Genomic DNA, 58,784 nt, shown 5'->3' with positions numbered 1-58,784 from the left:
GGATGCGAGTGGCAGACCCGGACACACGCTTATACAGAAGTGCACTGCTGCAATTAGGCAGTTGGCTTACCGAGGCACGGCCGACATGTTCGACGAGTACCTCCATATCAGCGAGACCACTGCCCGCGAATGTCTCTAGTATTTTTGTCAGGGCGTCATTCAAATATTCCGGGAGACGTACCTGCGGAAGCTTACCCCCCAAGACTGTCAGGAACTGATGGATATGCACGGGACGGTGCACAGGTTTCCTGGGATGTTGGGCATTATAGATTACATGCATTGGGAGTGGAAGAACTGCCCTACCGACCGGAAGGGTCACTACATGACCGGCTTCAAAGGAAAGAATCTGACGATGATCCTCGAAGCCGTAGCTGACTTCCGGCTTTGGATTTGGCATGCATATTTTGGGGAAGCCGGAGGGAACAACGACGTCAATGTCCTCCAGTCGTCGCCCCTTTTCAATGAGCAGTGCCAGGGCGTTGGTCCGGCCATCAGTTTTGTCGCCAACGGCAACCAGCATCATATGGGCTACTATTTGGCGAATGAGATATACCCTAGGTGGCCCGTCTTTGTGAAGACGATCAGATGTCCGCTCGAAGATAAGAAGGTCTACTTTGCGAGCTGACAGGAGGCAGCGCACAAGGATGTGGAGCGGACATTTGGTGTGCTCCAGGCTTGATGGGCGGCGGTGAAGGGTCCAACCCGTTTGTGGTATGACGACTGCATTGCTGATATCATGTACGCGTGTATTATCATGCACAACATGATTATCGAACAATAAGGTCCATAACTGACTGATTGGACCAATGAAGATGCCGTCCGGCCAAGCCATGGCGTGGCCACCACCAATGTACGCATGGGGATACCTCATGATGACGTTGGGCGGCTCCAAGCCCATGCCGACATGTGCCAACAAGAAGCTCATATTCGACTCCAGCAGGATATAATTGAAGAGTTATGGGCGTGGAAGAATGCACGTTGATATTTATGATGTAATTATTTTTTTAATTGTATATTTTTTAATGTTTTAATTTATAATGAAATTATGATTGCATTTTCCTCGTATTCGTGTCGCATTTTGAATTTCGTATTAAATTCCGTACAAAAATGTGAAATTTTGTTGTTGGGAAGTCCTAGTGCCTATCCTAGTGCTAGTCCACTATTGTGCAGTAGGAAGTCCTTATGACGTGGCAGAAGGTGTTTTTGGGAAGTCCTAATGCTAGTCCGAGCGGAAGTCCTTGCTATTGTGGATGCTCTAATGGCTCTTGCATGCCATGCCTAATATCTCAAGTATACAGTCAATGAATAATCATCCTTTACAAATAAAACAGTAATAGTACTAATAATATTAAAGAAACTACAGAATGTTAGGATCGTCGACTGCAACATTAGTTTGATATTGTCCGCTTTGGGTCAAGCCCGCACGGATTTATTTTTGAGTCACTCCCAAAAGGTCTCAAACTAATTGGGGTTGGACAGGAATTATATACACCTTCCAACTTCCCTTACTCATCCGATGTGGGACGGGTTTGTAACCCAACAAACCTCCCCTCAAACCGAGACCACATCGGGAACGCAGTTGACACGAACATGGGTCGTTCCAGCCCTGGCCCCTGGGTCATCCTGGGCCCGACTCTAACCCGAGTCCTTCAGGGCCCGACCCTAACCGAGGCTCATCCAGGCACAACCCATAACCACCTGGGCTCTGATACCACTTGTTAGGATCGTCGACTGCAACATTAGTTTGATATTGTCCGCTTTGGGTCAAGCCCGCACGGATTTGTTTTTGGGTCACTCCCAGAAGGCCTCAAACTAATTGGGGTTGGACAGGAATTATATACACCTTCTAACTTCCCTTACTCATCCGATGTGGGACGGGTTTGTAACCTAACACAGAAAACAGGTGCTACTACTTGTCCATGATGCAGAATGATCTGTATAAATAATTCCATTGAGTGAAGCTATATATACTATATGCATAATGTATTCCAAGAAAATAGAAAATGAAATAATTGTGGAAAGGGAGAATCATCTTGTGCAAAAATATTTATGCCAAGACAAAAATAATAATGATGATCATCTAACCCCATCTGCCTCTCTCACATGCCTTTTCTCCATTTATGGATGCATGATGGATGCATCTACATGTTTTGATTCTTCGTCAGGGTCTGTACCCGGCCAACATGCACCACCCCAAACATCGGACTATTCAGATTTGAGTATTCACCGGAATCCATTTTATAGTGTAGTTTGAGCGTGAAAAAGTGAATGGAAAGATTACAAATGAAGGTGGGGTAGGGGTATTTATATAAATAAATTTTTCGGAATTAAAAAAAAATGCGTTGCATCTTCCGTGTCGCCCACATTGGGCGGACGATGGCGCGGACGATGCCCTATCGTCTGCGTATCATCCGTGGATGATCTATAGGGCGCGGACGATGCATCGGGCATCGTCCGCGCACTCACAGTAGGTGGACGATGGCGCGCCCGAGGCATCAGGCGGCCTATTGTCCACCCCATTACGGATGCTCTTATTCCTTCCCTACCCCATCTTCATAAAAGTCTAAATATTTCTAGATATTTCATTGGATACTTTTGTCAATGCTAGTTTTCTCTTAGTTGTACATATCATTTCATATAGAGATCAGAGATAAAAGATTATACAGAAATTTGTTCCATCATGTTATAAACTCTCATCATTTCTCAAAAGTATAACAACTGTAGAATCATGCAAAGATTAATAGTTTGATAGCATTCAACCACCTATACAGAGAAGGTCTTTAAATGATCACCACTTACATTGTGTGTTTAGTTTTAAGTTGTTCCAATTGTGTATTGATATTTTTGGGGAGGAAAATGGTAAGATTTGATTGTGAGACTTGTCTGTTTATAGAAAATAATTGATGTCTAAGTATATCTAATTCTCCAAAAGTTTTAAAGCTTACGTTGGCTATAAAGCGTAACTCGGGTTGATAAATATTTTTCTGACCAATGATGGTTAAGAATTCAAACCATCAACATGAATTTGGATATCTCTTAAACCATTTATACTATACTTAAATTCATTTTTGAGTATATGTCATACCGAGTAGAGATTTAGTGTATGAGTGGAGAATCATAGTGCGGAAGCGAAAGCCTATGTGTATGCACTATGCATATTCCTAAACAAACCATTCATCCACCTTGTATATGTACCAAATTTGTAGTTTGATTTACAGCCTATTTTTTTTAATAAGAGCTGGCTGACACAAGTATCTGTCGAAAAATAGCAAATTATTCCATGGTCAAACTATGTATGAAAGCAATTTTCTGTGGTTTGAGATGTGAATGGATTTTCCTTTGTCTCTATTCACTTGTCACACTAGATAAGTCCTAAAGAGCTTTGTATTGGGAATATTCACCATTCTCGATTTTAAATTACTATGGATTATGAACCAACATATAACTCAAATTCCTATTTCAGTGTGATTTAAAAGCTCGTTTCAAACCATCAAATTTGGATAATTAAGGAGTATTGTAAAATTAGTATTATGTCATCATAATAAAAACATGAAATTTCCATTAATCATTTGAAAAAAAAAAACATGAATCTAGGTGAATTGGATTCTCTCTGCACCTTGTCTGCAACTTTCGTTAATGGCGTCATATTTTTAACGTCAGAGCGCGTCCAAACCACTCGCCCAGCCCAACACCCACAGAAAACACTACACAAATATAGTTCCGGTGCAATTAAATAAAAAATAAAATTAATAATTGGCTGGCCAGCCAGCCCATCACAAGACGCGACGCATGCTAGCAAAACTCCAAATGTCGGCGGGGCCCACCTCCTCCACCACCAATAATTGATCATTCTCATAATCCCATCTGTATTCTCGCTGGCACCTCTCTCTCCCAATCTCCATCTTCTTCTTCTTTTCTTCCCCTCCTTTTTCTTTAAACCCTAAACCCCCAATTCTCTCCCATGTTTTGACGATATGCTAAAAATGCAATTCCCGCGCCGTCTCCTCTTCCAGCTATCGCTGCTGCTCGTCTTCTCATCGCTCTCCTCGATGGCCGATCAATCAGAGCCGTCCATCTACGAGGTGCTCAAGCTCCACGGCCTGCCGATGGGGCTGCTGCCCAAGGGGATCAACAACTTCAGCCTCGACGACGCCGGCAAGTTCGAGGTGCACCTGGATCGCGCTTGCAATGCCAAGTTCGAGAACGAATTGCACTACGACATGAATATCTCTGGCACTCTTCAATTCGGCCAGATCGACCAGCTCTCCGGAATTTCTGCGCAGGATTTGTTCCTTTGGTTCCCTGTCATCGAAATTCGCGTTGATATTCCGAGCTCCGGCTTGATTTACTTCGATGTTGGAGTCGTCTCCAAGCAGTTTTCTCTCTCTTCATTCGAGACGCCCAGGGACTGCTTGGCCGTTTCCGAACCGGATCTTCAGCTTGGTAGACAGGCTGTTGAGACTTTCTCTAAGGTATATATATTTGTTTGTGTTTACCTAATTCAGACTCTGACTATTCAAAGTGGTTAGAGTTTGTTTAAGATGCTCATTTGTTGTGAACTGCCATGAACTTTGCATTCTTACTTTATTCTGCAATTTGTGATATTTGAATATTGGAATAAATGAGCTCGAATGCTGGATGCTTCATTTTTTTTTGCATTATATGGTATGAAGTTGGGATCTTTTGCTTAATTTAGTCAATTCCTGCAGCTTAATTGAAAAGTGATTCCTCCATGTGGGCATTCAAGCAATTTTTCCGTATACTAGCATTTATGTGCTGTTTTAGTTAGCTGTCATTTAATGAAGTTCTAATACATGATTTTATAATGATTCCTGATTGATGTTGTTTATCATTAGCTTAGTTCTGTTTTGGGTAATGTTTTTATTTTTATGGAGTGTATGATATTTATTCTTGGATTGTTTTCTAATTATTGTTGAATTGGTTCTAAATTAGTTGGATATTTGTGATGATAATATATCTTTTTTTTACTAGATTCGGTTGAGGAAGCATCAGAATAAGCTTGATCGCGATGATAATGTTGCGAGGACAGCATTGTAGACGAGGCAGGGAACACGAAAGGATACACTAAAGCTCAATCACGTCGGGGATTTTCAATACTTGTATGTACAGGGGTCTGCAGAGAGTCTGGTGTAGAGATCATATTTCTTCATTCTCGTTTGCGTGCTTGTGGTTGCATCTGTAGTGCCGAGTCTTCAAAGTAGTCGTGTTGCCTCCTGTCCTGATACAAACTGTGCAAAGTCAAGTGGGAGGTGTTGAGGGGTGTTGAAGGCAAAACCAGAGACATCTGCATCATTGTGGTAGAGGGGAGATGAACCAAATTGGGGCATCAGGTTTCGGGAATCAGATGATCTATTTGCCACGGTTTGGTACTGCGTTAAATTGGTTACACGACGATGGAGTTAAATGAAATTGTTGAATTGGTTATCTTTTTGTAGTATAAAATGTTAGCTGATGAGTTATACATACTTCTTCCATTCAAGAAATAAGCAATAAAGTTTTCTTTCCCCAATCAGAGCTGTGTTCATCGCATTTTGGCTTATACTAGCTCGCGTTGTGCCAGCAGCTCACTAATTCTTGTTTACCTTGACTACAGTGAATGCTAAAGCCTCTCACTGCATGGAGAAGGTAAGAGTAGTGAACCGTATCGTCTCATCTGTAGTATAGAAACCGCTTATAATCTAATTACGATGAGCTTTGTCTATGTCCAATTCAATACTGTGTTATGTCTTAAGCAGAATATAGAATAGTAGAAAGAGTTGGTTTAATTCCATTGACTAGGAAACAAAGGCAAAGAAAAGTAACTATTTTATGGAAATCTGCTAATAATTTTTATTCCATTTTGTAATTGCACATTTGCACTGCGAATAAGTCAGTAATATTGTTCTTTCAGTAGGTTGGTTGGTAGTTGAGGAAATATGATAATGTAAAGCATCAATACTACCTGGATATAGATTCTGTCATGATTTGTGGATTGAATATCAAATTATTTGATGATGTTAGGGGTGACTTTGTTGCTTGTAAGTTGCTTCTTCTTACAAATAATTGAGCATATTTATTGTATCTTGGGTAACATTATTTTGTCTGAACATATTTAAATCTGGGGTAACATTATTCTGTCTGAACTTGGCATGCTGTAAGAGATCATAAGGTACAGTATATAATCAAGTTGATCTGCTCCTCCTTTAGGAGAACACGGCACTCTGTTTCTCAATGATTACTGTTGATTTTAATGATGGATTACTGTTAATCTTGGGTTTTTAGTCTTCATGCAATCAACACTATTGGTGCTTGATAATTCGAGTTTTTTCAATATTTAAAGAGGATTTTGTAATGATTGTCATGTAACTCAAATCGATGTATTGAATTGAGAAATGTTTTACCCATCGTAATTAATTGGCCCTTGGTTCTACTTCTCATAACTAACTTGGGTTTTATTTTATCAGAACTATAGGAGCACGAATTATAACCACACAAGCCCTAACTTAAAAATGAAACAGTAATTTCTTATACATTTCATTAACCTTGTACTCTATTTTATTGAGGAAACAAAAAATGTAGTAGGAGTACTAATATTCTGTGCCATTTAGTGATAGTTTTCAGGGGTTCAAATCAAGTGATAAATTTCCGAAATAGAAACAATAATACTAGTCTTGCCGTCCCCTCAAACGTAGAAACTTTTGAATTGACACATATTTTAATGCAAAATTAGTAAAGTAAGAGAGATATAAATAAAAATATGTTTATAGAAAATGAATTCCACCTTATTAAAGATAATGAAATTTTCTAAAGTTTTTACTTTTAGACAACAGACTAAAAAAGAGTTTCTACTTTTAGGTGATGGAGATAATTATATTTTATTCTTTTTCTACATAATATACACCATTAATAAATATTGTGCTAAAAATGAGTTGACTAAGTGTGATGGAATATTAATTGATCTCAAGACTCAAATTATACGGAATTTCCCAATGAACTACAGTAATTTTTAAAATATATACCTAGAAGCGTTAAATCCATAGATACAGTCTATACTTTTAATAATGTGTAAGTCAATAAAATTCACTTTGATAAAAACATATACTCTCTCTTCTAACGTAGTTGAATCATAATTGTTTTTATTGTGGTCTAATCTTTTTTCTCTTCAATTATTAGTATTTCATATATTTTTTTAGTAATTTTATTCTGAACTACGTATTGACTAGAATATGGTCATCATTTCTGCCAACCGCAATCATTTATCACAGAAAAAGCTGACTAGGCACAGCAAGGAGTGACGTGGCATTGCAGCCAAGAGTTGGAAATGCGTCTAATCCACATTAATCTTAATTCTTAGCTCAATCAACAAATTATGGAGGAAAAGTAGCAATAATCATAATTAATCTAATTGAAAAATTGGGAAGAATCTCGTTGTTGCAACAAATGCATTCATTAACTTTAATATTCTCCATTGAGCATTGAGTGTTTCAATTCATCAAAAAAATGTTCAACATCATATGTCTTGTCACCAAATTATCTAACAGTACTCAACTAATAAAAAACAACTAAGAAAGAGAGACTCATATTTTTACCAACAGTTTCCTTTCATAATATAACTAAATAATTTCTTAAACCTGAGTTGAAACAAAATGATATATTTACATATTTATTGATGGATTTATGAAGTCTAAAAGAAAATATATATACATTGGTTTGGGCCTAAGCCCACACTATTTACTGCGCATTAAAATGTTGACTGACAGAACCAGGCCCGTCGATCCAGTATATTTTAATTAAAAGGTCCATTGCATTTTGGGTCCTATTTTTGTGATTTATGTACACATTCCATGTAATACTTTTAATAGGAGTATAAGTATTTTTTATTTACTATATCAGAAGGATGTTTCTAATCGACTTATCGAAGTTGTTAGTGATGCTAAAATGATTTCTTTAAGTTAAACTAAAATTACAGAGAATACTTTCAAACAAGAACAAGAGTGAGAATCTATTAGAATAGATGTCAACTTGTAACTATTTATAATTAGCGTTAAAAAATACAAAAACTTGATTAAATACCAATATAATTACAAGCATGCTATTAACTGGATATGCATTTGAATTCGAATTTAATCTCTCTTTAAGAATTTTGACATGTAAAATCGGCTCACGCAATATTCTATGAAAGAAAAATTCTGTCGTAGGTCTAATTAAACCAAGTTTATGCGTAGATAAAACCAATTAAACCAAAATATTTCGTTCCTCAGTCCCTTTTTTTATTTGAATTAATATTTGTATACATGACAAAAAAACATTGACCAAGTCCAGTGCAACTTATAGATAATTAGTACTCCCTCTGTTCCGCGGTAGTTGAAAAAAAGTAAAGTAAGAGAGAGAATAATGTAGATAAGACTCTATCATTTACTTTATTCTCCCTCCATTTTAACTATTTATTATAATTTTTTTAAAATGAGTACATAAAATGAAATGACTCAACTACCGCGGAACGAAGGGAGTACTAGTAGTCAGTGGAACCTTTTCTGAGTTAAAAAGTTCTTGACATTTAAATTCAAACACTATGCAACAAAATTATATCATATTCATCTACATGCATGAAAATATGTGTGAGAGTGAGACTATCTGCTAAGTCAAGATCTACTAGTCAATAGATATATCCAAATTTAAGCTCATGTATAGTGGCATACTTAATATTTTGGTGGCTATCATGTGCGCAAATCTTAATCTTACGAATCTTTACTCATAACATGATCTTAAACAATATAAATAAAACATTAATTACATGAACAAAATCTTTATCAATTACTAGTTTTGTTCAATTAAGGCGTGAGAAGATTGAAGAGAGCCTTTTATATATGTAACAAAAGCAAACGATCATACTTAATACTAGTATTATTTTAGTAATCAAAATACTTTATTTAGAAAAATTGGACATTTGAAGAATTATTCCTCGTGCCTTTCCCTAATTTTAAAACAAAAACGAATAAGCACCTACCTCTATTATAAATGGAGTACCAATCTTTGACGCTGAAATCATACATAGTAACATAACAATATTCCAATAAAAAAATCTCAAGAATATTTCGCATATAGTATATTCTAATTGGGGATTTAATAATTTATCATTATAAAAGCATTACATATTTAAATCTAGCAAACAAAACTTAGAAAATTGTAGTTTCTCTTTGTTATATTTTAAAACAAAACCAGGAAAACCATTTCAAATAAAAAGTGATCTTAATATTCTTTTGCAATTACAACACCAATCCAAAAAATTTGGGAAAAACAAAAAAGAGGGCATATTAATTTAGTTGAGGTTATTGCTGCAAATTAGAAGCAAGAAATAGATTGTAATTCCCAATTATTTCACATGCACGGATAGAAGAAATATTACTATATGCAAAACTATGAATTAGAGAAATTAAAACTATAGTATAATAAACTATCCCAATATATTTGTATAATTTCTCCAACATCAGAGAAATTACCTCAATTCCTTCATTTGCAAGAGCACATACACATTATAAGTTGTGATAATTAGTTGAGAGAGGAAGAGTGATGATTGAGTATATCTGACATAACCTGTATCTGCGCTTGTAGGCATTTTATGTAATGAGCAGTTTCACTCAACAAACTGCAATACTCCATTCCTTTCCCTCCCGGCACGAGCCCTCGTAGATCTTCTTCCTGCTGTAGGTTTTCTCTCTTAGGGTTAATCAGTCTGCGTTTTTTTCTGATCGCTTGAAAATGGCGCCTCTTCGTGTTCCTAAGCACTGCCCGGCTCCACGCCCTCTGTGGACCGACTGCAGACGCCATGGAAGCGCAGGCCGCTGCTCTCGTGGCCCGGTATCTCTTGTACCTATCCCTCATGCATCTTCTCTTGTTCAGTCTCTTCATCGCTTGCACAAACTTTACCGCAAACCTAGTTTTGATGGCGCTCTGCTGAATATTATTCATGGTCATCCAGATTGGGGAAGAAGAAAAAAGTAGGGTTTTTTTCTTGTGTGGAAATTGGAATCGGAGAGGTAAAGATTTGGTTCTGACAATTTGGACGACAAAATAGGGCTTCTGACACAAGATCTCTTTTGGGAGAGAGGGTAAATGGAATGAAGAATAGGAGAATATTGTAGAAAAGAAAGGATTGAAAATGGGAGGTGAGAATCAATTTTCAGTATTATTTAGGGTTTTGACAAATAAAGTTGAGTAATTATAAAAATAAAAATAAAAGTTTCAATTTTGGCTTAAAATGTACAGTCACAAAATATACGCAACAAATTGCCTAAACACTGATGAGGATTCAAGGAGACATTTCATAGCTTACTCGTTATATTTTTAAATAAAAACAAAATTTAAATAATTAACGAATATTGTATCATATTTTTATAGATTATTAAAATTACTAAAACATCCTAAGAAAATTTCAAATTGTGTGAGGTTCATGGACCCCAACTCCACATATAGCTATGCATGTAAATGTGTAATCCTAAAATGAAGACATATTCGTATAAAACCTAAAAATAAACAAAATGGAATAGTTATATTTTATTTATATTCATATATAAAATGATGTGTATATTTTGATGTAGATATAGGGGTGTTGGAGGTGAAAAGAGGGGTAACTAGTGTGGGGCAAGAAAAGGGCCAACTACCATATGGTTGCACATGGTGCCATTAACCCCGTTTCAATGGTGGGCCATTTCCATCTTCTTTTGCTCTATTATTTGCTATATATATTTCCATATATATTAATATTCGTCGAGGGGGCCAAATACAACTCGATTTTAATTCTGTTAATTCTATAAAAAAAATTTAATAGATCATCGATATTGTTTTCAAACCAAATAATAGTAGTATTTCAGTTGGCGTACAATGATGCCTTCTTTATGAACAATATGGACTACTTTTTATGCATATAATAATATTGAAATGGTTAATGCCTTTTTATGTAAAAATTATTATTTTTTGTTGATAATTAATATACTCGTTTGGTACATGTGATCCGGATGTAGGAGTAGGGGGAGCGTTATTCTCCTATTCACCCTTTAGTCCTTTATTCTTCTTAATATGAGCCATTAGATCTCATTCATCAACGGTCCAAATGATCTGCATTATTACACTATAATGGTGCATTATTAGTCGGTGTGCATTATTCAACTGAAAATCTGCATTATTACACTATAATGGTGCATTATTAGTCAGTGTGCATTATTCAACTGAAAATCTGCATTATTAAATGACACGTGATATCAATCTAACCGTCGGATGATAAAATTATAGGGCTGAGATTAAAAAGAACAAAGAACAAACGATATAAAAAAGAAATGAATACATCCATGTAGGAGTATAATATATCTATGACACCTTAATTGGTCCGATTTCACAATGAATGACATATTATGAATATTTTAATACATTCTATCAAATATTGATATGATACATACATACATATTAATTAATTTATTATATTGTCCATGTTGTGTGATGCGTTATACATAGAGATCCATTTTCTACTTCATCCTTTGTGTGATGCGTTATACATAGAGATCCATTTTCTACTTCATCCTTTTTGGGATATAATTCGGTTGCGTAGATCTATAGTGGTGGCGGCCGCTGCCGTAATGGTTTGGACCAACCTTAATCTCATTTTAATTAATTAATTAATTGCAATTAAACTCTAACATTAATAATCAGTTTTAGTGGACCTAATTTTCAGATATTCGGAAATTTTTGTTTTAACTACTAAAGTAAAACTGAAGTGCAAGTTTTTTTTTGTGGTTAAGTGATGTTGATGAGGGTTGTTTTCTTAGACGGCACTTTAACAAACTCGATTAATTAGGGGCTTTGTCGAAAATCTCATGATTAATCTTGACTTTAATAGGTCATTGTTTGAATTTATCATAGGTTTTCATAAAGTAAACAAATCTTTAACAAGCCGGCACTGTCATTGCGTCGACAAGAATATTTAGTTGCATCATAATCTCAAATTGTAGTTGTAATTCCCCAACTAAAAATCATGTTTAATAGTAGTTGTGAGAATTAATTAGTACACTAACACTTTGGGCCCACAGATAGACTTATATACCGTATATATTAAAGTTTGACTTCGACTCTAATAAATGAGCTTAACATTATTCACATACGAATTTTGCTGTTGAAATATCAAAATCAGTGGACAGATACCCTATGGCTTATCGCAATCGTGGATTGCTAATTCATAGTAGTTAATTCATATATAATCTTTTTATCCTTAATCTTGATCATCCTTTTCGGAATCTGATACCCAAATACGATCACTCAAATCTTATTTCACAAGGATTTTTTGTATATATATATTGTTTCTGATCAATATTATGATTAAATTAGAGGCATTTGATTCGTTAGGCTCAATATATATCAGAAATACTAATAAATTTATACTATATGAGGATATATTTGATAAACGAATAAAAGGCTTTTTTATGACCTACTTGCCAATCTGTGTCATCAAATGCCTAGTGGTATGAATGATCGTCAGATATTCGATGCTTCAAGTTCAAAATTCATTGGAGTGATTATTATTATTATTGTTAAATATACAAGAAATGGAAAAAACATATACATAATCTCAAGTTGTTAAAATCGTGACTAAACAATTACAGTATAAATTTGTTTGACACTGTCACATGAACGAGATTCCAGGAGACCAGAAGATATAATAAGCAAGCAATATTCATATTTAATAGTAGTACTAGCTAGTAGACAATATATATATATATACACTGCTCCCTCCATCTCATCATAATTTATAGGACTAATTATTTGACTTTTTTCATACAAATACAATTTAAAGATGTCGTGTTCTTTGTATTATTGTATAAAATCTATGTAGTAATTCTCTCCCTATATGGCTATACATATTATCTGAAATACAGATTATTGCGTTGATTTTCAACACAATTTCAGTAGTATAATTTTACGATTAATATGACATATGTGCTTCAGGCAAAAGAAACAACCCCTTTTGAGATGGAAAGCCATCGCATGCTTAATCATTAATTGTCTTTGTTCAAAAGTTGTTTCAAGTAATCATCTTGGCTTAACCCTCACTCGAAATCATTAATTGTAAACTAAATTGTACTAGTAGTTAAAATGAAATTCTAATTTGTATTTCTAAACCATTTTGTTTGACAAGTCGACAATGTTTACAATATTCCAATAATCCAATTTACAAAGAACATAAATATACAATCTTATAGTAGTAGTATGATTTAAGGTTGCAATATTATTAATCTTCATATCTACTTGGTAACTTGGGTGAATAATGCCAACAAGGAAATACCACACAAAATATGTCATTACAATACCAATTCAAATACACATTTATGACTATACATTTGAGCTGTTTTCTGCTTCAGTAAAAAACTGCATTCAAATCGCTCAATACTCTACACAGGCTTCAAATTCACTAACATCTCCAAAATTTGCAATCAAGAATCAATATAATATATTTGCTTGGTTTCTAAGGTTTGTTACCCGGTGTAGAAACCACATCAGTTACTGCTGCTGTCATCTGTTGATGACTCAGAAGCTGTGTCGTCGAGTGTCGAGTTTGAGCTCGAGTCCACAAGGCTTCCGGTTTCGGTGTCTGAAGCTCCACAAGCTCGGTCTTCAACAGGTTGTTTCAAGGTCCAATGCATTATACTTGCTGTCAATGTCAGCATCATCTTTATATTTACCTAATTTATGCACACAACAATGATAAGTAATTGAGAAACTGTGGATTGAGCTCGTGTAGGAGAAACGAAGATTACCTCAATTATATCTTCAGGGAGCAAAAATATGGAACATCCAAGTTTCCTTGCAATGCTAATGATATAGGTTGCATTCATTTTCTTCTCCTCCTCTATAAAATTCATAGTTTATGAGCTTACATAAGATTCAGTTGTATGCAAGAGAAATGAAGACTTGAGCACAAAAAAATATAGTTGCTTGATATTCTCTTAAAACAGGAGAGTCAAAATGAGCATAATGCACGCGCTTTGTTAGAACCTATATCATTTGACACACTCCTTGTCTTGTTTGGTATAGATAAATTGTCAAGAATTCGTGCTTTGACAAAATGCTTTGCTTGATGCTTGCTATAAGCATGAAAGACGAGATGGAAAGAAGTATCGCAAGTTCAGGTAGAAGTAAACTTACCATTCGATCCTTTTGTGACAAGGCTCCAATTGACAGATCTCGGTCGCACAGCACTAAGAAGCTCGAGGAAGAAAATTCCATCAGACAATTTCTTATCCTGCAGTTTGATATTGCAGATACTTTCAGGAATCACAACAAAGATACTAGGTGCTAAAATTGGCCAGCGTATACAAGTTAAGGTAAAGCTGCTACGTAAATACTGCTATTATACTTTGTTACCTCAGCCACACCAAATAAGTAGCTTGTACTTGAACTAGTTATACACATCGTGATCAATCTCGTTATTACCAAATGAACTATAGAATGTTTAATATCAATCTTGCCATAATTAAGATTCCAACAGCCCTATATTATGTAAAGTTTTGAATGTTACAGTGACTTCAGGATTCAGCAAAGCTTAAGAATTGCAAGTTCTAATGCAGGTAGCCAATTTGAAAAGAAAGATACTTGTACAAAATCTAGCAATAAAATTTGAGCATCACCTAAAGAAACATGAGCAATTGACTATGCTTGTTCAGTCTTCAAGTAATACTAGCGTGAAAGTGAGAATTAGCTAAAGATAATGGAATAGTAAATTTTATGGATGCTAGCTGATTAATACCTTGAAATTGTCCATGCGGCTTTGGCTCCCTGAGTTTCTGACCTTGCTGTTAGCCCACTCCAAAATGTCGGCATCAGTAATTTCTTTCCCATGAGAATGGGATCTTAAATGCTTCAATAGTTGAAGCATGTTAAATCGCATCAGCTGCCATAGATATGCTGAAAGTAAAGTTAAAACACATTAGTTAACATGCATAAAATCAATATCTTATTTCCTTGAACTCATCAGCTGCACTCCACAGTGATTTACCTTTGCAATGACTATGACTAATGAGCAATAACCTATAGAAGGGGGAATCATTAAGAACATTCAACATACCTAGTATCAATTTCTTATTTCCTTGAACAATATCGTTTCCAGCAACATTAACAAGGGAAAACTTCAACTGCTTCCCAATTTTGACAACTTGGTTGCAATTTTCTACTTTCCTGAATGGCATTTTTATTGGTGGCTTAGAAGTGATTTTCCAATTAACAATCCCTGGAGACACCTTGTCAAGTGTCTCTAAGAGTAACCATCTGCACACAACAAAATTATAGCATAGTTATTCTTTAATGTATTTATACTTCAAAATGTTTTAGTTAGATGAACAAATTGCAGATTTAACCAGACTTATGAATCTTGTAAAAAGAAAGGTAAAATTTAACTAATTACAGTCTTTACTTCACATTTATAAACCATGAGGCAGAAATGTCAGTAGCTTTACTTACCCATTTCTGAGATCTTCAAAGACATTATCAATATATGAAGAATTTCCCAGACTATTAAGCCAAAAACGAAATACTCTCTCTTCTCTGGAGGTTTGTGCATCATCAGGTAGAGTTTCAAGAAAAGATATCTGTTTTGTTTGGGTTGAGAGTCCATTCCTTCATATGAAATTAACAATAACTGTAAGCAAAAGGGGAAATGAGGAAAATAAAAAATACTCTATATATATCAGAAAAGCTGGCAAAAGTTTATTTTCATTGGAGCTAATTTTGAGTACACACAGAAAGTTGACGTTGGAAGCTGACATTAAAGCATATTTCTGAAGTTACAGGTTTCAAGGTCAAGGGACACGCAGTAAAAAGAGAAGGAATAAGTTATTTAAAAGATGTATACAAGTTATAGGTGTATCAGATTTGCAATTAGCCATAACTCAACTGATTTTAGACCTCATGCAAACTTTAGATATTTATCTATATAGAGAACAGAGCCTAACTTGGTGTTAGTAGAAACAGAAGAAGGCATTATGTAATTCTTGGCTGCAAACTATTTTTCCATCAAACATACTTTGTTGCATACATATTCAAAAGAAAATTTACTCATTAATGGCTAGGGGAAAACATGTATAGGTCAAAGTTAAATTTGCCTGTGTCTCTCACCTATGCTGGAAGATGTGTGCCACAAATGCAAGATTGAGATTTGGAGAACCTTCCACAATATCTTTAGCTGTTAAGTATCTTTTGCAACCCATCTTATCAGCATGCTCAAGAACCAACTTAGCTCTTTCCAGAGGATCTTTAACTTTCAGTGTAGAAGGATTACTGTGTTCTGGAGCCAGAACATTCAACAGATGAGCGTAAGCCTCTGCATCCTACATGAATCATGACGGAATTCATGCCTTAAATATACCATACTTGAGATAGAACAGGAAAAAACCACAAATGTACATATACTGAACTTTATTTCAGTTTTTTTCAGGATCGAGAAGTATTTAAACAAGCAGTAAGATAATTCTAAGCAGTCACAGCACCTCAATATTAACAATATACTTCTTATTTCTTAACATGTTTCTTCTCAAGCTTCAATTAAAAGAAAATGCATTTGAGTTCTGGCGGCGCTTGAAAACACCATGGATGTGCTCCAAATTAGGATAAAAAGATAAATAAAAAAAAACAAATAAACGTGCATTGTTATTAGCAGTACAACAATTATATGAACTAAAACAGGCTGAGCAGCTATTGGAGGGTTGATGAGATTCATGAGAAGGAACATATGTGCAATACGAAAGAACAATAAATGCTGGAAATTTAAGTGTTTTTACATCCATTTACCTTCACATCAGATGAAAAATTTGTAACTGTTTTTGTGTATCCTCCCTTTTTTAACTGAAAATTCATCCACCTGAGCAGGATCTTCTCTGGTGGTAAGTTCATCAGCTCCTCCACATCCTATGTTATCAAGAAATATCATAAAAGTTCACATATGTGAAAAGACATATTGTTTAGTTGAAAGCGCAAGTGAGTACCGTGCTGTCACCAACAAGCTCCACTAATTGTGGTGTCTTTTTTAAGTTGAGGTCAGCCAACAGTTGTATCTAGATCAACACATGAACTTGGATGTCAAGTTCCAGCATATGAAATATTGTGGCGGGATTATAAAAACCTTTCTTTAGGTCTAACATTTGAAAGATCAAACGGCAACCACTTCAAATTCTAGGATATGAATGATAAATAATGTTGTTAAGCATGCCAGTATCCTTACCTTGATAATCTGAGATATGACCCCAAGAACAAGGTGCCTCTGCAATTTAGACACAAAGCAAGGGTAAATATATAAGCCTGTGATTCTAGACATAGAGAAATTCATTATTAATAACCACAACTGTAATCTTTGAATGAAAGCACAATTATCTACTGCAGAACTTAAGAACTGAACAACTTCATTTAATTCTATGTCTTAAGAACCAAGACCAACTTTAACTATCTACTAACCTTGAGATATATAACAAACTATACAAAAATAAATAAGCAAAGCATACACAGCTTTAATCTCAGGTTCTGCAAATTGGTACAGAGCAGCATATGCATAAAGAAACAGAACTATCCATATGCTGAACAATCTTATAACCAAAAAGAGATACAACAAAAGAGAACTGAATCGGGAAACTGTCAGAATGGTATTATCCTAGAAAGTGAACATACCCTTCCTTCAATAAAGTCTTGAGTCCCTATATTGACAACAGTACATCCAATTGCCTTGGCAGAGTTAAGGCATAGGGTATGATTCTCATTCCTCTCCCATGGGTTGAGCACCCTCTTTGTATTAATAGCCCGCTCATCAATTGTTCCAGGTACAGCAACATTTATAAGCTTGCTGCATCCAAGAGACACTTCTCTGTTATTAAGTATTCAGAGAAACACTCAGCATACAAGAGTAGATGAAGACAAAATATAATCATCACCAGATAAGAACTCCATCCTTGGCAATCTCAAATAGATCATTTGTTGCAGCATCTAAAGGAAGGTACTTTTTCAAGAATTCATCTTCTCCTAGATAGTTATTGATGTGAGCAACATATGATGCCTTCTCAGGCTCGCTTATGGTATGAAGCAATGTTGAGGTAGGAGACTTCAAAAATGCAGATGCATTTTTGGCACCAATTCCCCTCTTTTCAGTGGCAAGAGTTTGAAGTTTAAGATAAACCTGTAGCAGGATAAACCAAATGACGCCCAGCGAATAGAAAAATGCTGTAGAAGATATAAACAAATCAAACAAACAAGAAGCAAGTTTTATCAGCTAAAAAGGGCAATAACAACAGAACAGAGCTGGGAACAACTTGTTGAGCAAAAAGAAGGAGAAAATTTCCATGATATGCCTTATTGCAGGAAAGACTTTTTACTGAAGATGAGAACCATCCTTGTTGAAATCGAAAACCCAAAAGTTCCCAGGAAAATGGATTCATCTGATAAAGTGACAATGACATGCTGCAAAAACATGATCATGATCATAATTACAAACTCACGCAAAAAGAGTTATTTGGCCGGCCCATTGATGGAGATTAAATCTTGGGACAAATCCGACCTCAAAGTAGATTGCCACTTATGTTGCTGAGGGGAAAGTCGAGCACAGCAGAACACGAAAAAATAGACGAGATAATGCATACTGATCAAAGATTTCAGCACACAAATCTCTGGGAAACAAGTATAGTCTGTTCAAATGCAAAATTGCCAGTGATTGATAGAGTCGGCAATTCAAGCAACATTTATTAGAGAAGAAACCATTGTCAATATCTCGGCATTGAGGATAAACATTTCCTTGAAGCTCCATAAGCTCACAAGAACACGGAATCACTGCTTTCGATATCTATGTTTTTTAAAACACTTAGACAGAACAGAGGAAGGATACGATTCTTATAATCTGTTAATTAATTTTGAAATCAATGCCAAACAACCCTTACTCCATTCACAAACACTGTTCGATCAAAATCCAAAAGAACGCAGAAAAAAAAACGCAAATCCGAAACATTTTTACCCTCAAAAAGAGCTCAAAATCAACATCAACGTCCAGATTCTGATACGAATCCTGAAGAAACGCAGCTCTCTCATTCTCCGTCAGTGTCTCTCCGACGTGCTTCAGCCTGGACATTTTCTCCGGCAGCTCCGCCAGCTTCAAGCCTCCATCGCTCTCCCTCCTCATCGCCATGAACTGCAGGAAACCGCACTCATCACAACCGGAAACGAAATAGCAAAAGCTTCCGAAAACAATGAAATCAACACTTACCGATGATTTCAAGCTGCGGAGCTCCACCTGAGTGAACTGGTTCTGGAGCCATGGATCCGAAACCAGCACTCCTACATAACCAGCCATGAATCGCCGACGATCTCTGCAGCTAAATGCGATGATAGATTTGAGGGGGAAATTGAAAAACAATCGGATAAATTTAGGAGGAAAAGAATATTTTGAGTGAGATGAGATGAGACGAGAGAGAACTGTCTGTTAGCTGAGTTTATTTTTCGAATTTTTGGAGATTTCAAATTTTGACGGAATTACCCCTCAGCTGCTGTGTGCTTTATTCGATTGTACGTTGAGCAGTGATAAATTAAAGTAATAATAAATATGAGAAATAGTACAATTGTTTATTTCGGGAAAGGGGTGTTTGACTGTTTGTAATTAACGGTCACTGATTTAGTTATGGGGTTGATTATGATATTTTTAATGTATTACTTACTACTTTCATTCACGGATTAATAAGCCAATTTTAGGTACGAGTTTAAGTAGTAGTATCTGTTTAAACGGTAAAGGGTGAAATGAAAATCCCACTATAATTTATAATTAATTAATTTAATCGAATGACCTCCAAATAGTACAGGGACAAATCCCATAATAAATTGACTATTCTCATAATAATAACTATCACGTGGATGTGGGTGAATTTATGGGTGATTGCCATTTGATAAAGTGATAATTATTTGTGTGTGGGTCTTTACTTTGTATTGCAATTTATGTTTAGAAAAGATACAATTCTATAAAAACGTTACTCATCATTCCTTTAAAAGTAAGTTTAATGAGATGCTATAGCAGTTTTAAACAAAAAATATTTGATGTATTGAGAGTGAAAACTTATAAGTATGATTAAAAATATATTGAGAGTCAATAAAATTGTGAGGTACTATGTGAAGGTAAATAGGTTGATATATTGAGAAAAATATAATAGTACTCCTACTAATTTTTTGTGGTATTGAAAGGTACTAAATAAGTTCAATTGTTGATGACAGACTATAAATTTGATTTTGTTGGATTAATCGACTTTATAGTTTATACATGTAATAATGGAGTGCTCATTTCAGTTGGAAGAAGAAGGCAGAGTTCGGTAAGCTCGGCTTACCGAGCTGGAACTAGCCTGGAACTAGCCGAGAAGAAGAAGGCAGAAGAAGGAAGCTCGGCTTTGAGCCTGGAACTAGCCGAGAAGGAAGAGTTCGGTTGTGAGCCGAGAAGGAAGAGTTCGGTCTTGAGCCGAGGAAGGAGTTCGGTCTTGAGCCGAGGAAGGAGTTCGGTCTTGAACCGAGAAGGAAGAAGCAACCTAGCCGAACTAGCCGTTGGAGCAGCAGTTAGTTAGCTGAGATGTAGCGGTTATTCTTCTTGCTTTCTTGATTCTTCTTGTAGTTAGTTAGTAGCAGTTGCTACTTGTTTGTAGAGCTTTAAATAGCTCACCGTGTATGTAGTTTAGAGTAGAGTTTAATCAATAAAGAGTTTTCCAGTTTCTCTCCAAGATTATCATCTTCAATACTCAAAGTGTGAGTGTGTGTGTTTCTGCATTGTGTGATCTCATACAACAGTGAGTGTGTGTGTGATCTTCTTGAGTGTGTGAAAGCCTTGTGTGCGTAAATCCCAACAAGTGGCGCCGTCTGTGGGAAGGGATATTGAAGCTGATTTGCAGAGGATCAAACGGTTTCAGAGATGGCAGCAAGGCTTGATGCAGAAAAGTTCACAGGCAAGAATGATTATGGCCTGTGGAAGATGAAGATGAAGGCGGTTTTAATTCAACAAGGCTTGGCGGCAGTTCTTGCAAAACCAGAGGAGAAAGGAAAGGCTCCAGTGCTTGATGATAAAGTTCAGGCAAAGATGGAGGAGATGCAGCTCAAGGCACATTCTGCAGTGATTCTGTGCCTTGGAGATAAGGTCTTGAGGGAAGTTCAAGAAGCCAAGACTGCGGTGGAGATCTTGGACAAGTTAGATGAAGTTTACTTGGCCAAATCCTTGGCTAACCGGCTGTATCTCAAGAAGAGGCTGTATGCCTATAGTTTTTCTGGAGATAGGTCCATCATTGAGCAGCTAGAGGAGTTCAACAAGATCATTGATGACCTGGGATCTGTTGATGTCAAGATTTCAGATGAGGATAAGGCCATTCTCACATTGAATGTCTTGCCTAGCTCGTATGACCAGCTAAGTGATGCAATTATCTATGGAAGAGATAAACCTATCACCTATGCAGAAGTCTATTCAGCCTTGATGGCCAAAGAACTCCAGAAGACAGCCAACAGAGGCTCTGCAAGCTCCAATGTTCAAGCTGCAGAGGCCTTGAATGTGAAGAAGTTCAAGAAGCAGAACTTCAAGAAGAAGTTTGAGGGCTCTAAACCCTCAAGTTCTGATGCTCAGAAGGAAACCAGAGCTTGCTATTGGTGCAAGAAACCTGGACATTTGAAGAAAGATTGTCATGCATGGAAGAGAAAGATAGCCTCTGAGGGACACAACCAATCTGATTGTGTGGAGAGTGCTGATCCCCCGGCTCAACTCATGAATATTAGTGACAGTGGGGTCAGTCATAGGTGGATTATGGACTCAGGGTGCAGCTTCCATATGTGCCCAAATAGGAGCTGGTTTCATGACCTTCAAGAAGCAGCCGGCACTGTGGTGCTGGGTAATAATCACATTTGTCAGATCAGAGGAATAGGGAAGGTAAAGCTAAGCCTACAAGATGGCTCTATAAAGATCCTAACTGGGGTGAGGTATATTCCAGAAGTGAAGATGAATCTCATCTCATTGGGAATGCTGGAGCAGAAAGGGTTCACCATATTGATGAGTCAAGGAAAATTGTTTGTTAAATCTGGAGATGCAGTGATGATGGAGGCTGACAGAGAGCATATTCTCTATTATCTGAAGGCTAAGGCTGTTGATGGAGAAAGCAATGCAGTGTCAGATGATTCCATAATGCTATGGCACAAGAGATTGGGCCACCCAGCTGAAGGAAGCTTGAAAGAACTCATCAAGAAGGGTCTGATCTCTGGAGATTTCAACAAGATGAACCCCTGTGAGCAGTGTATACTTGGAAAGGCTAAGAAGGCACCCTATCCTACAGGTATTCACTCTTCTACAGCCCCTTTAGACTACATACATAGTGATCTTTGGGGGCCTTCACCGGTGTGTTCAATTGGTGGAGGAAAGTATTATCTAGCTATCATTGATGACTATACAAGGAAGTTGTGGGTATATATTCTTAAAGAAAAATCTGAAACACTCACAAAGTTCAAGATATGGTGTAAGGAGGTTGAGCTAGAGAAGGGTAGAAGTGTTAAATGCTTAAGAACAGACAATGGCCTAGAGTTCTTGTCTGCAGAGTTTAATCAATAAAGAGTTTTCCAGTTTCTCTCCAAGATTATCATCTTCAATACTCAAAGTGTGAGTGTGTGTGTTTCTGCATTGTGTGATCTCATACAACAGTGAGTGTGTGTGTGATCTTCTTGAGTGTGTGAAAGCCTTGTGTGCGTAAATCCCAACAGCCTATATGCACTAATGGTGTGAGTGTGTGAAAGCCTTGTGTGAGTGTGTGAAGAGGCATAGGACTGTTCCTGGTAATCCTCAGCAAAATGGTGTTGTGGAGAGGATGAATAGGACAATCCTAGAGAGGGTGAGGTGCCTGCTTCTTGGTTCTGGTTTGAGCAGCAGGTTCTGGGGTGAGGCTGTGTATACAGCAGCCTATCTCATCAATAAATGCCCATCTACTGCCCTGAAATCTGAAACTCCTGATTACATGTGGTATGGAGCTCATAGTGACTACTCAAAGTACAAGGTGTTTGGGTGTGTGGCCTATGCTCATGCTAGGCAAAGCAAGCTTGAAGCTAGGGCTCTGAAATGTATTATGTTGGGGTATCAGAGGGGTGTTAAGGGGTATAGGCTCTGGTGTATTGAGCCCGGTAAGCAGAAGGTCTTGGTGAGTAGGGATGTGGTGTTCTTGGAGGATCAGATGCCATACCTAAAAGATAAGCTGGACTCCAGTGAAGATGAGGGTGATTTCTTCAAGGTGGAGCCTGTGGGGGTTGGCCTAGGAGCAGGTGGAGTTACTGACTCAGGGAGTGAGTCTGATTCAGATAAAGAAGAGGCTCCAACTCAGGGCAACCAGGCTGGTGAGTCTATATCAGACTCTATCAGAGACTATCAGCTTGCAAGGGACAGAGTTAGAAGAGAAACAAGGCCACCAACAAAGTTCTCTGATGTTGTGTATTATGCTCTGTGTGCAGCTGAAAGTATTGATGGCGCAGATCCACTCACATATAAAGAAGCTATGCAGAGTAAAGATAGAGAAAGATGGATTGAAGCCATGAATGAGGAAATAGAGTCTTTACTCAAAAACAAAACATGGATTTTGGTGGACAAATCCAAGCTGAGTACAGATGGTAAGGAAAGGAGGCTGGTAAGCTGTAAGTGGTTGTTTAAAAGTGAGATTGAAAAGGGGAGAGTGAAGGTGATTAAGATTAACACCTTGCACAATCCGGCTGACATGCTAACAAAGTCTCTAGGTAGAGACAAGTTTGATCATTGCAAGAAATTGATCAATGTTTGTGCAAGAACTGAGATGAGCCCTCAGGTGGAGAATTGTAATAATGGAGTGCTCATTTCAGTTGGAAGAAGAAGGCAGAGTTCGGTAAGCTCGGCTTACCGAGCTGGAACTAGCCTGGAACTAGCCGAGAAGAAGAAGGCAGAAGAAGGAAGCTCGGCTTTGAGCTGGAACTAGCCGAGAAGGAAGAGTTCGGTTGTGAGCCGAGAAGGAAGAGTTCGGTCTTGAGCCGAGGAAGGAGTTCGGTCTTGAGCCGAGGAAGGAGTTCGGTCTTGAACCGAGAAGGAAGAAGCAACCTAGCCGAACTAGCCGTTGGAGCAGCAGTTAGTTAGCTGAGATGTAGCGGTTATTCTTCTTGCTTTCTTGATTCTTCTTGTAGTTAGTTAGTAGCAGTTGCTACTTGTTTGTAGAGCTTTAAATAGCTCACCGTGTATGTAGTTTAGAGTAGAGTTTAATCAATAAAGAGTTTTCCAGTTTCTCTCCAAGATTATCATCTTCAATACTCAAAGTGTGAGTGTGTGTGTTTCTGCATTGTGTGATCTCATACAACAGTGAGTGTGTGTGTGATCTTCTTGAGTGTGTGAAAGCCTTGTGTGCGTAAATCCCAACAATACATATACAGGTACATTAATGTGATTAAAGAAAAAAATTGAGTAATACAGTATTAGAAAATAAAGTAAGTATATTGCATTAATCAATTTCTTTATATGATTGCTTGCTGATAGAGAAATTGTCGAAACTTCACTGCCTTCGTCTGTTATACATAAAGTCATAAACATGTCATAAAATATATCAGAGTGAAGATAAATTAACAAAAAATGTATATACATTTCCTTCAAATTTAATTAGAATAAGACTAAAATGATTTCGAATTGATAGCATCATTAATTATATACATCTATGACTAATTTGACCCTATTTACAATAATAGGAGAAAAATTATATTATCACAAGTTTTCTTTATTTATATTATTTTAAAAAATATGTAATTAATTTTATTCTTGAAAATATCCATGTTTATTAAAAGATTCACAATAAAAATTTAGATAGAATACTTATTCATACGTAGTATTTTAATGGAATAGATTTTTTATTCATTTTATTTGAATTGTCACAATGATACGAAGATAAATAAATTATTCCTTTTTCTACAAAGTAAAATTGGGCAAAATACTCTTTTAATTCAAATTTCTCTCGTATTATACCATATATATTTTTAAAACTATTGATATATATATTTTTAAATTTCTAACTTTTATTTTTGCAAGTATTTTAGTGCATATTGGTAGATATTTCAAAAGAGAACAAATTTTGTTTGAAAAAAAAATCATTTAAACTTCTTTAATATATTTCTTTCTAATAATTTTTTTTCCTTTATAAATATTATTTTTCTAGTATATAATATTTATGTACTTTATATAGTATAAAATGAAACTGTTATGTGATGATATTATTTGAAAATTTTATATACTAATTAAGAAACTATTATTGTTAAATGATATTATGTGATGTATGACATTACTATAATTTATTATTAAAAATATAATATGGGTAAGATGATGAGAGATTGTTTGAATCAGTATATATAATTCAATCTTCTAATGTATAGCTTGTGCTGCACAAATTGTTAAGATTATGAAAAGTTGAAATTATATGATAAATCACTATGATTTCAACATTTCACTGAAATATTTTAGTATAAATTTCATAAATATTTTCGTATTGCATTAAATAATATTATTATAGGGATGATTCGATGATAGCAACCTATGACATAACATGTGACATATCATTTAATTCTATGATTACCAGATAAATTGATATAGTAAAGTATATAATAAACTCCTATAATTTTTAAATTATATTATAAAATTATTATGTGATTAGCATGATAGAGGTAATTCGATTATTGAAGATTGTCACACTCAGCGGCCCCATATGCTCGTGATACATTCTTCAAGTGTAATTAATAATATATTCAAAATATATAGTACTAGATAATTAAATCTCAATTAATGTACTTTTGACCGTAGTACCAAATGATAATATATTGACCTTTCATTGCATATTTCTTCATGTAATTTTAAAATCATAAGCTTCAAATATATCCAAATCACGCATATTAAACAAGTTGAAGAAAGTGAAATAAAATACTATGTACATACGTGATCCAAATTAAAAAATACTCCGTATGTAATAAAATTTTGGAATAAAAAGATAATTTAAATAAACTTATGAAAATAAGTTTATAAGAATTATTATTTTATAATCTCAAAACGTTAAGTATTGAAGGAAAGTGGAAATATTGGAGTAATATACTATAAAAAATTAATCTTCAAATAATATTATAATAGTACTATATTATTATATTCTTTTTAAAATTAATTTTTATTTAATCGTTATTAATTTAATTATCAATATTTTCACTGTTTTCTTTTCTTTTAATTTATTTTCGTATTTTTTTGTTAAAACTATATAAAACTTGATGTAAAATATTTGTTTAAATTCTTAAAATTAAATATTTTTATTAAAAATTTAAGCATTTTCTTTTTTATGTTTGGTTTAATGTATTATAGTCCATTCCTTAATTGACATGGGGTTTATAATGTAAAATTAAAGTATAATTAAAATAAGTAACTACCTTAATCATTGCAAATGATAAAAAAAATGACAAATATACCCAACATTATACATACAATTTTTATTAATTTATCACTACTCAATATATTAATGGTAAATTATTATGATTACTTAACATTTGTACACGAGGAATAAAAACACAACTAAAACTAGTATGCAATTGATTAGTTCCAATCAGTAAAGAAGTTTTTTACTCACTGATTGATGGTCTTAACGAAAGTAAGCGGTTTTCTGAAAAAAAGGAGGAATAATTATTTGTGGGACTTTTAAATGATTATATCTGTATTAAAATAATTTTATGTGTTTATTAAGGGGCCATAAATTCCATTATTTTAATGTCTAAATGATGTTTAAAGCATGTACTTAATCTTTTGTTACTGCTGTAAATAATTAGGGTTGATTCACAGCCAACATAATCAACACAACGTCGTGGCCACTCATTTTTTTTTTCATATTTGAAAAAAAGAAAAAGAATGATGGTTACTCATTTATTTGGAGAAAACTTGATTGAGAAACATTTTATAAATTAGTAGTACTTGTTTGGGAGGACCCTAAGAAGTCCAAATGAGATGACTATTTTTGTCGCAACCAAGTATTTGAATGTCATTTCCCAAATTCAAACCCCACCATCCGAAAATATGGCTTCCTTTTCTCAAAAGTTTGAATTGTTAACCGACCCACCTAAATCAACATTATTTATATTAAATTGATATGATGTAAAACATACAAGTTTTTATGTACAAGATTTTTCAAACCATCCGTTATATATTTTACAAAATAATAAAAAAAGAAATGAAGTTTGAATTCGCAGCAACTGTGGGATCATGTCAAGAGTAGGATCGAATTGTCTTATAAAACAAGATTTTCACAATTTATTAATAAAAACAGTAGCAAGCTTACCAAAAACAATTTATTTCAAAGCTCAATCATACACTCTCTTAATCATATTTAATGACTAACCAAGCATGTGCTCTCTCTTTTATTCTTTATCTGCTACACCATGTGCTACACCTTTTGCTCCAACAAGAGCAAAGAAGCTGACCCCTAACAGATTGAAGCATCAGATCTTCCCCAAACACAACATACAATAAGGAGAATACAAACACGAGACGAAACACGAAAGCATTACAAGAAACTGGTACGGCCCTTCGCCCGGTGGTGTAAACGGGGCGAGCTCTTTCAACCAAAGTGCTCCCACAAACCATGTTTGGAGTGGCCCACAACCCCCAACACATGAATCATTAGAAGGGTCTTTATGAAGTGTGGATCAACAGTAGGTCCAACAGCACACATGGCTCTTGCCACAATTTGCAATTTCAGTCATCATTGCTATTTGATACTGATTCAATACAACTCAACAAGCATTCCAATCCTAAATCAACTTTATCATTGCAAGATTATGCATCAACACAAAATCTTCCAGCAGCTCATCACCCTTTAATATACTCCATTTCTTTCACCATCCTAAAATATTAAAACACCAGAGAGATGTATATAGATCAGATTACAACGACAACTCCAAGCTATAGTGAGGCTTTCAACTTGTTTTAACGTAGTTCTATCAGTTTTACCAAGAGCATGTTAGAAATTTAATTTTAAGAGATATATCTCTTTATCTTATTCCGAGCAGCAACGAAAAAGGCATAATATGTATAAAGAGACAGATAGAAAGTGTGCAGTGCATTGGCCAAAATAGCCGAAAGTGGCCAACTTCCCATGTGTCAAGAGTGGACCTCACCCTCGGTAACTGTCAGTGGCGGCTACAGAAAAAAATGATACCTATGCTCTTTCTCAGTGTGGCCATATTCAGTTGCCTTAGGATTACTACATCAACAGAAATTCTCATTGTTATGAAGACTATCAAGGGTCGATTTAGTAAAACATCCTATTGTTTTCAGCAAGGCGGATTCAGCTAAGGTAATTGATTTTCTTAGGATGGCAATTTGTGGCATTTGCTGGTGAATAAGGATGATCTATGTACATGGAAAATGGCACCTCCCTTGTATATTAGAAACTTGTGATGAGGAGGAACCAGCTTGCAGAACTGGTCTGCTGTGGAGGGAACTAGAATGCATTTTCTTCAAGAATTTGCAGTGTATTCTGATGAGCCTGTGTTGACATCAAGAGTTGAAAAGTTCAGCATCCGCCCTATGAAATATAGACTGCAGAATTTCAAGAGGATGTCTGATATCATTAATGTTGTTATGTGATATATTACCATGAAGAGCTTTTTCTAGCTTAGAGAGGTGAAGAACTAGATGTTTTTTCATCTGTCATCCTAAACTTTGTGAATTCTCTCCCTCAGATGCAAATCATTTCTTGTTTTCCAAGTTCTACACCCCATCATATAAATAACTGGAGAAATACTAGTTACCTATTAGTTATAGAAATAGCATGCAAGTTGATCAGCACACTTTAAGATAAATAAATGCAAGAATGCTGTGCATGATTCTTTTCTCTATGCTCAGTTTTTGTTTTTTTTTTGTGTGTGAGAGAGCGCGAGATCCATTCTAGATGTTGTGCTGTGATTCCAGAAGTATATCCTTTATATATGCCACCCAATACCTGACTTTCTAGTGAATTAGATATTAGGTGAATCGAAACACATCTTTTGTATATTCCAATGCTAGCCTGGAGATCTTAAACTGATGCACCGCCTAGCTCACGAGGTTCATATAAGCAGATTCAGTCTATAGAACAGAGTAGCTGACCCTTCCTGATACTCCAGAAGGCCTTTCATTCTTCTTTTATCGTGTCACGTACCTGGCCATAGTTAGTGAGAATAATGCCATACTATTAGGTAAAGATTAACTGAAAAATATGGACCTCTGATTCAGGTAGTGTAGAGAGACCACAATTATATCTTTCATCTAGTATTCTGCGGCCCATCATGTTCCTGGCTTCTTCTCTGATCGAAACAAGCCTTGTAAGTAGCTTTCGATCAGGGATGACAGGACGGGATTCCATTGTGTGCACAAGCATAATGATTAATGAACGAGGACGAAATTATGAGTATTCCTTAAAGCTATCTTCAATAATGCCCACTCTCAAAACTGCAAGAAACACTAAGTTTTGAAAGGGAGAGAAGTTCAATGGACGGATTCCCTGGACTCGGTACCGGTTCTCTCTCCGAGCATGTTGAATTTCAGCATACCAAGGCAAATTAATCACTAATATCAAGGTACTACAACAAGCTTTACGGGATAGTATTGACGATTAGGAATATTACTTGAAGTTATGATGCCAATTATGATTATAAACAAAGTACTACTTACCATTCTATAATCTATAATCGTAAAAGCACAAGTATTGAGCAGCATCATAGAAGTGACTTCCATGCTCTCTAGTGTTTACTTTAGTCTGAAAAATAACAGGAATGTTCATATCTCATACTCCTAGTATGTTTGAGGTGGAAGTCTAGCTTCTGAGGAAAATTGATTGTTTTGAATTAGAAATATGAATGGATGGAAATGGAACTCCGGCATAGCCATGCTTGAAGAACCACAAATTGCTCCTCTCTCTCTCTCTCTCTCTCTCTCTCTCTCTCTCTCTCTCTCCTCTGTAAAAAATGCATTTATATACGTAAATAGAAATAAAAATAATACATTTCATAAACCCTCTTTAATTCTTAAACCTCGCCACAAACCCAACCAAACATAGCATTAGCATAGAAGCGAAAATCAAAGAACCGCTGCGCTAAAGCGCCTTCCTTAATTAATCCCAGAAAAAAAAGGAGAAATTCCAACTAACCGTCGAAGATGTACTTCAGATTTCGACGGCTGCACCGTGTTTCCCAAGTTTTTCCGAGGATTTATCCCGGTAAAGAATCAACTCATTCTCTCCATTTTATGTTGTAAAAAAGAGTATTTTGCTTTTGAATACTTGGTATTTGCGATTCATTTCTTGCTTCCCGTTTTAATTTTTCTACTTTAAAGGTGCCTTGTACCAGTCCTCTGCCACGGGCATCAATGTTTTAACCGACGGCGGTGGCGCTGCAGCTTGGTTATGCGAGGGGTTTGGTTTAGCTGGCCTTCGTGGGCAGAGGTTAGGAATTCTTCGAGAATTTCTTTCTGTTTAATGCGAAACTGACTCTAGCTCGATTTTCATTCCTCAAATGTTTATTATCCTAACTTATCGGTGACACTGACAGCCATTTTCAGGTATTCAACTCGATCAAGGAGGAAAGATAAGGCGGTCTCCAAGGACAATGCTTTGTCCTTTATTCGGTCTTTGCTTCATCAGCCTAGAGGTGAGAAGACTTCTTATTTCTGGAAACATCAATGCACGCAATAAGAATGAATACACTGAATGTGATGAGATACGATGGCATTTTTCTCATTACATACTTATAGAGATAGCTACCACTCTTCTGAACATTTTCTATATAATTAATCACTTCATCTCAATAGCTTTTAATTTGACACCCACTTTTGGTGAGGTAAATGACTTCTAATTTTATTTTTCACCTGTTTGATGCACATCTAATCATGTTTGGAGTCGGAGGAAAATAATGACAAACTTCTCATAGATGGAATCTGTTGAACAGAAGAGAGGAAATAGTATAATAGTCTGAATCCTTGTTAGTGGATACTGTTTTCAGTTAGCTGTTCTTTAAAGGTTTGAAAATAAGCCTAGGTATTGAATGATTCTGAATTGTCTATGCTTAAGGGAAAGGTCAGTGTTTCTGAAGAAATAGAGAGTTGACACTTGGAAGTCTTTGAATGGTATGAGATCTTTAAAGAAGGTTCAGAAGTCTTTTCTGACCTTCCAAATAGCCTTGCAAAAGACAGAGCAAATTCATCTTTGAGTAACATGCATATTGCTACAATGAATTGGTGAACCCCATAAACTATTGTATCAGTTGATGAGACTGTTCATCTAGCATGAAATGGGAGTTGGTTATCTGATAAATTTCTGTCAGTTTGTCTTGTATCAGTTGGTGAGACTGTTCATCTAGCATGAAATGGGAGTTGGTTATCTGATAAATTTCTGTCAGTTTGTCTAGGATTAGTTGAGCAGGAATTTAGGCTAAGCTTGAAACTGTGTAAGAAGTGGCTACTGGCTAGATAAAATTTTGGGAATTTCTGAAAACCAGGTTACCATGTACCTGTTGATCTTATTTATGTCCATAAGCATCAACATTCGTAGTCAGGCACTGAGGGTGAAATCAGATGAGTAGAATATAGCTTTGTACACATTGTAACTGAGAATTTTGGGAAGTCCTTTAGTGTGTTGTTTGCCAGGTGAAAGACAACAAAATGCAGCAGTGGCATCATATGATAAAAAAGCTCTGCTCAGATGTTTGATTCATTTTGTTTCCCAACTGTCTGCATAATTCTGTCTATTTTATCAAGATGCTCAACTTACTATTATAGTTAGTATGTAGTAAGAGACAATTATAAGAGACTTATGCTGACCATCAAGGCTTTTTTCTAAAGAAATTGAAAGGATGCATACTGGTTCAAAATGTTGGGAGATGCATTTTGATGTTAGATTCATCTAGAGTATTTTCTCCCTTTGGATCACTACCCCCCTTTTCAGAAAACTGTTGGGTGGCAACTGTACCAAAGAAACTTGAGATTTCCATGTCTTTAAAGATTTAAAAAACGACCAATCTCTGACATTGTTGAAAGAAATATCTAAATTCCAAATGTCTGTATGTTTCTTTTTGGTTTGTTTTGTTATGGCATCATTCTACGAGTTGAACCACCTGTTTTTTTAGTGTTGATATCCTGTTATTCTCAAGATATTACCATACTATTATCTATCTATAGCAATATTTGGTTTACTGCTACTCCCTTTCTGAATCTGTGAAATAGAGTGTAACACTGATTATTACAGGACCTTCTCACTTCTGGTTGAACACGGCTCCTGGAAGGGAAAATATGATTAAGGGAGATGGGGTTTTCCTAGTTGTTGTTGTTCGATATAATGGAGGATCATTTGAGGCTAATCAAAATACTACCAAAATGATTGAAAAGGCAAAATCACTTCAGCAGAGGTATAATGCATTGGCAAATTAGTGTCCTTAAAACAATTGGTATGTGTAGAACAATTGGGGTTTTATTACCGGCTCATATGATGTTGCAGATATCCTCACCTTCAAGTTATTGCTTTGCAACTCTGTCCATCAGTATGTCTGGATGATATTTCTTCACATCTTCGGACAATCACCAAGGATTACATTACTTTTCCTATCTTGTTGTCGAACAAGAATATTCCTGAGGTTTGTCACTTATTGGAACCTGATATGGTTAAATTGATAGCAAGGTTGTGTAACTCACATTTATCTACTGAAAATACTTAAATTTACATGTAAGCTGTGTGTTAATATAGTTATTGTGGTGGATGATTTTTTATTTTGACAAGCAGAATTTGTTTTGGCTGCTCTATAAAGTTGAGAAAAGTATTACATGGAGTACTATTCCAATTGATTCTTGCATTATCACAGGTCATTGCAGTGAAGGCCACGTCTATCTAGACTATATAGTGATTAGAATCCTTCCCATCACCTTTTAGATCATGTGTTGGATTTTACTAAACTTTTCAACTATTTAAATGTTACATGTATTGAAATTCACATTTTCAATTCCCGCTAGCTACCTTGGATTTTTTAAGTGCACAATATGAAGTTTATTAGAAATTTTTGTTGAGCTCTACTGGGCTGGTTACAATTAATTGATAATTAGAAAAGTAACTCAACCTTATTTTTGTACTTTCAAGCGTGTTTCTTATGTGAACATTAGTGTAATGGGATGTTTATACTCAAAAGTTTTATGCTGCTCAACAATGTAAATATTTTTGATAGGTATGCGTTGTCTAAGCCAGTTAGTAGCCTGTTTACATTCCGAATTCCTTTTGTTTATTTCTTTAATTTTTCTGTTATAGGAGTCAAATGTCCCTTGCTTCTTATTGTCAAAAGGTTTTCAGAATCCAACAATGTACCCTGGAAAGGATGTGGATCTTATGGTTCTTCACAAAGGTACTCAAGCTTATCTTTTTTCCTTATATTTGAGAGAGCTAATTACTATCAATATGTTTACTTCATTTTCTTCTTGGTTTCAGGTTTCTTGCTGTAATTTTTAAAATTTTGTGATGCTCAATCATTTTCTGATGGGATTATAAGTGTTTGATAGTTAATTTCTCATTCTCTTGATTGCTGGCATATTCGCGGCTATTAATGATTTCAATGCTGAAATTAGCAAGGACACTAATGTCGTTGATGTGAAAAGCACTTGGAACAAGCCCATTGAAGTTTTTAAGGAACCAGATGTTTGTTCCGCTTCGCGGAACTTATTGTTTTCCTTCCCAGGTAGGTGCTTCTTGTACTTGGTATAGAGGTTACACTAGGTATATTTTATTGAGGCACCTCAAACTGTTCTTTTTCTGTTTTTGCAAAGACGTGATACAAGAACATTCTGGTGTGATTCAAATTAATCTTCATTCTTATTTTTGAAGCATGCATTTCAGCTGATGCGGGTGGCAATCGGCTATTCCTTTCTGATGTTAATCATCACAGGATTATTGTGCTCAACAGCAATGGAAATATTTTGGATGCGGTATGTAGTGGATTGCACATCTTAGTTTTAGGCTTTTTTTGTGTAAATAATCCAGTGTGCTATAAAGGGAATGCATAATGAAAATTTTTTATCCTCCCAGATTGGTTCTTCTCCTGGTTTTGAAGATGGAGAGTTTGAAATGGCAAAGTTGATGAGACCGGCAGCTTCTTTCTATGATTCTTCTAAAGATTGCCTATATTTTGTGGATTCTGAGGTAAACCTCTTATGCGTCTCTCAGTTACTTTTTGTTACAAAAATCATGATAGGCTAGGGATTTGATCTAGCAAACATATAATAGAGGGAATCACTTAGTGAAGAGAAGAAATGGATATGATTACATTACACAGTGTAGAGCTTCCTAGACAAGGTTCTCAGATTTGTGCATTTTAGTAATGTATATTCTGTTAAACCTGATTGCAATCAATTTCAATTTGATGAGACAAAGTTCAGCTAAGTAGCACAGGAAGGGCAGCTGCCTTTTATAGGTGAGAATGCAATTTGATTAATGAAGTATTAAGGGGCATTCTCAACAGTCAACACCTTAAGTGTAGCTTCAAGTCGTCAAGTGTTTCTTATTCATGGGCATTTCCTAATGGCCAAGGCTTTATGATGTTTAAAAAGCTTTCTGGCTTGTAGAGAGTAGAATAAAGAATAAACCAGGACAGAGGCAAATATTAATTGTGAGATTTTGTGACTGAGTATGAAATTTTAATTTATCGTAGAAATGATGAAATGCAGTTAGCACTCAATTCTGATCAGATTTATAGCAACAATTGACCTGACCCAGCTCTTGCTGGTTTACAGAGTTTAGTGACTTTCTTTTCAACTGGTCTTTTAAAAGGTCGTATTTTATAAAACAAGATTATTTGACGAATCCCGACAAACCAATATGATGGGGTCTAATAATGCATTAACTGCTACGAGAAACGTTTTGCAATTAAAATAAAGTAATAATCTTGTTGCATGGCCTAACTTCATTTATCCTTTTTTTCTTTTTAAGTGGCTAAGGTTTTATTCCTATGTTTTTTCCTCGTTCTTCTCATTTAATTGAGGTTTTGATATGTCGAATTCTGCAATAATCTCCAGCTTTCTCAATTGTTAGTCGAAAGGTTTTTATAAGCTTTGTTGTTTTGCTCTTTGTCACAAATTTTGTCTTCTCTAGTAATTTTTCAAAGTTTATGCCTGTATGTTGGGTTGATGAATTTTATCTTTTCACCAAAGAATCATGCCATCAGGAGGGCTGATATGGAAGCGAGGGTTGTGGAGACTGTTTTTCCAGTAAGTGGTGGTAGTCAGGAGAAGGGTTTGTGGGAGTGGATTGTAGATAAGATATGGAGTAAAAGGAGTATAAAGATGAAGTCGGAAGAGTATGATCCTGCATCACTCTTGTTCCCTTGGCTTCTTCTAAAGTCATCAGAAAATGATATCTTTGTACTCAATCAAAGGTAAATCACAACTCATATTTATTTCATCAGTCAATATCGATATCCTCTGTGGTAATATTTCAGAAATAACATTTCGGCAGAAAATGGCTTATATTAGTAAGTATATTCCCATTAGCTCGAAAGTGAACAACCAGTAGGATGGCTAGTAATAGAAGTATGACGACTTGTCCATTTTACTACTACTTTTTAATTAAAATTTCTCTTCTGCTAAATATTGTTAGGTAAAAAAATGGTCCTGGCTGATGAATGATGAGGATTTAGTGAACTCCAGTTGACGTGATTGTATACCTTCATTAACATGAAACTATCGATGCCAGTCTAATTCATCTTTCCATCACTTTTCTATGTAGCTTTGGAACTCTGTGGATTGTAGATTTGAAATCAGGGCTTATCAGAGATGTTATCGAAGGTATTGACCTTTTAACCTTTTATTATTCTTATTGACATGTTTACTATCCCTGCACCCCACTGACTTCTTACTGCCTCAAAGAATCTTCAAAAATTTTGGAGATTTGCGGGCAGATGATTCTTGAGAAATGTGAGCCACTGCGGCAGTTGCCTGTGCATTGGTTGAAGCAGCAAGTTGATACAAATTGTTCGCTGGAGGGAATCCAATATGGCGGTCTAATGTCATCAGTTGCCTCTTGTCAGGATGATGTGGTATTCTATGATGAAGGTACTGAGACTTGTTCTTGTTTTTATTTGTTTTATTAGAGGGAAAGATTTTGGAGGATAGATGCTCATAAGTTTATCACTGAAGTTGGCCAGAGAGTGGTTAAATTCAACGAAGGATCTGGATCAGGCACACCCTTGTCTTTGTCGAACTTTGTGAACCTTGGACTTCCTTATTGGCTCACATCGTCTATTGAGAAGATGTATTCTGTGTAAGTACGAATATTGGCAGAAAAATAGACATGCTTTCTACTTTCCTGGTGTTTAACTTACGGACTGTTGCAGAGATAGTCAATCCGAAGTAGACCTCGATCATTCAGAGTGTTTCCACCTGTTGCCAGGTATTTGTTCTTTATGGGTGCAAGTACAGTTTTTCAGTCAATTCAACAATAAAATTGTTGCTTATTCGGTTATTCCACTTGCATTCAATTCATCTTCTATCTAGCTTCGTCGATGTATGCATAGTGAGTTCTGAAACAATCTTTTGTTTTCTTAAATTATTCGATCTTTCCTTGGCATTTATTAACAGTTGCACTATGAACCTAACACTGGTCCGTTCATGCCTTCAAATATCTCAGGGAGAGTTGATATAGAGTTGATCGTTGATATTCCTGAATACGCTGATCTAATAGAGCAACCACAACAAGGATGCATATGGTGTCAGGCTAGAGGGGCAGCATCTGAAATCTCAGGGGCCGAGAGACAAACTGCGCCGTCACAGAAGGTATCAATTTCTGCTTGAGTTGTACGTGTCTTCATTTCTATAGTCAACCACGCATACCCTAGGCTTCTAGTTTTGAATTTCGAACTGCTTCAGGTGAGTGCGACACAAAAGTTTTATGATGACCTTGATAGCCTTATCTTTACAACACCTGTAGAAGGATCAACAACAGAAGCAGAAAGCCAGCCCTCTGACGAGGAGTTGCAAGAAGGTAGAGTCCGCATTGGTTGCACGATCAACACTAGTCCGGGAACAAGTGAGGTACACATCTTGTTCTTTTGTGCATTGTTCTTGAACACAAGGTTGGTGCTTGTATATCTTATCTGCCTCAGCTGTTGGTTTAGGCTGTTATCTACGCTGCACTTTACTTGAGGCTGAAGAAGAATTTGAATGCTCAAGGCGATAGCCAAGAGATCAAAGCAGCAAAGATAGCCGACATTTTGGAGCCCAAGAGGAAATCTAGAAGAGATATGCTCATTAAGCTCCTGATGATGTCAAAGAGAGAGTTGGAAGACGTCGTTTTTATGAGACCTCTTAACGTCAGGCTCAAGTTCAACTGCGACCTCCACCCTAAAGGAGAGCACTCGAAGGAAATAGTTGTAACCGATTCAACTGTGGAAGCTCGCATTACCCTTAAGTAACCGGATTTCAAGCTTATCGTCTCCTTTCTGAGGTGAGGGTGGTGGTGGTGAAGTCGTCACAAACTCAGAGGCTGCAGAGCTATACTGATTTCATCATCTTCTTCACCCTTGACTTAAATTATTTCTCACAATTATCTGGGTTTATTTGAATTCCCCAAAAAAATCATTTCAAGCTCGAACAAGCTCCGGTGATTTTGCGTATCAAGCATGCGATAATAAATAAATCAAACATAGGCTCGGTAATCTCCGACTCAGGTTTTCTCAGAATAAATTCCGTACAAAAATCTTGAAACAAGTGTCTATTATTGTATGGATCCGACCCGATAGTACATGTTTTGGAAACGTCCAGTGTCGGCTACTGAATGGCCTTAAGACGCCAATCCTCAGACTATGTAATATACTTTATCCTACTCTTACACCCAAATGCGAATCCGATTATAAGTGAGGTGTTTTGTGGGAAGGGAATCGAGTTCTTTCTCACTAAAGTCTTGAATTATTAACTTCTTTTGCAACTTTAATCTTCTTTACACTCTCTTTTATTCTCTTTTTGCAGATATGTTCACCATAAAAGTGTATGGTTTTTAACTTTATTCTATAGTTAGACAGCGCAGTTTGTTTCAGCTTCAATTCCAAGAATGATGGGAATCCGGATTGCCACTAATTTCAATTTTATTCCAAATAATTAACTTCAAATTACATAAATCAAATACATCCAAACTTGAGAATTGTTCTTTTTGTGACAAATATAGTTTGATTTGATTGGTTGGTAAATGTTGAGAGGAATAATACTGATGCACTAGAAATCCAAGCCTCCTAGTTCAACTGGTTGAGAAGGGAGCCAAGGATATAGCGCCATCGAGGAGGTCCTGAGTTCGAATCCTGGATGGCGCAACCTGGGATTAATTTCCCTGTAGCCTCAAGGCTTGTTGCCTTGGGACTTTGCAAGCGTGCAGACCGGGACCCGCCTGAGGGTAGTCAACTTACCTGCCCGGGCCACGCCTGAGGGTAGTCAACTTACGAGCCAAGAGGAGGCTAGTTCGGACGTGACCATGAGGGGCTGGAAGAGGCTGGTTTGCTTGCCAATGTATCTCGAAGGGCTGGAAGAGGCTGGTTTGCTTGCCAATGTATCTCGAACTCTGTTGTGCGTGTGTGAAAAAAAAAATACTGATGCACTAGAAGGATTCGACAAATTCCTATATAAAGACGACCGAAAGCATACATTTGCATTCAATTTCAATTATCTCCACATTCATAGAATAATATAAACTCATGGCCTCCCTTCAGGTAATTACGTTTCCTTTCTTCAATTGATGTTTCAGTTAGCTTAGTTAATTTATTTTTTGTTATTTAATTATGTGGTACTATAAATTTAATTATTTTGTAATGAAGCAGGTTGATCATGCAAGTGATGTGATAACGGAAGCTGAAGTTACCAGTAAAGAGCCGCCTCCGTTGGCAGCGCCGGAAAATGCTAAAGCCTTGGATGTGGAAGATGAGGAAGATCTGGAAGACTTGAGCGAGCCAACATACGAAGAGAAGACTGGGAATTCCGACGATGAAGATGCCGAATACTCGCCGTTCATGGAGAGGGAAGACGGAGAAGAAGCGCCGCCTTTAAGTTACGGCGGAGGACCGGCCACCTTCGACGATTTTAATGAAGATGATGACGAGGACGACATCGTTTAATCAAAATATTCATATAACCTCAATATTACAAGCCAAAATATTTATGTAAGGAATTTGAGCTGGCCATCTTTGTGGGATCATGGTGTTGTTTAGGTTAACTATATGGACTAAATTATAGGCTTGTTTACCCATATTATTGAATGTTAGGCTTGTTTGTTTGACGGAAAGGTGATTCACATAAAAATGATTTATAAGAATATAATATTTAAAATTATAATTTATGATTGATTGTTAATCATGCATTTGAAAATATCAATAAAATTATAAGGATTTAAATTTATTAATTAATAAACTTTTTTTTCTTCTTATTGTTAAATTAAGATTTTATTAAATTAAATTATTAATTCAGAAAATAATAATAATAACATCAATAAAATTTTATATTTTAACAAAATTGTGAAATAATATTAAATATAAAATTGTAAAATTTTATATTTTAACTAAAAGGTTGCATTATTTCATAATTCTAGTTACTTTTAATGTTAAATATAAAATCAGCCTTATATGTAAATTTAAAAATGTCGAATCTTAGTAGGAGTATCACTTTCTAAGACATAATCATGTTAAACGAACGGCAAGTTTTCATCCAACTCTATATAAGGTGAATCTAGTGACATGGATTTATAATAATTTTTTTGAAAAATAGTTCGTAAAAACCTATAGCCACTGATTGTATTCTAATCCATTTGTATAAATCACACATATCTAAAGTGGGCCTTATATATGTTCCAATATAGCATCAGGCCTTGAGGCCCATTTTAAAGGTTTTTAATACCGAAAGGTGCAAATTATTTATGTTCTGCTATCTTTTTTTATTGAACAAAATGTCCTTATGAAGGAATCTCTAAACTTGAATCAAGTCCTACTATATTTAAATCCGAACCTAACTCGAAAACAACACAAACTAACACAATATTATTTGTATTAACACAACACGATAATGATACTACTAATAAAAATATAGAATGATGAATTAAATAAAAAATAGTAATAGTACTAATTCCTAATGGGATATTTAAAATCCGAGCGGAATCCCACCCGAAGTTATCGGGTCGACATCAATAAAGAGACAGACACGGACACGATGAGACTTGACTATAACCTATTAATTTCGTTCGCGTTTATGTTGTATTTTTGAGTCGGCGTAGAAAACTATCAATTCTACCCTTACCACGGGATACATAATTTTTGCACTTTTTAATTGAAGTTTATGACCAAAAACTCATTCTACCCTCCAAGTCTAATTCAATAATTTCTATTCAATTTCCTTACTCTCACATCCATGGCTGACATTGAGGTATAATTCCATTTTAGACTTTATAGTACGGAATAATTTCATATCCAATTAAACGGCTCGATGAAAATAACAAAAATGTACATGCCATGCAAATTCAAATAAGATCTGACATTTCATGAAAACATAAATATATACCACACTCCGATATAGTCGACATTTGTTCACCCATTTTGTTTAGTTTGATGGCATTTGTGAAATATATATTACTACTATACAATAAAAATTGTTAAATACTCTATTCAGTTTTGAAGTGATACAATAATTATCTAATACTCCTTCCCTTCCCTTCCTAAAATATAAATTCTTCCATTTCTATTTTGTTCCCTAGAAAAACAAAAACTCTCTATTTTAGAAAATGGACCCACAATCCATTAACTAATTTCACTATTTTCATCTATCTTATTTTATCTATTTTTTATTTACCAATTTTATATTAAAATTCACGCCATTTTCAAAATTTATATTTTAAAAAATAGAGGGATTAGAATGATTAGAGTCCACCATTAACCTAATTTTAGCTATGCAAATCAAATATTTAATTAAGTTAAATGGTTGCTTTTACAAATAGTTTAGGATTACACATGTAAGAGAAGTGATAAAACAATACCTAAAAAAAGTGGGAGAGGCGTTAATATCATTTTTACATAGAGTGATGCTAAATGGCCATAATGTGGCCGGCCATAAAGAGTTAATTTAGTCCATTTACATGTATAAAAAAAATTAGAATTATCGATATAAACTTATATGTGTGTGAATGGACTTGTGAGTTGATACTTATCTTTGAATTCCATTACGTAAAATACATTAATATCACGAATTACTGTATACGTTGAGCAACAATCAAGAAATGACAGTAGTAATAAGTTGAGCAAAAACTCCGAAAAAGCAACACTAACATGTTGAGCAACATATAATGAAGATGATATAAAAGTAAAATCAAGTAGTATTAAATCAAAAAATAAAAAAAAATTAATTTTTTATTATTTAATTAATTTATGGCTGGCCATAATGTGGCCGGATAGCATTATTCTTTTACATATACATCAAAATTACCAACTGCGTACGAATGAAAATTTTTTATATACTACTATAAATAAATAAATAAAAAGTGAAAAAACAGTGAATACAAATTCATTAAATGAGGTCTGACATCTACGACCAACTAAGTGCAGTTGTTGCACGGCTCATTCATTCCTTCTTCCCGTTTTTCTTCTCTTTATTGTGACGTTAGATATAGTTTATTTGATACTCCATTGATATTTTTACATCATTTCGGCCCAACTTTTATTTCATTTTAATATACTCCATTGCCCTTTTCATCTTTTGTTCATTTTATCTTCCTTTTTTATTTATTTGGTAGCATATCACCTTTATAAAGATACTATAAAAGTCATGTATGAACATGTCTTTTTTTTCATAATATTTGTTTTACCACTAGATCGATAGATAATAATCTTGATTCTTGAAGATCCATTATTGTTAGTAACAATAGCTACATTTCTATTTGATGCAATGGATATGTATTTAATTGAAATAATTTAAGTCAAGGGTTAAAAGTTAAAAGAGAGGAGGAATTTAAGGGGGACAGTATACGAGGAAGCATAGCAAATAGTAATGACAGAAAGATTAGTGTATGTTGTCAAAGTCAAAGTGGTCCACTCCTAGTCCTATGATTTCAGAAACCACTCTCTAGGGGTATTTCTGTACTTTCGCCTTCTAGCAGTTACTGTTACCCTACTTTTAATTCCAAAGGTAGAATAAGTTTGTTATATAGATTTTGGATGCATTCGTTACCATTGCGAGTCATCAATTTGTTGCACTTCTTTTATACACTACCAAAAACCAATCTCTTTTAATACTCCCTCCGTCCTGGACTACTCGCACATTTCCTTTTCGGCACGGAGATTAAGGAATGAGGGTATAGCAAAGTCAACAATTACGGCTGTAGGTGATAATTTTTACTAAAAATGGAAAGAGTGCAAATAACTTGGGACGCACAGAAAGGAAATAAGTGCAAGTAGTCCGGGACGGAGGGAGTACTATTGATTATTATACTCCATACTTTTATACTCCCTCCGTCCCGGACTACTTGCACTTATTTCCTTTCTGGGCGTCCCAAATTATTTGCACTCTTTCTATTTTTAGTAAAAATTATCACCTACAACCGCAATTGTTGACTTTGCTATACACTCATTCCTTAATCTCCGTGCCGAAAAGGAAATGTGCAAGTAGTCCGTGACGGAGGGAGTAATAAAAATCATATTTTACTATTTTAGTTTATCCCATAATAAAAATCTCTTTTTACCTTTATTATAAATAATAATTATGTCTAATATGCCACTCATTCATTTCTCTCACGTTCTATTGTAAAATTAATATAAAAAATCGAATATCATATTCCACTAACTTTTTCAATATATTATTGTTTACATTTCACACCAAATGTAACTCCTATTGTTAAATGGGTGAAGTATTATTTATTTTTATATCTAAAAATTATTACTCCCTCCGTCCCACAAGAATATGCACTATTTCCTTTTTAGTTTGTCTGTCCTATAAAAATATGCACGTTGTAGGTTTAGATGGACGAAAAACTCAATGTAGATTCAGATTCAGATTCAGATTACGAATCAAATCAATAAATGAAAGTGATGTAATCTAAAAATCAGAATAGTTGATTCAGTCCACCATTGGCTGAAAACCCAATAAAAGAGTACTAGAAAACATGAAAAAAACCCATCATGAAAAAATCACTGATATTGAATTGAAATGAGAATTACATAACATTTCAAAACCAGACTCGCAAAATGTCATATCGGTTACATTTACAATTGTCTAGGAATCGAAACCAGCGTGGGCATTGCTCTATCATGAGAATATACAAACTAGAAGTAAAATCAAGAGCTCTGTTTTCATTTTGTATGGTGCTTAAAAAATTGGATGCAAATGAACCCTAAAGTTAATGAAGAATCTGATGAAATCAAGATGTGAATCTCTTCACTTGTTGTATACGTTTGCCCTCATAATCCCTCTGCCACTCACATGATTTCATGTCACAAATGAAATCACGACCCACTAATTGTTTTGTTTTTTTATTATCATAGTATTATGTCACATTTCACATTGAAACTCCAATCTTTTTCTAAAAAAGGTGGGGCTACATCACTAGATCACGCAGGCAGGAATGAACAATTGTAGAAGGTAAGGGGAAAACAGAAACTCGCTGTCCTAGGCTTTTAATGCCTCTGCCACTTCAACTTTATATATATATATGCATAGACTGTATGTATCCAAATTACTGTTCACAAACAACAGTTGCTGTCATCATTTCGACAGTGGTGATTCTGATTATGCCCAACACTTTTGACTTCGTAACCAATTCCTCTAATTCTTTTGCTCCTTGAATAAATTTTGAGATAGTTTCTTGTTTTTTATGAGATAAAAAATTACTACTACTACTATATGTTTGTAAATTACTCCTATTAAACTTTGAATTAGTGTTGATTTTGGGATCGAGATTTAATTATTTGTTGTTTTCAAATAAGGATTCATAATTTTTTTATTTTTAGTTTCGTCATGTTAATGTGCATGCCCACGGCAATTCAATTCGTCACTAACATAATTTTTATTATATGCGAAACTAAAATTTGGTCAATATTTCGGATGAAAATTTAATACAGTAATTAATAATTTGGTAAATTATTAGTATCTCTATACATAATCTAAATTCATTCATCAAATAGTAGTAATACGTTAATTACACTGAAATAGTATGATAGTTGGCACGTTTTATGTATGAGCTTTTCTACAATGTAATTTCAATTCAAATAAAAATTGGTTCATTTGTTGGTGATTTAATAAATACTCATAATGTAGTTTATCTAGAAATATACTTTATCCATGACTTATATACTCTTTGGAACTAAATCACCATCTCCACAGAGTAAATAAAAATAGGTAGTATGTAATGTAAAAAAATTTAAATATACTCAATAAAAGTAGTACTATTCTTTATTTAACACTCACCTAAAAAAATTTGAATCCTAAAGCCATAAATTAAATTGATTTATACATAGTAATCAATTTCAGAGTAATATTTATTTGTACCAATATTGAGAGGCGCCGCATGCCAGGTGAAAATTTTAGCCCCATTGCATGTGGGGTTTAAAAGGTCCTTTTTCGACTTTCATAGCCTTTTTCTTTTTCTTTTGTCTAATTTTTTTTGGTTTCTTGTGAGACATGAGACTGGGCTTCTGTGAATTTCGACACCTTTTCTTATCTTAAGAATTAAAAATACTATCTTTTTATTGTGGGATAATAAAATAGTGTGACACCATAATCCAAATTTAATAGTTTATTTATGATTTAAAGGGCTCCTTGTCTTTCTTGACATTTCTTGAAGTTCTCGACTAGTGTGGGCTCATACTAGAGTACTTCTTTACTATTTTTTAAAGTGATTATTCAATAAAATGATTTTTCTAAATGATACTACTCCATAAGACAGCCAGTGATGGTGACGATTTAAATAATCCGAAATTCTGAAATACTCCTACTACATTCTCTAAGTCTTATGTATATTAGGTTAGAATTATTTAAATAAAATCTTTTATTTCAATATACTACTTAATATTTAGATACAAATATATAGTACTAGTACATATGAAATATAATTTGGATGTTCAAAGATACTCTCGCCTTCCACCAATAAGGTCCGCTTTAGTTCCGATGCAGATATGCAAAATCTAAAAGAAAGTGGGTTAAAAAAATTAATAAAATATATACAAAATAAATGAATAAAATATGAAGTATACTTATTATTCATGATAAAAGGTGGAAATCGATAATTAATGGAAGACGGACTAAAAACCAAAAATAAATAATTAATGGGGCAGGAGGGATTAGCAAACTATGTTAATTGAGACAAATCTCAACCAGCCGACTAATTTTATTGGGCTCAGAGTCAAAGAAAAAGTCAAAGCTTTCTGTCTTTTATGATAGAGCTTATCAATTAGTCAAACACATTTATTTATTTTCCCAATTACCTCGTTTGTGATTTTCCCAAATGTAAGAAAATTAAATGAAAATAACTCTTTAAAAATATAGGGTCCTTGTGTCAATATTGAAAAGCGAAGATCATAAAACAACTTTTATTTTCATTAAAGTTAAAAAGTCATAAATAGAAAATAAAAATAAAAGTACTCCATGAAAGTAATTTTGATGGCAAATAAAATTGATATGTAAATTCGACTGATCCATAAAGCGTTAGGGCTGAAAAACACTATTAAATTCGGTCGACTTTGAAAATACATTTAACTCTTGGTACGGCAGTTCCGCACCAACCTTTCGGAATTGGATTTTAATTTCGTTAGTCATATTCAGTATGGCATCGAAGAAAAGTACTTAATAACATAAAATACCATTTTACTGTGAAAAAGAGGTTCTTTTATTTAAGGCAAAATTAAAAGAAACGAAAAGAGCACAAGATATGGTGTTGCTTTCGTAACGCTTTGACTTATTTAACAAAAATAGGATGTTCTTATTAAAAATGAAATAATAAATTGATAGGAAGGAAAAATAAAAAGCAACAGCTTGCATCTTTTTCGGTTCAATCAATTCAATTGCTGGAAGAGTAAAAGAATTTAAAGCAGCGACACAAGAATAGACAAATAATGTTTGATTTCAGCAGAAAAGTTGAATTCATTTGTTTCCAGTTTTGCAAATATTTCAGAAAATAATAAATACGTATCACCCATCCCGTGAGTGACAGACAATTCAATAAATCATCAATAGCAAATTATTATTCAAAACCAAAAATAAATATTTTTTAAAAAATACAGTGCTGATTACTACTCTCATCAAAACCTATTTCCTATGTCTGTTTGGAGCTTTGCTCAGCCAGCAGCAGAAGCAGGCGTCACATGGAATCAAACTTTATTGCTTTCTTAAATTTCAATATTCAAAAAATCAAACCAAAATAAGTTTTAATTATATAGTTAATACTATCATAAATTATTGATATCAAAGTAAAAATATTGAGAGATGTTGATGATTATAATAAAGTAAACAAACTTTGAAAATCAACAAAAAAAACAAGTTGTTTGATTTCAGATAGGCCTCTAGCATGAAATTCGAATTCTAACTTTTCAAATAATAACTAAATGATAGTACTACTACGGAGTAGTAATTAGGACATTTTTGTTAGTTTTCATGTAGGAAGAAGGGATTATATATGAGTTTACAATTTATACTAGATAATAATTAAGTTGATGGATTTTGAGATGAGTTCAAATGAATGTAGTGATAGGGAAGAAGGCAGTTAAAAAGTGATAAAATTGCTATGTTAAAACTCAATTAAAGTCATGCTCAATCTCATTATCTGTTTCTCTATCCCTTCATCAACATTTGAATTCCTTCTCTTCTTTTCAATTTTCGCTCAAGTTTTTTCCTGTACTTTTTCCTTTCTTTTACTTAACACACACAGCCCACACCAACTGCTTGCCAAACACCTCACCCCAACGGTCGCACCCCCACTCCACGTAAGCGATCGAGGTATGGCGACACCTCAGGCCTATGTTCATTCCAATGACTTTCTAAAAAAACGAATGTAATATTTTTGTAATTTTAAATTTTATATCTCCGGACTTGACAATAAATGCGGAAATTTATATCGAAACAACGACCTATCTCAAGATCTAGACCACTAACAACAAGTGCAACGTTGTCGTATGAGCATGTATAATTAACTGCGAACATATTTCTTCAATCTAACAAGAAATATCTAGCTCCTTCAACAATTCAACTTACTTCTTGTTCCGTTCAATTTGTGATTGTGTATTAGATTTAGCACCATCCCCATTACCAACTATCACAACACCAAAAAATCAGATTCATGCCAAATATTCCAATATTATTCGAATTGTATTTTTTTTCACGTCATACCTTTGACCAATTTTTTAGAGGAAGTAGATTTGACTATTTATAAACATAAAAAAACAAAACAAAAAAAATGAAAAGGAAAATGACGCCCCATACAAAACCTGGTGGGGTCCATAACTAGTGTTTTTCTCTTTCATTCCCTTCCTTTAAATACTGGACAAAGCATGCGCCACTGAAAAGCTCATCCCTAAAAGTCTCTCACATCATTCTCACACATATTCTATCTTCTCTGCAAATCACCAACCAATTTCCATGGAGGTAGTAGTAGTAAACCCCAACCGCCTCCTTCACTTTTTCCTCTTTTCTCTGCAAATTGACAATGCCACTCTCTTCTCACTGCAGGATTTCTACTGGAGGAGCCACGTTCCCCCCTTCGGCAGCTGGGATTGCAACAACGACGACCTCCCCTTCACTCAGTGCTTCGAATCTGCGCGCCAAGCCGCTCTCCTCCGCTACAGCTACTCCGAGGACCGCGATCTCTACGTCGCCGGCGATTTGTACGACAATGAAGTCCTCACTCCTGCCGTCATCGTTGTTCCTCGCCGCCGTGTAAGCTCCTTCCCCAGCCCTAATTTATCTCCTAATCTCTAATTCCGATGTGAGGCATTCGATTTGAGTGACTGAATCGGTTAATTGTGAGGTGCAGGGGAAGGCAGTGTATCCTAGAGAGAGAGGGGGGAAGAATCAGAAAGATGCGTGGGCGGAATGCGACTGCGATCTGAGTTCTTCGCCGAGCCCTGCCCCTCGGAGACAAATTCCGAAAGCTGTTGATGAAGATCTGTATAAGATCTCTCCTCACCTCCTCCGTCAACAAGCCAAAAAGGTAAACAATCCTTGGCTTTTTTCGTTTCCGAAATTTCCTTCCGTTTTTCTACAAATGTGAATGAATGCGAGGTGTTTATTTCAAAAAGCAAAGATCTATCAATCCAAGAGTAATAATATTTGGTACTAGAAAATAAATTTGGCAGTAACTTCTTCATACGAATAAAGTTAATTGCAAAGTTTCCAAAGAAAAGTACGTCGTTGGAATCTAGCAATTATCACGTCTCGAATAACATCATGAATTTTGTCTATTTCAACTGCGTATATACACAGAATATGCAGCAGTCTCTTGTTTGAATATTCAATCTCTCTTGTTTTGAGCTCTGATGAAATTGTGCATTGTGCAGAAAAAAGGATGGGGTTTCTTCAGCTGCCTGCGGCCCTGCGTTAATTAAGAGATTCATAGATTTTGGTAAATACAAGAATTATGGGGGAAAGTAGTATGAATTTTTAAAATTAGTGCTAGTTTAATTTGCTTTTAAAATCATTATCTTATCCTGATAGTGATAATGATATGATGATAATGATACCCACTCTTAATCTTGGTGTTAATTGCTTCTCTTTTTTGTCGCCTTTTTACCCAGTAGAATATGTTGTCATGTTGCTTTAGGCTTATTTTGAGAATTTGAGAATTTAAACTGCTAGTTATCATTGTAAGCATGCATTCTACACCATCATTATTTCTTCAATCTGCTGTTCTACACTCTTTCGTCGTTTATTTGTTTTTGAAGGCTACACTGTTTCATCTTGCGGCAAACAATTTGCTATTTTTGTTCTGTCACTTCATTTTAAGCAACTCAATTATTTTCTATGATTATCTTCAAGGATGAGTTGCCAATTTTAGTATTGCGTAAATAACTTCAATCTCAAATGCTAGTATGTCAAGTCGCATTCTTGCTGAAAAGAAGATTTACAGAGGAAGAAACCACTCTAAAAAACAAGATAAATGTAATGTCAGAAAAAGTGACGCATAAAAAATTAACACAAAACTCTTTTTGAAACATTGTATAAATGCACAATCTGAAACATGAAATTAAATGTAAAGCATATGAGAAAGTGTACTTATTTACAAACAGAGCATTTATCAAAAGTATATAGATGCAGATTCGATTTGAATGCAAGATATCAAATGCAAGAAAGAAGAATATACAACAGTTAATACCTTTGGTTTAAGTTCAAGTTCAACGAACGTACCAGAAAGAAACTGCACAATTGATTACAAAACACTTGAAGCTTGCAAAGCCTTGAGTCAGCTTAGGAATAGGAATGACACGAAACAGAAACAGAAACAAAAACAAAACTCTTTCCATGTCGAACTTATCAACGCCTTAAACTTCTCAGGTTCGAAAGAGTTAGTCACACCAAGAGCCTTATGCTGCGTCAAATAGGCCACCGAAAGCCATAGGACGAAAACAAAACTCTTTTGTTCTTCCTTTAACCTCAGTCTTCGCCATTCATGACAAGCAAAATCTCGCCTCCAGTTGAAATCACACCATCCAAGAGTTCTGTTATTTCTTCGGTATTCTTGAATTGATAGGGAGAGGAAAAATCACTATCCAGATTGTACCAAGCACTATCAACTCTTCTCAATGCAATCCAATGCCTGCCTTTCCACAGGCCGCCATACCTTTTGACCGGAACATTGAGCACGATGCCAAACAATTTATCATCAAGACCAATTGCGGATGCTCCACATCTCCGATCATGCCATTTTACCGTCTTACCCCTTTCTTCAAGTGCGGCAATCAGTACATTGACATCATAGTTCCCTGTAACCACATTGTGATGAGACTTAAAAACTACTGACAATGGAGTCCACGATGACTGGTTTGGATCCTGAAGGTCAAGCTTTCGAGCAATGGCATTCAATGCCGCTCTTGAAAATGCATCCTTCTCCTAAACCACAAATCATTAACTCCATTACAAAATTAATCATTCTATAGGGTTCAGATACAACTAAGCAAGACGAGTATAACAACAGACCAAGAAATTACTAATGTGGTCGTCATTCATATTCAGGGTGTACACAAATTTATCTAAACACATACGAAATCCATATTTTGCATCCGGTTATAGTAAAATTTAGTCGGACAGCACACTGCGATACGTAGTGGTACATTATACTTAGCTCCGAACGATAAAAACATTCGACTAAACACACCAAGTAGACGAATTGGTTTAGGGGAACAATGAGAAAGTAGAAGCAGCCAGGGGTTTTGAGCTAGGGATACCTGGAAGAGATTGTTGAGGGTGTGCAATAAGCAGAATTGCAGTCTTTGCCTCTCATGGTATATCAATTTCCTCTCAGTATCCATGATCCACGGAATCTAGAATCGCACAAAGAAACAAGCCTAACAAAATTAAAGTAGATTCCAAATCATCGGTTTCTCAAAGGTAGATATGTTTTCCTCAAATTAGGGGGAAAATGCATCACCAGCATCAATACGACTCACGAATAGAAACAGTACAAGCAGGAATCAATTGGACGCAACGAGTCGTGAAGAAATTACTCCAGCATCATATACGAAATCTAGGTGATCTGCAGACGAATCACAGGCGCGAAAACAAGAGAAGAACAGTGTTATAGTGTATGATAAGGTCAATTAACATGCTGTAACGTGATCCTGGATCATAATTAAGAGTTTTTTTTCAATTTGATTTTCACACACCGGCACAATGAGTCTAGAACAAAATGAACTGAAACCAAATCACTTGAAACGAAAATTCCAGCAAAAGGAAATTAATTTAAGCAAGTAAAAACCTCACAATTCGCTTCATTGATTCACCGGCGGGGAAAGATATGCAGAGAGAATTGCAGAGGAAAGAGACGAGCAAAACCGATCTAAAATTACTGTCTTCTCAGCAACTCATGATTTCGAAATGAGGAATTACGAAGAGTTGAATTATATCTGATTGGGTTTGGAAAACATTCTGTTAAATTTAAACGTGTTGTAAGAGTAATTTGTTTAAATATAGAAGAGTTTTAAATCAAAATAAAAATAAAAATTATCAATTCTATTTAAAGTTTTAGTAATTATGCCAATTCTAGCTCAATCTCTTAAACTTCTTTATTTAATACTACATCAAAATTCCACTCACTAAGTCACTATTGAGTTGTGCTACATAATGTGGAGTAGTATATTTTTCTTTAAAATTAATATTTCACTTCAAATTTAAAAGGAGAATAAAATTGACAATTTCAAAGTAAAGAGAATTCACATTCGCATAACTAATCAAAATAAATCGCACAACGACATCGTAAGAAGCAAACGGTTTTACATTAAAAACCAAGCCTAGCGCAAAATCAAATGCTAATTATCTGTAGCTGAAATACATGCACTTCCATTTTGGTAGAAATGAAATGAATGCATCATTTTTCTTCAGAGAAGAGATGATGATATTATATACATACAAGAGTATTCTGTACGTTGGATTACGACGCCTGCAACGCCCTGACTCGAGCAGCCAGTTCCTTGACCTGGTTCCTCAAACGTTCTGGGTTGCAGAAGAAATCAACGAATACTCGCCTCTGAACCGCAATCTCTTGTGAATGATGTTTAACAATCTGAATTGAGTCGAGATTCACTAACACTATCATATATAACTCCAAGAATCGGTTTGGAAAAGTTTAGGATTGGGTGTAGGCAGATCGTACCTCATTCTTCTTGCAGTGTTCGAGGGTGACATCTTCAACTGCAGCTGAGAGCTTTGCATTGATTTTTCCCATCTCATCCAGCTCCTTCATTAGAGTCTACCAAACATACATCATCTCGTAAGTATCAAGAGAACAGTCGATTTAAAATGGCAAATATTAGCAGTTGCGTGTACCCAGGGAGTCAGTATAGGTTGAGCCGTCGTAGATGATGCAAACAATAACTGCTGCAAACTTTGAACAAGGGTACACCTGAAACAACATACACAGTAAAGATTATGATTGTCTTCTTATATGACTCAAACACGAAAGTCCTTTTTAGGACGATTAGGAAACTTTCAACATGGCGCTTTACGAATATTTCCAGTACTCGATTTCCATGGGCGAAATGGTATGATAGTAGTCATGCATAAATGATATGGCACCATGACTTCCACATGCTAATAACTTACAGTTCATTAATACATCTATTCCTGTCCTCGGGAAGGGTATATTCCAGGTCAGATTGCAGAGTCGTCAGCTCCGAGTGAAGGTTGGATAATTGCTGTACAATGCCAGGCACGGACACATACGTTGATAAACCAGCTTGAGCATCTGTGGATTCACGAATTTGCATGAGATATGGAGTACATTCAATAATTTTATTCAGAAATAACCAATATGCCTTTTAAGACATCTTACTTGAATAGATGCTCAGAAGATCTCTAACACCATGGAGAAAAGTGTCACGGTCATCAACAGCTCCTTGTTCAGGTAAATCAGAGGCAGCTTGAACCAGTGCCATGCAACGACCCTTGAAAGAGGATATAACATACGCACAAAGTGCATAAAGTATAAGCAATGAGTACAAGGGACACAAAACAGAGAATAGAGAATGTGAGCCAGATTGCCAATTATCATAAGTCAGATAATTGACCAAAGTTATCTTAGGTGCATCCTTACCACTCTGCCTTCACTTGCTGACAGGTATCCTTGCAGTTCTGATTCAACTACCTTCAGCAAGGAATAAGCACCAAGCATAGTCTTCTTTTCCATTTGACAGGCTAATTTCAAAAATTGATGTCGAGATAGCTGATTCATCAAATGATGTATGAACTGCAGAAGGTAAAAAGGTGAAGAGGTCACTTATATCTACAAGTATTTTCAGAATACACGCTTAAGACAGAATAATGTAGTCAAGATTAATCCGGTGTGATTAAAAAAGAGATTAGTATTTAGCACGGAGTGAACATAGTTTACTCGTCAACTGAATGTTATTCATGCAAAATGAGAAGATATAATAAGGTAGGTGAGTGGTAAATACCCCTTTTTGTCGATTTATATAAAATTCCTGACGCATGACTTTTAAATCATAGTCCCCTACACAGAGCAAGAAACTTGTAGTTTTAAAACTAGAAGCACAACAAAGTGAGGATCCAGATATGTGAAATAGATTATCAACAGAAAAATAAGCAATCAGGACACATACATACCTTGCAAAATATATGTGTCCTGCAGCTGAGCAAGCTCCCAGCAAAGATCAGGTATTGTCTGGAGAATAGATAGTAGTGAGCAAAAAGGAATAAGTTGCAATAATGAGATAAAATCAACAATGAGAAGATGACATTCAAGACTGACAATGATTGCCTTTACTCCTAACAAAGACCTAGGGTGCATACGACAATCTCTTATTGATGAGTAGGTCGAAAAAATCATGCCTCAAAATGCTATTGCTAAGCAGAAAAAAATTGAAATAAAAAGGGCTAGAACCCAATCTTCTGTGCAAGAGTATAAATAGCATTTGAGCTGCAATGTAGAGTGGGACTGTTCAGGACAAAACAATGATGACAAAATTCCAGCTATTGCCAAACCTCAGATAATAACTTCTCTTCTTTGCGATACAAAGTTGATAGTTCTCCAGTCAGCTCAGCATGCTTTCTCCTGCTCGGTATATTAACCACGATAAAACATATCAAATACTATAACACAAGGAACCAAAAGAAACTAACTTAATTAAATAAGAAATATGTATCGGCAAGCTTGAACTGATTAGCCAAGAATCACATCTGTGAACATGGGCAATTATAACAGAGTCCACGCATATCATATCTGAATTAGCAAATTACATGAAGTCACACTCTTCTTTCAAGATGCAAAAAGAGTGTGTGCTTTCTAAACATTTTACATCATAAAAAATAATGGATTTAATCCATAATTATTTTTTTGTCTTAAAATCCTCTATAATTGGAAAGACCATAACTACATTTTAAAAAGAAGCCAAAAACAATCAAACAGTATATTGCACAATATGTCAAGTAGAATTATCTCTACGAACAAATAATGCCTTAATCTTCATAGACCACTCCAACAATATAAAGAATTTTTTTTTGAGGAGGTAAACTACTACCTAAGAGAATGAAGGTCAAGATGGATATGTGCTTCATCTGATGTTACTTGAGTTTTAAGTGTCATGACGAAGGCTTGCTGCTTAGCATTCTCAACTTGAGCTTCCACCCATTGTCTTTCACTTGTCCCAAATCTGGCACAAACTAACAGCGATAAGTACTCAGGAGACTCTATTCATTACAGCTCAACAAAAGAATCATTAATGTGGGAAATCCTATTTCAGAATTTACCTGTTAAAAGCTAAAATTTGAAAATATTTTGAAATAAGGATACCTACATGGACCGGAGCCGCTGCAACTCAGTAAGGCGTTGATCCTGTGTGTTTTCAGAGTCTACAACATGAATCAAACAAAAAATCAAAATCAAGAGGTTTTTGTGGCACACATATGATCAATGAACATACGAATTTAGACATTTGAGGTTTGTGCATGTTTCCAGAATGCACTTATCATAATCAGACTGAGCTATGAAGCAAACATGAATGAAGTTATAATTCAACCATCCAATTTTGATTCTTGTAGACTTGTAGTTTTTTTCTTTTCTTTCTGTTTCATTCGGGATCAAATGAATTCATTCAAGACAGATGATCAAGAACATAGGAAAAGGAAGGCACAAACCCAATATATAAAAACACACAAAAATAGCCCCGATTGCACTTCACACACTCCGTTATGTGAATAAGAGAGAATCAATAGAGGAGAGAGAAAAGGAGAGATTGGAAAGATATACCTCTAACCACGACATTGGAGATCTCATTGAGACTAACCCATGAGCATTTAGACCCCTCCTCAGCCACTAACCTGTAAGGGCCCTATTGGAAACACATGACCCCTCATTCAGATGTGTGAAACCAGTTTAACTATCCTTTCAATATCTAGATAAACAGGCACCAAACCTCAAAAGAACTAGAGGTCAACATAGAATAATTAGGAAAAGGGGGAGTGTCTTCTATACCGTGTCCAGTTGCTTTGAAAACCATTGATTTAGTTCCTTCATGCAGGCAGCATCCGCAAGCAAGTATGAGTGGAAATCAGCATATGTCAAGTAGATTCCATCATCTGCATGGCAAAAGAAGACATTAAACAGGCACATGGAAGACATGGTTGAACAGCTGAAGTCAAACAACTTGATATAATTTTTTTCTCGTAGTCAGATAGTCATCATCTTGATGAATCTTACAGTGAGTTTCTTTTCTATTTACTCCGATTACTATACCTCGAATAAAAATACCAAGTACATCACTTATAAGAGAAATGATCCCGAGTTTTTATTTCCCCATCTGGATAATTACAACCCCTTAGTTAATTGTTTCAGAGCACTGACACTATGCCGTCTTTACTTATAGTATAAATGCTATTGAAAAATAAGGATTTACAATTTTCTACCTAAAACTATGCATCCATACAAAAAAATTATAATAAAAAATATTCTTGCTTGTAATATCAAAGAAATAAGGAAAAATATTACCATCCCCTGAATGATAATGTGCCAATTCCTCAGCAGTAGAAGCTAATCGTCCAAGAACGGCATTCATCTATAACCAAGGGAAAATAATTAAAATGACAAGTATGATATGGTCACATTAATTTCTGTAAGGTCGGACATGTATCTCATTGACCACAAAGTCACAAAATTAAAAATAATGCAGGCGTTTCTTTGCACAAACTGATCTTACCAATGAGTTCAGCAAGGCAATTGTTTTGGGTTCAAGCATGTGTGATGATAAAGAGGAACAAGTTAACTACAACTATAACCTTCAAGATATTATCCTACTGTCAACTTGAATTTAGCACAAATGCAGTCCCTCTTCTATAGAAGTATTTTTCTTTGGCTAAGCACTACATGCATAATTTGTCCCAGAAAGCAACCTGGTGATATTTTAGATCAACTTCCAAACTTGATGGCAAATACCCTCCAAGATTTATTTCTTTGGCGAGTTGGAATCTAAAAAGAAAACTACGCCTATTTAATTCTTTTGGACATTCTAATAATACAAATCTATTTCCATAATTCTTAAGTATCTCACATGAGAATACATCAATAATCATCACATAAGAAAACTACACCGATTTCAAGCACTGCTGCCTGTCATATGCATATTTGAGTTTTACAAACCAAATAAACTTGTAGACAGTCAAAATGAAAGTGCAGCATGTGTAGCAATGTAGTAGTATGATAGTATCAAAGACAATAGATGCAGACATGCAATTTAATATCATCACCTGGAACTTTATTATAACAAGAGAAGCGACCACAAAATTCATATTGAGAATATGAGGGCTGGAAAGTTGATTTATACTAGCATACCTCTAAATTTCTTGCTGAAAGGCTATCATCAATGGTAGTTAGTTGTCCATTGGCATTGGATGTTGCAGCAACTCTTGCTCTTCTCCCTTGAATTAATGACGAAGCCTGCCCTGTGAGCGTATCATTCTGAAATTGCAGAAGCCGAAGCTGCTTTTGTAACTCTAGAGCTTCAGCTTTTGCTGCTACAGTGGCATCACTGAATAAAAAAGGATATGTATGACAGTATGAGGAACAGAATTGTGGGAGGATAAACATACAGGTTTCTTACATAATAAGTATTAAAGAAAATCACAAAATCAGAATCTTGGCTTTCTTCTCACTTTTACAAGATCATGGATTTCAAAATAAGACTACAAATCAAATAAAGGAAAGACTATGCATTGATCACATCGAAATGGATAGAATTAATTATGGCTTTTGAACACTTTTTTGATAGTGAGAGCATGTTGTTCTTGTGAAGAAAAAAACTAAATTTCTTACTATACTCATGCTGTTATTAACTAGTAGTAGTATTATGGACAACGACTATTACTGACTTTACAACTGATTATAAATTTGGAATAAAGATATTTGACAGAAGTGCAAAACATAATGCGTACCGAATTTCTTTCAGTCCTTCTTCAGTTCCAAAAACAGCCTCTTGGTTGTCTCTCCTGGCTGAAAATGCTGAAATACTGTCAAAAGCAAAGTCCAAATCTTCTCCCTAATTACAAGTAAAACATATGAGCTTGAGCTTAGAGTGACTGATGTATCAAATAAATCAATATGCTTCAACTGCAGAGCCTAAGCTGAAAAGGAGTACCCAAAAGCTTTAGTAAAAATAAAATACCTCCAAAAGCTTCCCATCTTGTAGAAACTGCTCATATCTACAGACAAATCGAAGGTGATAGTTAGCAAGATCAAGGGCGCTTTTATCATAGCATAGATAGTTGAACGAGAAAAATAAGAAGCACCCAACATAAAAAAAGCATAGTGGCACGTGGCAACATGAGTAACTACGCCAAACAAAATAGAAAATGAAAACACACTGGCATTGCATATTGAAAGGCTTTATATTCTCAATAATTTAGTTTCAGTTTTTTTGTGTTTCGGTATTTCATCAAACATCCACAGTACTTGCTCACGGTGTCACAATGTCATATTAGTCACCAGATCAAGAGAGCAAGGTGTCTACAAAAGTTAAGATTCAATTATCTACCGTAAAAGACAACATATCGGGGGAATTGGGAACCATAAACACGAAATCAAACAGCCAGCTATGTCAGTACGACCAGTGGTAATTCATGAAGCACTTGCACCACTGCATCACATTAACCCAAATTCTCACCATTGGACCCAAAGAGAGCCATATCATCCGAATAGAAAGAATAACCTAACATTAGAAAACGAGAAATCAATATCATTCTTCCTCCCAATTTTTAGCATAATCGAAGAAGACACCAGCCACAATACAATCCAAATAAATAAAACGAACAAAATTGTGCAGAAACCCATATTTTCTCCATCAATTTCGCTACTTGAGTGAGGCAGTAGCACAAGGCAAAATGTGAAATTGATGAAAATGAGAGAGGAGTGGTAGTGGTTACTGAGAGAGTTCGGAGGGAGAGAGGACATTGGAGGGGCGGAGGCTGGAGCAGAGCCAGTCGAGAATGGGGCGAACGTCGTCGTACTGGAAGGGCCATTCGAAGCTGTCCGGGTCCAACGAACCGGGACCTCCTCCGTAGCCCAATTCCGACAACAAGCCGCAGAGGCGAGCGCCGCTCATCTCCCCGTCGGAAAATGACAGTTCCTGGTTCAGATCCGCCGGAGATCTAGTCTCCGATATTGCTCCAGATGATGAAGTGTGGGCAACGAATTACAGTATTGGCGCCGGCCTAGCCTTTTTCTCACTCAAATTTCAAAATGAAGATGCAATATTAATTTAAATTATTATTATCACTTGAAAAATATGCAATAATAATAATAATATATTTAGGTATGAATAATAATTGCATCAACGTGGATATATTTAGGAACAAAGGATCTTCAAATATTTTAGCTTAATTGAGAATTGAGATGTATTTTCAGTCACTCATCCACAACATTTTCAAAATGTCAACTGCAAGTAGATTATGTCAATTATAGGGTATTTCGTCAATAGCATGCACATCAAATGTCAATAGCCTACACATCAAATGTCACCAACTTATAGTT

The 58,784-nt window shown here is 35.4% G+C and overlaps 7 protein-coding genes and 2 long non-coding RNA genes across 20 annotated transcripts; 5 read left to right on the top strand and 4 right to left on the bottom strand.

The window, feature by feature from the left end:
- Positions 1 to 3,864: 3,864 nt before the first annotated feature.
- On the top strand, positions 3,865 to 5,533 carry LOC121753089. The gene is made up of 2 exons (XM_042148252.1): positions 3,865 to 4,472; positions 4,993 to 5,533. Exons 1-2 carry the CDS (start codon positions 3,975 to 3,977, stop codon positions 5,056 to 5,058), a joined length of 564 nt encoding a protein of 187 aa, XP_042004186.1. The 5' UTR covers positions 3,865 to 3,974; the 3' UTR covers positions 5,059 to 5,533.
- Positions 5,534 to 13,327: 7,794 nt separating this feature from the next.
- LOC121750691 (fimbrin-2-like) lies at positions 13,328 to 19,522 on the bottom strand. Its single transcript, XM_042145271.1, has 14 exons — positions 19,277 to 19,522; positions 19,028 to 19,201; positions 17,958 to 18,199; positions 17,698 to 17,869; positions 17,258 to 17,296; positions 17,022 to 17,090; positions 16,828 to 16,944; positions 16,156 to 16,367; positions 15,502 to 15,657; positions 15,110 to 15,309; positions 14,792 to 14,949; positions 14,191 to 14,287; positions 13,803 to 13,894; positions 13,328 to 13,727 (listed from the first exon to the last, which is right to left on the bottom strand). The coding sequence occupies exons 1-14, from the start codon at positions 19,361 to 19,363 to the stop codon at positions 13,542 to 13,544; spliced, it is 2,001 nt and encodes a 666-aa protein (XP_042001205.1). The 5' UTR covers positions 19,364 to 19,522; the 3' UTR covers positions 13,328 to 13,541.
- LOC121750692 lies at positions 13,901 to 16,137 on the top strand. Its single transcript, XR_006039920.1, has 3 exons — positions 13,901 to 14,174; positions 14,307 to 14,369; positions 15,825 to 16,137. It is a non-coding gene; the product is annotated as an uncharacterized LOC121750692 (long non-coding RNA).
- A 7,842-nt stretch (positions 19,523 to 27,364) lies between the features above and the next one.
- Positions 27,365 to 29,433, bottom strand: LOC121751798. The gene is made up of 2 exons (XR_006040186.1): positions 29,295 to 29,433; positions 27,365 to 29,231 (listed from the first exon to the last, which is right to left on the bottom strand). It is a non-coding gene; the product is annotated as an uncharacterized LOC121751798 (long non-coding RNA).
- An 83-nt stretch (positions 29,434 to 29,516) lies between these two features.
- LOC121751795 lies at positions 29,517 to 38,002 on the top strand. 4 transcript variants are annotated; one of them, XM_042146589.1, is made up of 18 exons: positions 29,517 to 29,649; positions 30,238 to 30,287; positions 30,404 to 30,512; positions 30,619 to 30,717; positions 32,310 to 32,469; positions 32,559 to 32,694; positions 33,357 to 33,450; positions 33,675 to 33,780; positions 33,939 to 34,027; positions 34,128 to 34,241; positions 35,249 to 35,472; positions 35,823 to 35,881; positions 35,963 to 36,148; positions 36,233 to 36,356; positions 36,430 to 36,485; positions 36,723 to 36,868; positions 36,962 to 37,126; positions 37,210 to 38,002. In XM_042146589.1, the coding sequence occupies exons 6-18, from the start codon at positions 32,612 to 32,614 to the stop codon at positions 37,504 to 37,506; spliced, it is 1,743 nt and encodes a 580-aa protein (XP_042002523.1). In that variant the 5' UTR covers positions 29,517 to 29,649; positions 30,238 to 30,287; positions 30,404 to 30,512; positions 30,619 to 30,717; positions 32,310 to 32,469; positions 32,559 to 32,611; the 3' UTR covers positions 37,507 to 38,002. The 4 variants fall into 4 exon arrangements, with proteins under 4 accessions (XP_042002523.1, XP_042002522.1, XP_042002521.1 ...); XM_042146588.1 differs by having other exon boundaries at positions 33,927 to 34,027; positions 36,436 to 36,485; XM_042146587.1 differs by having other exon boundaries at positions 33,927 to 34,027.
- Positions 38,003 to 38,650: 648 nt separating this feature from the next.
- LOC121751797 lies at positions 38,651 to 39,413 on the top strand. 2 transcript variants are annotated; one of them, XM_042146593.1, is made up of 2 exons: positions 38,651 to 38,790; positions 38,899 to 39,413. In XM_042146593.1, exons 1-2 carry the CDS (start codon positions 38,776 to 38,778, stop codon positions 39,190 to 39,192), a joined length of 309 nt encoding a protein of 102 aa, XP_042002527.1. In that variant the 5' UTR covers positions 38,651 to 38,775; the 3' UTR covers positions 39,193 to 39,413. The 2 variants fall into 2 exon arrangements, with proteins under 2 accessions (XP_042002527.1, XP_042002525.1); XM_042146591.1 differs by having other exon boundaries at positions 38,740 to 38,790; positions 38,896 to 39,413.
- An 8,190-nt stretch (positions 39,414 to 47,603) lies between these two features.
- LOC121751947 lies at positions 47,604 to 49,280 on the top strand. 2 transcript variants are annotated; one of them, XM_042146783.1, is made up of 4 exons: positions 47,604 to 47,683; positions 47,768 to 47,974; positions 48,072 to 48,248; positions 48,595 to 49,280. In XM_042146783.1, exons 1-4 carry the CDS (start codon positions 47,678 to 47,680, stop codon positions 48,640 to 48,642), a joined length of 438 nt encoding a protein of 145 aa, XP_042002717.1. In that variant the 5' UTR covers positions 47,604 to 47,677; the 3' UTR covers positions 48,643 to 49,280. The 2 variants fall into 2 exon arrangements, with proteins under 2 accessions (XP_042002717.1, XP_042002716.1); XM_042146782.1 differs by having other exon boundaries at positions 47,605 to 47,686.
- Positions 49,281 to 49,466: 186 nt separating this feature from the next.
- LOC121751946 (josephin-like protein) lies at positions 49,467 to 51,209 on the bottom strand. 7 transcript variants are annotated; one of them, XM_042146775.1, is made up of 4 exons: positions 51,009 to 51,209; positions 50,682 to 50,786; positions 50,479 to 50,574; positions 49,467 to 50,143 (listed from the first exon to the last, which is right to left on the bottom strand). In XM_042146775.1, exons 2-4 carry the CDS (start codon positions 50,685 to 50,687, stop codon positions 49,688 to 49,690), a joined length of 558 nt encoding a protein of 185 aa, XP_042002709.1. In that variant the 5' UTR covers positions 50,688 to 50,786; positions 51,009 to 51,209; the 3' UTR covers positions 49,467 to 49,687. The 7 variants fall into 7 exon arrangements, with proteins under 7 accessions (XP_042002709.1, XP_042002710.1, XP_042002713.1 ...); XM_042146776.1 differs by having other exon boundaries at positions 51,014 to 51,209; XM_042146779.1 differs by having other exon boundaries at positions 50,701 to 50,786; positions 51,009 to 51,208.
- A 235-nt stretch (positions 51,210 to 51,444) lies between these two features.
- LOC121751945 (AUGMIN subunit 3-like) lies at positions 51,445 to 58,485 on the bottom strand. Its single transcript, XM_042146773.1, has 18 exons — positions 58,178 to 58,485; positions 57,421 to 57,457; positions 57,191 to 57,294; positions 56,592 to 56,787; positions 55,752 to 55,818; positions 55,239 to 55,342; positions 55,014 to 55,095; positions 54,562 to 54,616; positions 54,286 to 54,417; positions 53,750 to 53,819; positions 53,372 to 53,429; positions 53,203 to 53,258; positions 52,842 to 52,994; positions 52,581 to 52,692; positions 52,352 to 52,493; positions 52,076 to 52,151; positions 51,903 to 51,998; positions 51,445 to 51,812 (listed from the first exon to the last, which is right to left on the bottom strand). Exons 1-18 carry the CDS (start codon positions 58,354 to 58,356, stop codon positions 51,681 to 51,683), a joined length of 1,851 nt encoding a protein of 616 aa, XP_042002707.1. The 5' UTR covers positions 58,357 to 58,485; the 3' UTR covers positions 51,445 to 51,680.
- Positions 58,486 to 58,784: the final 299 nt, after the last annotated feature.

Source organism: Salvia splendens, chromosome 10, assembly GCF_004379255.2.
Source record: "Salvia splendens isolate huo1 chromosome 10, SspV2, whole genome shotgun sequence".
Classification (NCBI taxonomy): Eukaryota; Viridiplantae; Streptophyta; class Magnoliopsida; order Lamiales; family Lamiaceae; genus Salvia; species Salvia splendens.
This window is presented reverse-complemented; position numbering and strand designations above follow the sequence as displayed.

What these genes read in the sequence shown, in the direction of transcription:
- LOC121751945 (XM_042146773.1), bottom strand. Translation starts at nt 58,356, where the DNA reads ATGAGCGGCGCTCGCCTCTGCGGCTTGTTGTCGGAATTGGGCTACGGA. An exon ending in AAGATGGGAAGCTTTTGGAG is followed by an intron (nt 57,295 to 57,420) that starts GTATTTTATTTT and finishes ACTTGTAATTAG; the next exon opens with GGAGAAGATTTGGACTTTGC. An exon ending in TCTTCTGAGCATCTATTCAA is followed by an intron (nt 52,494 to 52,580) that starts GTAAGATGTCTT and finishes GTGAATCCACAG; the next exon opens with ATGCTCAAGCTGGTTTATCA.
- LOC121753089 (XM_042148252.1), top strand. Translation starts at nt 3,975, where the DNA reads ATGCTAAAAATGCAATTCCCGCGCCGTCTCCTCTTCCAGCTATCGCTG. An exon ending in CTGTTGAGACTTTCTCTAAG is followed by an intron (nt 4,473 to 4,992) that starts GTATATATATTT and finishes TTTTTTTACTAG; the next exon opens with ATTCGGTTGAGGAAGCATCA.
- LOC121751947 (XM_042146782.1), top strand. An exon ending in TCGTTGTTCCTCGCCGCCGT is followed by an intron (nt 47,975 to 48,071) that starts GTAAGCTCCTTC and finishes TGTGAGGTGCAG; the next exon opens with GGGAAGGCAGTGTATCCTAG. An exon ending in TCCGTCAACAAGCCAAAAAG is followed by an intron (nt 48,249 to 48,594) that starts GTAAACAATCCT and finishes TGCATTGTGCAG; the next exon opens with AAAAAAGGATGGGGTTTCTT.
- LOC121750691 (XM_042145271.1), bottom strand. Translation starts at nt 19,363, where the DNA reads ATGGCTGGTTATGTAGGAGTGCTGGTTTCGGATCCATGGCTCCAGAAC. An exon ending in AGCTTGTTGGTGACAGCACG is followed by an intron (nt 16,945 to 17,021) that starts GTACTCACTTGC and finishes TTGATAACATAG; the next exon opens with GATGTGGAGGAGCTGATGAA. An exon ending in GCACACATCTTCCAGCATAG is followed by an intron (nt 15,658 to 16,155) that starts GTGAGAGACACA and finishes TTTCATATGAAG; the next exon opens with GAATGGACTCTCAACCCAAA.
- LOC121751946 (XM_042146775.1), bottom strand. An exon ending in CCCTCAACAATCTCTTCCAG is followed by an intron (nt 50,144 to 50,478) that starts GTATCCCTAGCT and finishes TTTGTGGTTTAG; the next exon opens with GAGAAGGATGCATTTTCAAG.
- LOC121751795 (XM_042146587.1), top strand. Translation starts at nt 32,612, where the DNA reads ATGATATTTCTTCACATCTTCGGACAATCACCAAGGATTACATTACTT. An exon ending in TCTTATGGTTCTTCACAAAG is followed by an intron (nt 33,451 to 33,674) that starts GTACTCAAGCTT and finishes GAAATTAGCAAG; the next exon opens with GACACTAATGTCGTTGATGT. An exon ending in TATCAGAGATGTTATCGAAG is followed by an intron (nt 35,882 to 35,962) that starts GTATTGACCTTT and finishes ACTGCCTCAAAG; the next exon opens with AATCTTCAAAAATTTTGGAG.